This window comes from Punica granatum, chromosome 2 (genome assembly GCF_007655135.1).
Source record: "Punica granatum isolate Tunisia-2019 chromosome 2, ASM765513v2, whole genome shotgun sequence".
Classification (NCBI taxonomy): Eukaryota; Viridiplantae; Streptophyta; class Magnoliopsida; order Myrtales; family Lythraceae; genus Punica; species Punica granatum.
Genome location: NC_045128.1, coordinates 29,117,941 through 29,188,843, shown reverse-complemented (window position 1 = coordinate 29,188,843; position 70,903 = coordinate 29,117,941). Strand labels below are relative to the sequence as shown.

Here is a 70,903-nt window from a genome sequence, read left to right as displayed (position 1 = left end):
CAACTTCCAATACCCACATCTCATAAGCGGGGGCCCCCCATTAACCTCTAGCGGTAAGAGTTGACCTTCATTTATATTCCGCCGGTCCAGCAGCCGATCAGGCCCTTGTTTGTATTCCGCCGGGTCCAGCGGCCGATCAGGCCCCTATTTTTATTCCGCCGGGTCCAGCGGCCGATCACGTCCCTATTTATATTCCGCCGGGTTCGGCGGCCGATCAGGCCGCTTTTATAATCCGCCGGGTCCAGCGGTCCCATGGCTATAGTCCAACAATCACAAGCATACTTAGCATACACATCAACTATGTTCCGCAATCATTCAGTCACCATCACCTCTATAACCATAAATATATATATATATATATATATTATCATTTTACGATGGAAGAAAGTACTCACTAACACCCCTGAAATGACCACTTAATGAGTCGAGCCTTCCGGAGGTATAGTCTCAGTCTCCCCAGCACCTATTCAGTTCAAGCACAAAGGTTAGATAATATGTTGAATAAGAGCACACATATGTATCGGTTTAACTCCCGTATTATTTGATTAATTTAACTAAAATATAAGTAATGACATAACGATTTCAATGACATGCTATGCATAACTCAAATCATATCAGCTTAGAATAGAAATTATATTATACGGAGGGCCAATTCGAACAACCAAATTCAAGTAAAGAGTACGAGGAATTCTAAGTACTTCCTTCATTCTAAAACACTAATATGCAAAAGCTTGATCACTCAATCTACCACATAATATCATCATAATGCATGAAAATTTCCCCAAATTAACACCATGCCTACCCTGTTCTCAATCATCACAATTCAATTTAGTCAAAAGCACACAAAATTCCGTCAATACGATCCACTTCCGCTGAGACATAGATATATGCATTAGAAACCTACTAAATTAACCAAGGGTTTTGCTCCCTGCCCCACAACCGAATTATTCAACTCATATTGGTGACCAAACTCATCCCAACACAACAAAAGACTAACTCCAAATATATATCCAACTCAACTTATATCAGCTAGGAGAAGCTACCAATCTCAGCAACCAAACTTCTCAATCTAAACAACTGGAATAAATGCAAGGAAAGCCATAACCTATGCCACACCTAGTGAATATGAATGTTTAAATCATAAACAATCAACTTACTGATCAATACTCCAACTTAGTCTTCTTCCTTTTCTTCTTCTCCAAGAATTTTCTCAACTCAGTTCAGTTCTCTCTCTCTCTCTCTCTCTCTTCTGGTTCATTTTTGTTTTCTCTCAGCTAGGGATAGAGCAAGGGAGGGTATGGCTTAAATAAGGAAGAAAAGAAGAAAAAGAAGGTGGTCAAAGATGGTCAAAGGCGGTGGGAAGAAAAGGGCTGCTGAAGAGGAGGCCACTTGGCCCATTTTACACTCATCTCTATCTGACTTCTCACTTTTTCGTTTTTTTTTTCTTTTCATATTGATAAAGATTCAGCCACAAGTTGTGGTATATTATATACATTTAAAGATCCAGCCAAAAATTATGGTATATTATATACATGTATGTTATGTAACCATGCATGTGCATATGGATATGTATATGAGCATATATGCATGTTTGGTGGACACTAGCCTCACATTAATATTAAAACGGCTAGAAAAAACTAGCGTTTCACAGTGAAATTTTATTTAACGTTCTATTATAAAATTCATCGGAAAAATATATTTCCTTCGAATCGACACATGCCAAATGTCTCTATCTGGAAAAGTGCCCTTTCTTTTTTTGATAATTGCACCCATGCCATTTCAGTCTATTTCGACATTGCCGAATTCGGAGAAAACAACATTTCTCTAGGGCAAAAGCTCTTTCTTTTTTTTACATTTATTTTCTTCTTTTTTATTTGTTTATTTGTTTATTTATCTGTTTTTTGTTTAATAATTAAATTCTTACTAGATAAAAGCTCGTGTGTTGCGCGAATGATTACTAAGGAATTTAACGATAGAAATCTTGAAATATCAAACTTATTCGTATTGCTAATTAAAACTAGAATAAATATTTTATTAAAACAATCAATATCGAAAAAATTAGTTTGAAAAAGAAATTAGTCTAAAAAATTCATTCTACAAATTAAAATTCAACCAAAGAATAAGAATTAATAAGTAAAACTGCTTAGAGCTAAAGTAGAACATATTTCTATTAAATTATGAAATAAGAATAAAAAAGAAATATTCAAGGTATATAAGTGAGAAAAGTCTTACCGTTACAAAAGTGACGTTCATAATGAAACTCGAATAAAGATATTGTGAAAACGATCAATATCGAAACAGTCAATATCAAATAAAGTTCATTCAACAAATCAAAGTTCAATCAAGAAAAATAAAATTTTGGAGAAGATTATTAAAACAATCACAATATCAAAGTAATTAGTTTGAAATTTGCATTAAAAAAATTCTATTTATGAATCAAAATTTAACCATGAAAAAGAACAATTTTAAAAGAAAGTAGAAAAGAGATTTGGAATTATATGTAGAGTATTGTTCTCTTTTAACCAATACTCGGCGAGTAGAGGACTAAATATATATACAAAGGTTGAATTATCAGAAAACAATAACTATAGATTTAATATATTTAATCTATATATACTAACCATTATAATATGTATATATACATATATATTTAATTGAAGCAACATATGTAGATGGGCAAATTACACAAAAAAACTTAAATTTTGTAAAATGTCTCACTTCTGACCTAAATTTTGTTTTGTAACAAAAAAAACCATATGTTTTGAAAATCGTCTCAGATTTAACCTCCCGTTACCATTCTGTTAAGTTTGCCGTCTATTTGCTTACTTGGACTTCACGGGACCCACAAAATTTACACATCATCTGATCATTTTCTTTTTTTTTATAAAAATAATCTAAATTTTCGGAAAAGTTTCAGTTTTATTTCAAATTTTGATTTGTAATTTAAAAAATACATATTTTAAAAATTTCTCAGAAATGATTCATGAGAGGAGATGCTAGCTGGGGTCGACTTTAGAGCAAAAACATATAGTTTTTTTCATTGCATATTAAATTTATGATGAAATTGAGACTCTGTTGAAAATTTGAAGTTTTTTTATTTAACCTATCTTATTTGTTTATTAATTTATGTTTGAAGTTAACAGTTCACGTATGCAAAATTGACGGAATTTATAGCGGAGGTCATTTTTGAGACAATTTAGAAAACTTATGGTTTCATTTGTTACAAAACAAAATTTAGGACAAAACTAAGACGTTTTACAAAATTTAGATTTTTTGTGTAATTTACCCTATATAGATATATATACATATATGCCATCCATATATATTTTGTTTCGGCAACTATATCTTTTATACTATATATAAAGCAATGCAAATTATTGTAATACCCTTATTGAGCTACATTCTATTATAATATATGTATTGTATTGCATATTTTGTTCCATTGTATATATTCCGTATGCCTCATGCCATATTTTGAACCCTATATGTATTTATACATTAAATTTCCTTAATAAGAATATAAAAATTTCTTATTATAAGTGATTTCCTTCCTTTATAAGAATATAATAATTCCCTTAACGTAAATAGATGACGTGGCAGAGTAAGAGAGCTCTGCTTTTTAATTTTGATAAAGTAGCGGCATGAGAATTCGGTTCATACTATATTTTCATATATATATATATATATATATATATATATATATAGATTCTAAAGACTCTTGATTAAATATCTCAGGGACGTCCTATTGACGTTTCACTAGATTATTATTGCTGGAGAAAATGGAGCAATTGGCTATCCACGGCTACAAGCTTCTGCTAGATTTTCTCCACGTGCATTTTCTTTTTTAATTTCTCACCATTTATTTCTCAATTTGTGTTCTATTTTGGGTTTGAATTTGCAAGTGTAATAGTTTGGAGAGCCCATGCTCTCCTGTTTCGAGCATATGCTTTTGTGAAACATGTAAGTTCGATCACTGTCGGTACAGTTCGTTAGTTATATCACATCTTAAGATAAATGCGATACTTTATTTACTCAGAGAAGGATTTCTTTGGTGTTAATTTCAATTTCTATTTTGGAATTTTCTTTTCTTTTCTTTTCCATTTTTTAAGTTGAGTCATGTGCCGGGCATGGGTAGTCTCCGTTCACTTTAATGGATTTTGTAACAGCGACATAGTTGAAGGGCCAAATGTGCGGAAGAAATAGTTTAGGGAACAAACGAGCCCCAAGCACAGTTTAGGGGGCGAAAGGGCATTTTCCATTGCATAGATAAATGCCTTTTTGGTTTTTTTGGGTTGACCTATAAATAATTATGGATAGATGTAGGTGGATCTGAGAATTTTCTTTCCATAGAAAATTTTCATTGGGTTGGGTTTGGATTTGGGCTGTTCTTAGGCCCGACCCACAGAATGCAGATCTTCCATAAATCATCCTTAATGAGAAAATTCTTAAAAAAATTAATTAGCTAAGTACTGCAACATATGCTCATGCTGGATCCTGTATTGGACATATATAGTACCCACATTACAATAAAAAAAGAAAAAAGAACCTGTCTCCCTCAGTGATTGGACACTGGCTTGGTCTCAAGCCCGATGCCGAATGGGAAGAGCGGGTCGTAGTGGGGGTCCCCTACATTCATCGGTAGCTGATCGACCCTCTTGAACCAGGTCCTGGCAAGCTTGCCGGTGAAGCCATAGTCGCCGAACAAGACATCTGCCACACCCTGGCCTTCGCTTCCCGGAAGCCACGCAGCCACGAGGGCGTCTACCTTGGGAACGTACTTCTCGATCACCAGTGGTCGCCCAGAGACAATCACCACAACGCACTTGATGGACCTGCAGACGTTCTTGATCACCTCGGGCCCGGGCTTGGGTAGGGTCAGGTTCTGGTTATCCCCCATGCTCTCGGCATAGGGAGGCTCACCTACGACCACTATGGCATAGGAGAAGTCGTGGGACTTGACGTAGTCAGAGTCAGGATTCTCCTTGAAGACAACCTTTGTGGAGCGATCAACGGTTTTCTTGATCGCCTTGAGGATGGTAGTTCCTGCACCACATTCATTTCATTCAAGCATCATATTTTTTTTAATTGTATTCTGATCATGTTTCTATGAAGAGAAGGCATGCAGATCTGTACCGGTAGTTAGGTTGTTGCCGCTACGGCCCTGCCACTCTATGGTCCAACCGCCGCACTGGTTGCCCAAATCGTCTGCATGAGTCCCTGCCACCAGAATCTTCTGCGCCTTCTTGGGGAGGGGAAGCAGCGGCTCGGTGGCCGACTTCCCGTTCTTAAGCAGCACCAGCGATTTCCTCACAGCCTCCCTGGCCAATTCTCGATGCTCCTGTCAATGTAATAGCCACATTCAAATTGTTAGTCCTCGAATTGAAAATCACCACCACAAGATTTTTTGTGAAATTTGGTATTGTTTCTGAATGAACATGATACCATATGTACTTCGAACTGATGATGACTCAAAACGCAATTTCCAATACCTAACCTTACAACCGAGCTTCTTGACCAAGCTTTTATCAGCTATTGGGTCTTCGAAGAGGCCCATGCTGAACTTGACCCGTAGAATCCTCCTGACTGCATTGTCGATTCGGCTCATGGGGATGACCTTCTTGTTGACTAGATCTGTCAATATGTCGATGAACTCCGTATAGTTATATGGAACCATGACCTGTGAAATTAACGGAGAATCCCCAATCTAAGTACACAATGAACTGTAATCTCTAAGGGCAAAAGTAAATGTGCCAAAAAGGACTAATAAACGTGCCAGTTCCTAAGAGTCGAGGATTAGGTAAAAGTCACTAACCATGTCAATACCGGCAAGGATCGAAGCTTGAACGGAGTAAGTGTAATTCGAATGAGGAGGATCAGTAATCTTGTCAAGCGCTAACCAATCAGCGATAACAAAACCCTAAAAAAGTTTAAAGAGAATGTCATGCTTACAAAAATAGCAGCATCCAAATAAGATCAATCACGAGGAATGAAATTTAATCGCAACCACCTTGAATCCAAGCTTATTCTTGAGGTAGCCGGTGAGCATTTCGTAGTTAGCAGTCATCTTGACCCCATTCAGGCTCGAGTAGGAAGCCATGACGGTGGCGACCCCCTTTGCTATTGAGTCCTTGTAGGCGGGCATGTGGATATTGTAGAGCTCGGTCGAGCTGACGATTGTGTCGTTCTCATTGATACCCTTCACCGTTCCTCCATCCCCGACAAACTGCCGTGCACAGGCCGCGACCTTGGCCCTGTACATACCAAAAATACAAGCCATACATTATGAATTTGGCGCATTGAAATGCATACGCATATTATTAAATTTCAATTAAGGAATATCAAGCATACTTTCCAGCAACATAGGGAGTGCCCTTCAAATTGGGGGGAACATCGCCTTGCAAGCCGGGGATGATTTCGGTCATCATTTGAACTATCTTATTGTCTTCACTATAGCTCTCGTAGCACCTTCCCCACCTTGGATCCCTACATACCTACGTATTTTAAAATAAAAATTAATTATACAAATTTCCCATAAACTATATAAAAATTAGATATTATAGTAATAATATAAATCATACAAGTTAGATATTATATGTAATAGTATAAATTTATATAACATGAGTTGGTCCAAGCGGTTCAATGCTTGTTTACCTTTTTCAAGGTCTCAGGTTCGAGTATTGTGAATAAAGAAAATTCATATTGTGAGAGTTTTACCCCTTAGTGGATCAACCCGGCTCGTACTAGATTAGTTGGGACCATGGTTGTTAGAATCGCGATTCGAATCGTAGAATCTTACGATTCTACGATTCAAGGGGTGGTTACCGATTCCGATTCTATGGCATGAATCGAAAAGGTAGAATCGTGACTGAATCGCGATTCGAATCGCAGAATCATAGAATCAGACCGATTCTACAATTCTAGTTTCAACCCAAAGTCATATGCCCCCTCCCTCTCCCCCCTCATCTCTCTCATTGTGCAACAGTATTGCTCATCGATTATCTTATTTTATGAAAAGTTTAAAACTTGTCTCCTGACTGTAAATGATAGGGACTTGGAAAATTTCTGGAACTGCTTCGAATTGAGTTCCGGCCAATTCCTGATTGTCGTATGGTTTGAGATGATTTAGGCTGAAATTTTTTCGACATTTTTAGATGCAAAGATGATTCTAAGAAGGAATAGTGGGATCCGTGACCACGGTACTATATTAATTTTCATTTGAGATTTATCACCCAAAAAAAAAATTTCATTTGAAGTTGTTATAGTGGAAGCGCTTTCTTGTGAAGACTAAGCACCATCTGATTTTGACGAGCGGAATAAAAAGCAACAAGATTTATCATTTGATGTTTACTTATACTATTTCTGACATGAGATTTGGTGTGTGTATATATATATATGCTGTTTTTTTAATTATAGGTAGAATCATACGATTCACGATTCGATTCTTCGATTTACGATTCCACGACCCTCGACCAATTCGAGGTAGAATAGCGATTCTGACAACCTTGGTTGGGACCCATCGGCCTCCCAAATATCATGGTACACACCAAAAAAATATAAATTAAAATGAAGAATGCATTGAATATGTAAAATCGATTGATCGTATTATATTACCGCAATGCACGGAGCGAAAGTATAAGGAATGCCTGTAGCGCGAACTTCCAGTGCAGTCGCGGCACCAATCCGCTTCACAAGGTTGGGATCCCTATTGTGATGAAACTCGCAGATGAGACTCCGAGACATCAAAGAAATCAATATGGAATGTAAATCTTCGGTTTATAATGTTTCATCCCAACCTGGTGACTCCGAGGGCCACATTGTGAGGGAAAATGGTGGCCTTGTAGACGTTGTTGTGGCCATGAAGGGCGTCGATGCCGTAAATCATAGGAATCCCGAGACGCGTGGCGAGAGATGCTCTCTGAATTTTGTTCGTCATCTGTACCCATTGGTTCGGAGAAGCATGCTTCGCAGGGGCACTCCCTCCTCCGCTTACTACGCTCCCTGCAGAAAATAATTTACGTCGAATAGAACGCATTGATATGTATAAGTGCATAAGCATGCGCATATATAACTGTCTGAATCTCATTCAGTAGACTCGACGTGGAGGATATTATGAGCATCACATACATGAGAACGTATTGCCTAGGATCAAATAATGATCTCGGTACACAAATGTTGCATCGGTTACCTGACAGAAGAAATCAGATGAGAATGCTGTTATCCCGTCAGAAGTTAATAATGTGCATATGACCTCATTACCAGATGCAGTGGACGTACCGATGAAGTATTTTTTCATTACTTTCTGGGTGGCATTAACCCGTTCAATCTGGGTCATTTGGCCAATCTTCTCTTCTAAGGTCATCCTCTGGAGCAAGTCCATGACTCGGACCTCGACGGGCAGTTTTGGGTCCTTGTACTTCATATAGGTCACATGACGCACCAAGGAAATTAAAATTGCAAAAGAGCACCAGAATATGAGCCCCATAAAGGGGATAGAAATCGCCATTCTCGCCATGTTGATACAACCTAGCTCATTCAAAGAACCTGCTATGTAATTTAATCAAGATAAAATATATATATATATATATATATATCAGAGAAATAAGTAAGTAGAGGAGAATGAATTAATAAATTCAAGGAGTACGCCAAAATTTATTATCAGATATAGTATACTTTACATTTAATGCGTTGAAAAATATAAAAAAATTCAATATTATCTTAAAAGGGAAAATAGCTTAAAAATTCAATTAATTTCCTTGAAATTTTCAATCTACCAACATTTCAAATTTTGACCTGAAAAATCAAAATGTTTCCTTCTGTTTCCGCCATATACCAACTCGTTAACTTTGGGTTTAACGACGCTGATGTGGCCGTTAACTCCGCTTATGTGGCGGACGAAAGTCCACGTGAAAAAAGGGGATATCCTATTAACATAAAAAATCAAATAGTTTGAAAATTTTTCACCAAAATATAAACAAATTTCTCGCTCCTCTCTTTGAGAAGTTATTTTAATGATTCTATCTCGCCATGCGGAGTGGAAAACACCAATCAAAATGCATGAAATTAGAAACTTTGTTCTATCACTCAGATAATTGCCATAATTATTCTTCATTAAAGAATACTTATTAGTTATTTCTCACCACGTCACTTAAGGTATGATCATCTAAAATTTTCTCCCTTTCTTTGTCTTTCTCTCCTTTCTCTCTCATCTCTCTCTCCTCTCTTTCCTTTCTCTCCTCTCTCTAGACTCTCGACTCTTTCACCGCTATCTCTCCTCTCTCCCGACACTCTCTCCTTTCTCTCGACTCTGTCTCATCACTTTCCTCTCCCTGTCTCATCACTCTTTGTCCTCTCTCACCTCTCTCTCACATCTTTCTCGACTATCTCTCATCTCTCTCCCGTCCCTCTCATTTCTCTCTCATCTCTCTTTCGACTCTCTTTCCTCTCTCTCATCTCTCTCTCACGGCTCTCTCTCCTCTCTCTCCTCTCTCTCATCTCTATCCCATTTTTATTTCTTTCCACTCTCTCTCAACTCTCTTTCATCTCTCTCAACTCTCTCTCCTTTCTCTTAATTCTTTCCCCTCTCTCTCGACTCTCTCCCCTCTCTTGACTCTATCCCATCTCTCTCCTCTCTCGATTCTCTCTCCTTTCTCTCATTCCTATCTCATTTCTTTCACTTCTCTCTTCTCTTTTTTCTCATCCTTCTCTCAACTCACTTGACTTTGTCCCCTTTCTCTCGACTCTCTCGCCTCTCTCGACCCTATCCCATCTCTCTCATCTCTCTCTTTCTCTTCTCTCTCTCTCTCCCCTCTTTCTCAACTCCATCGACTCTCTCTACTCTCTTTCTCTCTGTCCTCTCTCTCGACTCTCTCATCTCTCTCATTACTCTCAAATCCCTCTCCTCTCTCTCTTGTCTCTCTCCATTCTCTCGAATCTCTCCTCTCTCTCATTTTTCTCATCTCTCTCGACTTTTTTTCTCGCATCTCTAAGAGAGAGGAGAGAGTCGAGAGAGAGTAGATAAATGAGAGAGAGTCAAGAGAGGGTCAAAAGAGAGTGTCGAGAGAGATGAGAGAGATTCGAGAGATAGGCGAGAGATATGAGAGAGTCAAGAGAGAGAGAAGTGAGAGAAAGGAGAGAGAGTCAAGGGAGTATAGAGAGAGGAGAGAGAAAGGGAGGAGAAAGAGTGAGAGAGGAGATATAAATGAGAGAGAGTCAAAAGAGAGGAGAGAGAATCGAGAGAGAGAAGAGACATAGGATAAAGTCGATAAATAGGAGATAGAGTCAAGAGAAAAGAGGGAGATGAGAGAGAGATGACAGTGTGTTGAGAGAGAGGGAGAGAGTTGAGAGAGAATGATGAGAAATTGGAGAGATAGTCGAGAGGGAAGGAGGAGACAGATGTCAGAGAGGACAGTGAGTGATGAGAGAGGGAAAGGAGAGAGATGAGGGAGAGTAGAAAGACAAGAGAGAGATGAGACAAAGAGATGAGAGAATGTCGAGAGAGAAGAGAGAGAGAGTCAGGAGAGAGATGAGAGAAAAGAAAGAGAGGAGAGATGAAAGAGAGAGGAAAGAGAAGAGAGAGCTGAGAGAGAGATTTTTTGATATTTTGGTGAATTAGAGAAAAAATTTCAAACTATTTGATTATTTTAGATTAAAAGGATATCCCCTTCTCCATGTTGACTTCCGTCCGCCACATAGGCGGAGTTAACAACCACGTCAGCACTGTTAAGGCCAAAGTTAACTAGTTGGTAGATAAAGGAAATGGAAAGAAACGTTTAATTTTTTCAGGTTAAGAGGATATCCTCCTTTTCCACGTGGACTTCTGTCCACCACATAGGCGGAGTTAACGCCACATCAGCACTGTTAAGGCCAAAGTTAATCGGTTGGTAGATGAAGGAAACGGAAAGAAATATTTTGATTTTTTCAGGGTAAAATTTGAAAAGGTGGTAAATTGAGGAATTTAGTGAAACTAATTGAATTTTTAGGCTATCTCGCCATTTGAAAATTATAAAAACTAAGTGACACCTGCACTTTGGACGATAATATTTTATCAATCTTTTTGATAACTTAATGTAAATAATCAATACATTTGATGAAAATAAATAAAATAAGAAATAAAAATAAATACTTGCTCTAATCTTTTAAGAATGCGGATAATATGTATATATAGTAAATGTACCTTAAAGAAATATCATGTAAAAGTAAAGGCCTAGTTTTTAAAAGATATATATATGAAAGGAATTTTCAATTTCACATTTTATAGGGTTTTCGGTGGCGTTGAATTTGAAAAGATATCTCGTATCTCAATGAGTTTTTAAATATTCGAGAAGACTTTTAATTTTTCTAAAAGGCTCATAATTATACATCAATATTTACAAATTATAAGGAGATATAACGAAATTTCATTGAATATGATATATCAAATAAAATATGGTAAAAAATCATCTAACCAAAATTTAAAAAGATAAATACATGAATTTTCTTATTTGAAATTAAATTCTCTGAGCAATCAAAAAGACGATTACTCACTAGTTGAGGATTTTCAAATAACAGCCTCTCATAAGTGCTTGCCAACATTTATGTATTATAATATATAATAAATAGTAAAATACTAAAGAAAAATACTTATTTCTTTAGTCAAAAGTAAAAAATAATGTACAATTACAGTTATGCTAACTTTAAAATTTTTACTAGAAAGCATATAGTATATAAAAGAGGGATTTATAAATAAATTTGTATATGATACTTTCAATTTTATCAGACAGATATTGTGTATTTTTGTACACAAATTTTGATGATCATCTTAGAATATTGAGCCAATTAATGAATAATATACAGAAATTAATTTTATATGGTAACATTATGGGCGTTTGGTATGAGGTAATTGTGTGGATTACTGGGATTCTGATTTTAAATTTTTTGGGCCAACCACTAGATTACCATGTTTGGTTGAAAAAGATTACTAGTAATCTGAATGTTAAGATTTTCTCTCACAGTCGATAATCTATTTTTCTGGTTAGGGAGTGTCTATCTACATTACCACCAAGATTAGTAGTAATATATAACATTATCAATTTATACCAAGCATGATTGTGAACATTAATTTTAAAAGTGAAAATTTAAATTACCCATAACCTCAAATGATAATGCACCAAATGCAAACTAGAAAAACCAAAAGTCTTGCACTCCCTCTCTACCTATCAAAGGAATGGAAGGGCAAAGGCCATTGTTTTCTCATCCAGTCAAGAACTGGGGCCTCACAATCACTAGTCAATATGCTTTTCTCTCATATGCCTTTCTTCTTTCGTGATTCAATATTAAATGATTAATTACAATAATTAAAATATGAACAATATAAGCCCATAAAATACGTGGGATGATTTTAGCTGAAAATTATTATTGAACTGTTAAACGTACTTTAATCTTATAGAAAATTATAGTTGAAATTTGATTTAATAATTGAAAATATTATTATTCTTAATAAATGAAATTTTCGACCTATCTATTTATGTTATTATTATTAATGTCATGCATTACAGGTACGTGTTTTCATATATTAGTTGTTACACTTGGCTGCGTACCGGCACCTAAATTTTTTTACGTATATTTCCTCTTTTTTAATTATTTATTTATTTTTAAGTTGTTTTTTAATTAAAATCCTATTTTAATGATTCTCAGATAATATGTCAGGGACTTACTTTTGACGTATAATCACTAGATGATTATTGCTGGAAAAAAAGGAGCAATCGGTTATCCAAGGCTACAAGCTTTTGCTAGATTTTCTCCACATGCATTTTCTTTTTAATTTCACATGATTTATTTCTTGATTTGGATTTCGTTGGTGGTTTCAATTTGCAAGTGCAATAGTTCCACGTTATTTTTCTATCATGGGACTAAAAAAAAAACTAGATGAAAACCAGCGTGTTGCTCAGAAAATGTTTCTAATTTTCTTAACTAAATTGATTCTGTTATAATATTATATTCTTAGTAATCATATTATATTGTCATAATTTAACTTGTGTTGGGGAGTATTTCTTTTACTTTGCCAAAGTGACAACAAATAAGGTTTAATATAGGCTAATTGCCCCTCCACGACCTTATATGGTTTAGGTTGGAATCACCTAATCTAAAAAATTATTTTAGAAAAGAAAAAAATTGAAAAATATATATTTGAATTGAAAATAAAAGGAAACGTAATTTAAGAAATTAGCTTAGAAAAATAAGACTTATTCATAATATTTTATAACTTGTAGTTGGATATATATATATATATATAATTATTATAGATTATAAAAAATAAAATCATAAAAATAAATATTGTTTGTATTCAATATTTAATAGATAGTGTATATTCAAAATTATATATTTTTTTTAACTTCATAGGTATCAAATCTTGATTTCTTGGATATGATATCTAGTGCAAAATAAATTTTTCCAAAACTATACAATATCCAGTAAGATAAAATAATTATCAATTCAAAATATCAAATATCAATAATTCAATATATTTATGTAGTATCTCAATATTGTCAGAAAACCATTTGCGAAAACAGTTAAATATTAAAATGAGAAAATTTTGGATTCTTAATAAATAAAAATGCAATAATTCTATAAAAATAATTATTTTGGAAAAATAATAAAAAATAAAAATATATGTAATTAATCATACTATATTTTCTCCATGTGATATGGTTATCGATATCGTCACAAAAATCCTAATGAAAATTAAAATTGTTGACCAAAACTCCTAAGAAATATATATAAAAATTTGGATCAACTCTTGTATAAATTGTTCTTATGTAGGTAAGATGTCATCTCATTGTAAGGTAACATCTATAGGTTCCATCAAATTCGTCACCACTTGAATTTGCAGCTCGACATGGAGAGTTTTGAAAATAGTGGTGAAAATTTACATGTACAAATTCACCGAAAAAAGGCAGAAATGACCTTTATTCGAGAACCTACAATTTATTCTTGTCAAACATGGTGGAGAAAATCCGCAATTAACAATTCATCACCAAAAAAAAAAAAGAAGAAACGATATTCATTCGAGAACCTACCCATTATTGCATCTATAGGGTCCATTGAATGCCTTATAACTTGATTCTGGATTTTGACTTGGGGGGCTTCAATCATAAAGAGGAAAATCTACATGTGACAATTCATTAAAAAAAAAGAGTGGAGAGGATAAAAAAAAAAGCGGAGAAACGACTTTCATTTGAAAAACTACCGTTTGTTACTTGTCGAAGAACTCGAGTAGTATAAAATACATATTTATAGTCAATTAAAGAGAGATGTTTAAATTTAATAAAAGGAAATATAATATTTAAAATGCCGCAATAATAAATATAGACATATAATTTATATCGTAAATTATTATGATACCTTTATTAGACTATATTTCACTGTAAATAATCTATATATTGGCCTACGAATATACAATGCATATATTCTACTGCATATTTTATTCCCTTGTATATATTTCGTTGAGATATATACATATAATTTATATATTCTATTAATAAATAATTACTTAATCAAATTTAAAACAATCTATATGATAATATTTATTTCCTTTATAAGAATATAATAATTTCCTTAATGTAAATAAATGACGTGACAACGTGAGAGAGCTACATTTTTTATTTTTGATGACGTGGTGATGTGAGAATTCGGCTTGGGCTTTGTTTCATATATATGTATATAGATGTGCCATGATGGGACCCTTCACTTAGATATGCTTTAGGGTTTGTTTGGTTTCAAAATAAAATTTCAATCAACCACTCTACTATATTTTTTCCTCAATTCAACAATACAATCATTATTTTTTAATCTTTTTTAATTTAATAATAAATTCTCTCACATACTTTTTCTTAACCATTATTACTACTAATTTTTTAATACTAAATTTTCCAAATTATTCATTACTTTTTTTCTTCAATTTTATCTTAAATTCTTTCACATACTTTTTCTTAATAATTATTACAAGTAATTTTTTAATAATAAAATTTTCCAATTGTTTTGTTTCCATTGATGGAGCGGAGTAGAGTTATAACTCTACTATAACACCAAACGTCCCCTAAAAATTACTTTTTAAACCCCATATGTTTTAATTACGTTACAACTTTATTATGTCATATCAAAAGTTATTGAAACTTTTAACTGTTGATGATGTGTGGCATGGAGAAGGTGCCAACTATCATATTCAACTGATCCAACCAACAATTCTAGCTCGACCCGCTCAATAATTAGTCAGATTTACAAATCGAATGGTTATTTAAAAGAAAAGGTCGGTTTAATACTTGGTCCGGTTATAATTCAATTGGTTTAAAATAATCATTCCAGTTAATTACTGCACACGGTTTAATATTATTGAAACTTCAGCATCCGTGTGAATGTGGCAGCAGTGACCAATGGCATCTATGTGATCCAACGTGGTAATAGCAACCAATGGCGATCTATTGACACCGAAGAGTGTAAGGATGGCCATTGACGGTTGTCTTTGTTACGAATCATTTTGTAGGTTTCAATTGGACATGCGGCATGGAAACCATCTCCCTTGAAGGAGACTGCCGAAGAAGGCCTTTTTTTTTTTTTTTAAGTCGTTACCCGGAAAAAAATTCCCAATTTCATTTTTTTCAGAAAATAACTTCCTAATGAAGTTTCCTAAGGGTCTGTTTGGTTCATGCAGATTGAGGGGGGAGTCGGAATATGAATGGATCCTTCCGATTGTTTATATTTGTTTGGGGAGAACAAAAAATCGATTCCTTTGTGCAAGGGAGTCGATGCCCCCATAAGGGAGAATCATCCATCCTTGGAGCCCCCCATGGAATGAGGGACGGGAATCAAAATTACTATTATATGTTTTTTTTTAAATAAAATTTTGCTCAAAAAATTTAATCGATAATGAAACGAAGGCTTGTGATTGGTCAACAAATGGAAAGATTTTTCCAATTAGCAAATATCGTCAACCAAAGTATCACACTTTATTTTCACAAAATAAATCACCCTTTATTTAATTTATTTTGAATAATTGTGGAACAATATTACAGTGCTTTCTATGAAGTTCAACCGAACTTTCGTTCTAATTTTTTTCTTAATATCATGTTATTGGATAAATTTGGTTTTTAAGAATTTTTTTATTCTTTATATATGGTATAGGAATAATTATTGAGCTGCATGAATACTTGTTAATTGTTCACTTGAAATATTAGAAATAATTATCATATATTGAAATTTGATTCCGATTTTGTAGGCAATGAACCAAATAGAAGTAAGTGGAATTGAATTTTATTACTTATTAAACCAAACAAAAATGCAAATTTGTTATTTCGTTTCGGATTCCATCATGTTCCACCTTATTTAGTTTCCGTTTTCATTTTCCTACCCCAAACCAAATGGGCCCTAAAATTGAGGAATGTTAGTTTTTAATATCGCAATCCCTATAATTAAGGAACAAGAATAAGGTAAGTAAAATTAAGGAAATAAAAATACATCGGTAAGTAAACACGATTTATTCAAAAGGGACAAATTGTTTTTTTACCTAGAAAATGAAGAAATTGAATATTAAAGAGCAGCTGCATAATAAAACATAAAACTTGCCAGAGTTGACATCAGGTATGATGATGAAAGGTATAAGTATGGAGGCATATTTTCATGATATTTTGAGAAATGTAGCCAGAGCGGATTAAAGAATTAATTAGGACTAACATTATTATTCTCATGACAAAAGAAAGTCATTTTCATAAACCTATTCCCATTGGAAATCACTCTTGCAAACATTAAGGCTAGCTTATATTGATGCATAAATAGACGAAAATACAATTTTTAATATGTGATATTGTTTCTAAGTATTAATTGTCATTAAGGTCTTCTTCACTGCTGCTTTCTTGAACAACCTATACTTAATAATAGGAAGACACTATGTCACTTAAGAAAATAATATGTTAACGTACGATGTTTCAACTATGCCCATGTACCTAGGTGAACATCATTATCTGCCAAGGCTAAACTAGAATAATTGCTACCAGTAATCGCCCGAACTGTGGGCCACATTGGTCAAATCATCACTTATCAAGTCACAATGGTGCTTTGATCATACTGCCAATGAATATTGTATATGTTTTGCATAACGAACATAATATTTTGTCATTTAGGTGATGTCCATTGTCTTTAGCATATGCAAAAATGAAAAAAACAGAAGAGACCTTGTCCATTGCAAGCATGTTGCAAGCACTGCAAACAAAAGTTTTTCTTATGTTTTATGTTGCCCCGTTACAACAATACAACAAATTTATGCACATTATTCAAATAATACAGTATCAGTAGTTGAAACCTTAATCTGAAGAAAATTGATTATGCGAAACAGAACATATGAGGTCCGAAGGAACTGATTTGTAGAGTCATGCGGATCATTAAGGGGATTGAATATGTTCCTCATATTATATGATTATGGCTAATTGAAGAATGTGCTTAGATTAATTTAATATGAAATCTTCGAAATCAAAATTTTCATCTCCTGCTAAAAAGGAGATTCTTTTTGGTAGGATTCTTCGTTTCTGTAGTCCATAATTTTTTGCCTCTGGCCCTACTCATAAGCTGTCTTCCCACCATGAAATTCGTGTCATTTAAAAAAATAAATAATGCTAAATTATTTCGTAAATCACGTACCCCGTAGATTACACATATCCGAAAATCTCGTACCCCATAATCTACCCATATCGTAACTCACATAAGGTAATTGCAAAATGTGGGGATGAAGTTGTTGCAATATTCCCTTGATTATAGGGAACAGTTTCTGGAACTTTCACTCTGGTGGAAACTCCATGAAATAAATAAGGTTAGTTTGAGTAAAAATAAGAAACGGCCTGAACTAACTATCACATACTTGCTTAGGAAAGAAAAATAAAATAGGAACAAAATAATTTCCTTTTAGATAATGCATACTTCATTGGAAAATATCCATATTCATTAAGTGTAAAATTAGATAAACAAATTTCCTGAAAAAAATGGCGAAAAAAAATATATTGGAGTTGTAACTACTAGAAAAAGAAAACACCTCCAGTGACCTTCATTGGTCACTACAATCGACGGTGGTTGGTGTAAGGTGTAGTCCTCGTCATGGAGAATATATGGACAGAAACGTTATACATACATAGGAGTCGTAACCCGAATAAAAGAAAAAAGATTGAAATGGGATGGCGTGGCGTGGCACGACCGTACATGAGCATCCGCTTAAAAAATGATTTAACATTGTGAACGGAGCTGAACATCATCATTGAGAAAAGAGCGTCGCCAGAAGCCATTGTTGGTTGATTATAGAGAAACATGAACCGGTTTAATTGACCAAAGCGTTCTTCTTAACCGAGTTGATGTTTTGACCCACTTAACCCAGTTACTTTTTTATCCGACTCTTAAATCGGCAGCTGGTTAATTGATTCGGATAGTAACCTGGTTAATTAGGTTGGTTATACTTGGGACATGTGTCACAAAGTGATTTGTCCATATGTCAAACGAATCCGGAACATCTCGATAATTTAATGGGTGAAAGATGAAAAACAAAAAGGGAAGGACCATTGTATAAGGGACAAAATATGTAAATAGACGGTCATGATCAAAAGTTAAAAAATCCAATGAATGAGATTGGTATCTCACGGTAGGACAATTTTTTGGGTCCTACGATAGACACATCCTAATTCCGCGAGATCCTGGTTCGGGCATTAGTTTTCACGCTGCAGTGAAAGGCCAACTACTGCCGATGCAGTTCATTAGTTATATCACATCTCATGATTAATGCGATAGTTTATCTGGAGAAGAATCTCTTTGTTGTAATTTTCAGTTTCCATTTTGAAATTTCTTTTTTACACTCTTCTATTTTTTTTAGATGAGTCATGTAAGTTTCAGTTTTCATTTTAAAGATTTCTTCTCTTTTTCCAGTTTTTCAGTTGAGTCATGTGCCAAGCACATGCCGTATCCAACCTCTTTAACGGATTTTTTAATGGAAGGGATATCTTTTCTCTAAGTGGTTGTTGGACTGACGGTTTTGGAGGGTTATGAAGGGATGATAATAACCCGTGTTTGGTTTTTAAATTTTTAAGAGGGGAAGGGTTATGGAGAGATAACTAATCCCACCATAACCCTTCATAAACTCCATATATTAATTCCATCAATTTGAGTTGATATGGAGGGACAATAAGATCAATCATTGATATAACATTATAAAAGACAATTAAGGGTTAAGATCTTTTTCAAATTCTCATACCATCACATATCTCCTTTTAATGAAACTCATCCAAACATAGGATATGGAGAATTAAAGAATCGCTCCATAAACCACATAATTTCATTACTTTATAACCCTCCCCATCCAATCCCTGCATAACCTTTCTTAAATGTGCTGAAAAAAATAGTTTAGAGGGTAAAAGAGCCCAAACCCAGTTTAGACGACCTATAGATAATTGAGGATTTTCCTTCAGAATGTCCATTGGGTTGGGCTGGGATTTGGGCTGTTCTTAGGCCCGGCCCACAGAATGCAGATCGTCCAATTAATAAATCGTCTTTAATGAGAAAATTCTTTACAAAAAGTTAAATAGCTATAACTCATTTAAAGAAAGTCAACCCATGCACCAATAGACTTCGTTCTATTAAAAGAAAAAGTAGCTGGATTCTCACTTTGTCTGATATAGTTTGATTTGAGGAGAAGAACACAAAAGTAATTAAAAAAAGTATGTGAAAGAATTCAAAAATAAGATAAAAAAGGTAATGATTGTGTTATTAAATTTAAGAAAAAGTTAAGTAAAATTTGTTTTTGTAAACAACCAAGCCAAGCATCCCAACATGCCGGACCCTGTATTGGACATAGTACTCGCATTATAATGAGAAAAAAGAACTAAACCTCCTTCAGTGATTGGACACTGGCTTGGTCTCAAGCCCGAATCCGAACGGGAAGAGTGGGTCGTAGTGGGGGTCACCTACATTCATCGGTAGCTGATCAACCCTCTTGAACCAGGTCCTGGCAAGCTTGCCGGTGAAGCCATAGTCGCCGAACAGGACATCGGCCACGCCCTGGCCTTCGCTTCCCGGGAGCCACGCAGCCACAAGGGCATCTACTTCGGGCACATACTTCTCGATCACCAGAGGCCGCCCAGAGACAATCACCACTACGCACTTGATGGACCTGCAGACGTTCTGGATCACCTCGGGCCCGGGCTTAGGTAGGGTAAGGTTCTTGTTGTCCCCCATGGTCTCGGCGTAGGGAAGCTCACCTACGACCACGATGGCGTAGGAGAAGTTGTGGGACTTAACGTAGTCAGAGTCAGGATTCTCCTTGAAGACAACCTTCGTGGAGCAATCAACGGTTTTCTTGATCGCCTTGAGGATGGTAGTTCCTGCACCGCATTCATTTCATTCAAGCATCATATTTTTTTATTGAATTCTGGTCATTGTTCTTTGAAGAGAGGATGTAGAATTGTACCGGCAGTGAGGTTGTTGCCACTGCGGCCCTGCCACTCTATGGTCCAGCCGCCGCATTGGTAACCCAAATTGTCAGCATGAGTCCCTGCCACCAGAATCTTCGGCGCCTTCTTGGGGAGGGGCAGCAGCGGCTCCCTGACTGACTTCCCGTTCTTCAGCAGCACCAGCGATTTCCTCACAGCCTCCCGGGCCAATTCTCGGTGCTTCTGTTAATATAATCACCACAATCAAATTGTCAGTCATTGAATTGAACAAAACCACCATAAGATTTTTTGTGAAATTTGGTATTGTTTCCGAATGGACATGATACCATATGTACTTCGAACTGATGATGATTTCAGATAGCTAACCTTACAACCAAGCTTCTTGACCAAACTTTTATCAGCTATCGGGTCCTCGAAGAGGCCCATGCTGAACTTGACCCGGAGAATCCTCCTTACTGCATCGTTGATGCGGCTCATGGGGATAACCTTCTTGTTGACTAGATCCGTCAGTATGTCGATAAACTCCGTATAGTTATATGGAACCATGACCTGTGAAATTAATGGAGACCATTCCCAATCTAAAGTACAAAATGAATTGTAATCTCTAAGGGAAAAAGTAAATGTGCCTAAAAGGACTAATAAACGTGCCGAAGTTCCTAAGAGACGAGGATTAGGTAAAAGTCACCGACCATGTCAACACCGGCAAGGATTGAAGCCTGAACAGAGTAAGTGTAATTCGAATGAGGAGGATAAGTCATCTTGTCAAGTGCTTGCCAATCCGAGATGACAAAACCCTAAGCAAATTAAAGAGAATGTCACGCTTACAAAAATAGCAGAATCCAAATAAGATTAATCACGAGGAATTACAGCCTAAAAGTTAATTGCAATCACCTTGAATCCGAGCTTATTCTTGAGGTAGCTGGTGAGCATTTTGTGGTTACCGTGCATCTTGACCCCTTTCAGGCTCGAGTAGGAAGCCATGACAGTGGCGACGCCCTTTGCTATCGAGTCCTTGTAGGCGGGCATGTGGATATTGTAGAGCTCGGTTGAGCTCACAATTGTGTCGTTCTCATTGATACCCTTCACCGTTCCTCCATCCCCGACAAAGTGCTTGGCACAGGCCGCGACCTTGGTCCTGTACGTACCAAAAATACAAGCCATGCATTATGAATTTGGCACCTTGAAATGTATAGGAGTATTATATAACTTTGAATTAATGAATTTCAACCATACTTTCCAGCAACAAAGGGGGTGCCCCGCAATTTGGAGGGGACATCGCCTTGCAAGCCGGGGATGATTTCCGTCATCATTTGAACAATCTTGTGGTCTTCACTATAGCTCTCATAGCACCTTCCCCACCTTGGATCCCTACATACCTGCGTATTTTAAAATAAAAAAAATTATATTAATTTCCCATAAACTAATATATAATTTCATGAAAATTAGCTATAATACTAATAATATAAATTATAAATAAGAAATGATTGAATATGTAAAATCGATTGATCATATTATATTACCGCAATGCATGGAGCGAAAGCATAGGGAATGCCTGTAGCGCGAACTTCCAGTGCAGTTGCCGCACCAATCCTCTTCACAAGGTAGGCATCCCTATGCATTGTGATGAAACTCGCAGATGAGACTTCGAGCCATCGAATAAATTGATATGGAAAGTAAATCTTCCTTTTATAATGTTTCATCCCAACCTGGTGACTCCAAGGCCGACATTGTGAGGGAAAATGGTGGCCTTGTAGACGTTGTTGTGGCCGTGAACGGCATCGATGCCGTAAATCATGGGAATCCCGAGACGTGTGGTGAGAGAGGCTCTCTGAATTTTATTCGTCATCTGTAGCCATTGTTTGGGAGAAGCATGCTTAGCAGGTGCACTCCCCCCTCCGCTCAGTACGCTCCCTGCAAAAAATAATTTACGTCGAATTGACGGCGTTGATATGTACATGTGCACAAGCACGCGCATATATGACCATCACATACACGAGAACGTATTGCCTAGGATCAACTAATGGTTTCCGTAGACAAATGTTGCATCAGTTACTGAACAGAAGAAATCGGATGAACGATGTTATCCTGTCAAAAGTTAATATCGCACGTATGACCTGATTACTAGATGCAGTGGACGTACCGATGGAGTACTTCCTCATGACTTTCTGGGTGGCATTAACCCGCTCGATCTGGGTCATTTGGCCAATCTTCTCTTCTATAGTCATCCTCTGCAGCAAGTCCTGGACTCGGACCCGGATGCGCTGTTTCGGGTCCTTGTACTTCATGTACGTCCCATGACGGCCCCCGGAAATTAAAGTCGCAAAAGAGCATAAGAATATGAGTCCCAGAAAGGGGATAGAAATCGCCATTCTCGCCATGTTGATACAACCTAGCTCATTCAAAAGAACCTGCAATGTAATTTAATCAAGACAAATAAATATATGAGGGATAGAAATAATGTAAGGGAATGAAGTAATAGACGCAAGGACTATCCTAAAATTTATTGTCATATATGGTATACTTTATATTTATGGCTATAATATAATTGACTTTCCAGAGTATTAATTAATTTTCCATTAATGCTATTGAAAGATATTAATAATTTAATGCTATGTTAAAATATGAAATTAAGTAATATAATACCGATAGGAAAATACATATTGCTTTAGTCGAAAGTAAAAAATAATGAACTATTAGAGTGATGAAAACTTTAAATTTTTAACCAGAAAGCATATGGTATAACAAAGGATCTATGAATAAAATTATATAGGATATTTTCAATTTTAACAGATAGATATGGTGTATTATTATACACAAATTTGGATGATCATGTTAGTGTATTGAGCGAATTAATTAATATTAATAGTATATAAATTAATATATTATATTTTAACATTATAAATGAGTAATTACAATACTAAAAATATAAACAATATAAGCCCATAAAATGCGTGGGATGATTAGCTGAAAATTATTATTGAACTGTCAAACATACTTTAATCCTATAAAAAAATTATCCTTGAAATTTGATTTAAGAATTGAAAATATGATTGTTCTTAGTAAAAACAATTGGTCTTCCTAAATGGGAACATATAATTAAAATAAGAAACGGTAACAACCGATAACCGAAAAAAAAAGAAGAATGACACGTGAAACGCACGGCACTGATATAACAATGTACATGAAAACATAAATAGAAAGGTCCGAAATTTCATAAATTACAGGGACATATCTTGCTTCTGAAAAATAAGTATAAATATGTGGAATTTAAATTCCAAAGTTATAATAAAATTTATCAATTGAGCTATAATTAGAGAGGGAAGGACATACCTAGAAAAGAGACAAGGGGAGGATGACGATTTTGACAAAAGGGCAAAGGAGTAATGAGCAATTCAGCTGAACTAATTAACGATTGATTGAAAAGAACAGAGATGGGAGGTATTTACAGAGGAGATCCCTTTGGGTGGGTGAATTGTGGAGATTATGCAAATCTGTGTAGATTGCAGCGGATAATATACAAAAACAGGATTACTAAATTTAAGCTTATATTCCTTTTTTGGTGAAATGTAGTTTTCTTTGGATATTTCTTATCAGTTGGTTATCTGGAAGTCAATGAGATTTGGAAAGCAGGTTTTTTCTTGCTTGTAATTGTGTAAGGGGGAAATACGACCAAGGAAGACAGGTTGTCCAGACTCCAGGCAACCGATCATCCCCCCTCCTTTTTATCATGTTCTTTTGGTAAAGAAAGTAGAGGGCGTGGAGGCTGTCGCCAGCCCCGTTGGAGGTCGCCGGCGGCATAGGAGTCGGCCATCGACCTCGTATGGCGGTGACCGAGTGGGATGTTGCTCGACTGGGGGGCGGCAGCCACTGCCCTGCCAAGAGGTTGCTGGCGTACTCTCATGTTGTTCCCAAACTCCATAGGAGGAGCGATGGCTACCCGCGATGGTCCCGCACATCCGCTGCCATTGGCACACGACCAATCCCCGCCGCCCCCCTTACCCCCTCCCTCGGCCAAATTGATTTCCCTTTTTCTTTAAATTTTTATTATAGAGACGAAAATAAAATTGCTGCAAATGAAAATTAAACAAAATTTCTTTAAAAATTACAGAATATCTGAACTTCTAAGATAAAAACAAACATTTACACCAAATAAAAAATTAAAAAAAATTTAAAATATATTTTAACAAAATTGAACATCATTTTTTCTAATTTATCTATTTTTAAGAGACTAAGAAAAATTGACAACAAATAAAATAATACCGAGGGATTTTAAGAAGATATATAAGATTTCCTTTTTAAGTTTATTGGAATTTTCAATAGAATAAGAAAAATTTACACCAAATAAAAACTACAAATAAAATTTATTAAAAATTACGAAAAATAATATTACATATAAAATATGAAAAAGATACACCAAATAAAAGATAGAGTAAAATGCGGTTCATCTCTTGACCTTTAGATCTAATGGTACAGTGCCACTTAACCTTCTTAAAGAAAAGTAACGGGCACCCCCCACCACTTTTTCAACCAAAAATTAAGTTTTTATTAATTTATTAATTTTAGAATTTAGAAAATAATTTCAAAAACCAAAAACTAAAAAAAGAAAAAGGAAAACAAGCAGAACTTTTACGGAAAGAAAGGACATCGCCACTAAACTAAAAAGTCCCTTGCGTCTTCGAACTCATCCCTAGTGGTTACTGTCGCCTTGTCCAGGACAACACTGCCACCGCACCTCAGCCACTTGAGCGAACTTGGTCGATCCACTCTATCTTCTCGTTTTCCAAATTTGGGAGTTCTTCCTTGGCATCATTGCATTGAATCAAATGCTTCTTGCTCTTCTTAACTTAAAACAAGGATGGGCTTAGGCTTCGGTGGATTTCGACTGGGGAGGGGAAGGAGTTGTAATAGTAGGGATATGGCAGGGATTGGGCACAAATTTTTAGGGCTTTGCTTGGTGAGAGGAAGGGACGTATGGTGGAAATGGATTTGGACAAGAAGGTGATCATTTGGCTCTGCTTGTTGACTAGCGGGGATCTGCCAATAGCTCTTAAGTCACCTGTGATTAGGTTTTGCTTGTATGTGTTAGTGAATTGTGAGCTGTTACTGTTACTTTTACTTATATTTTAATGTTGTTTTCTGTTGAGTTTACTGAGGTCCTAGTCTTTAGGAGCAACTAGCCGTTGTGGCTACATTTTAGGTGTTAGTTGCTTTGCTTTCTGGTCAAGCAGGTTGTTAGTAACGTGTCTTTATGCTTCAGAAATTCAGTTGGAAGTCACTTGTATTTATTTTGCATTTGATGATTAATAAAGATATCCATTTAGTTCCATTACTCAGTCAATTTTCTCTCAAATCTTAAACATGAGTAAGTAAGTTTGTTGCAATACTGCAGCAATTGCAAATAGATCAACACTGGTGTCAGAGCCTACTTAATCTTAAGGGGCCGTAAGAGTGTCTTGTGAGAGTGATCGAGAGGTGTGATTTCATTCGTAAGAAGCTGAGAAAACATGGAAGTAGGATGGAGTAGTTTCTCTGCACTGGCTCTACCAATATTTGATAGGGTAAATTATCAAGCTTGGGCAGTAAGGATGTAAGCCTATCTAGAGGGTTGTGATTACTAGGAAGCTGTAAAAGAAGACCATGAAGTGGCTCCACTTCTTGACAATCCAACCCTAAATCAAATAAGGTATCAGAAGGAAAGAACGACCATGAAAGCCAAGGTCAAAGTCTGCTTGTATGATGCTATCTCACCAACCATTTTCAGCAAAATCATGGCTTATCAATCAGCCATGGAAATTTGGGACTTCCTCAAAGCCGAGTATCAAAGGGAGGAAAGGATAAAGAGTATGAAGGTGTTGAATCAAGTTAGGGAATTTGAGAGATTGCAGACAAAGGAGTCTGAGACAATCAAGAAGTATTCAACCAAGTTAGTAGACATTGCAAACAAGGCAAGAATGCTTGGTACTAACCTCTTTGACAATAGATTGGTACAAAAGATCCTTGTTTTCAGTGCCTAAGAGGCATGAGGCAACCATTGCCTCTTTGGAGAATACCAAGGACTTGTCTCAGATCAAGTTGGGAGAATTGATTAGTGCTCTGCAGGCGCCTGAGCATAGAAGATCAATGAGGCTGGAAGGAAGTGTTGAAGGGGCTCTAAAAGCTAAAGTGCTACAAAATCCTAGAGGGAAAGAGAAGAAATGGAAAGGGAAGAAGGGACAACAACTTAGAAGCTGCAGTAATAGAAGGCAGTGCATGTAACAAAGGAGAAAGATATTCCCCTTACAAGCATTGTGGTAAGCTGAATTATCTCCATTTTAGGTGTTGAAGGAGGCCAGATGTAAGGTGTAGAAAATGTAATAAGCTTGGGTACATATAGAAGTTTTGCAAAGAGAAAGGAGATCAGTAGCCAAGTGAAGCACAAGCCGCCGTCCAGTAAGAGGTAGATCTGTTATTTGTTGCCTCTTGTTTCACTTCAAGTACTCCATGTGATGTTTGGTTTGTTGATAGTGGTTGTACAAACCACATGACTAGTGATGAGAAGTTGTTTAGGAGTCTTGAGTCGATAAAATTAAAGGTGAGAATTGGGAATGAGGAATACTTAACAGTAGAAGGAAAAACGGACAGTAGCCATGAAGAGTTGTGTTAGAGTTAAGCTAATTTCTAATGTGATGTTTGTGCCTGAGATAGATCAAAATCTACTGAGTGTAGGTCAGTTGGTAGAAAAAGGATTTAAGGTGATATTTGAAGATGGGAGATGTCTAATCTTTGAATCCAGAGATCAGGAGCTGTTCAAGATAAAAATGCAGCCGGAGAGTTTTTTCTCTGAATCCTCTCGAGAAGGAGCGGGTATCATTCAGGTGCCAAGTTCGTGATTTAGATGTATGGCACAAGAGATTGTGCACTTCCATAAAAAAGGAGTGCAATTTATGCAGAAAAAATGAGATGACAAATGGATTACCTAACTTGGAGGATCAATTCACGAGATGCAAGGCTTGTCTCCTAGGCAAGCATACCAGACTTCCTTTCAAAGAATCTACTTGAAGAGCTAAGGAGAAGTTGTAGCTAATTCACATGGATCTTGGAAGTCAACAAGTAATTTCTTTACTGAATGGCAGGAGGTATTTCATCATTTTCATTGATGATTATACTAGAATGTGCAGGATATACTTTATGAAGCAAAAGTTAGAAGTTACTGAAGTATTTCTGAGGTATAGGAGATGGATTGAGAATTAAAGTGGCTGCAAAATTCAGGTCATCAGATCTGGTAATGGAACATAATATACCCCACAAAGGTTCAACTCTTTTTGTGAGGAAACTGGAATCGAGCATCAGCTTACTGCTCCATATGCTCCACAACAAAATGTAGTGAAACAAAGAATAGAACCATTATGGAGATGACCAGGTGTCTGTTGCAAGAGAAGAATTTGCCAAAGAAATTTTGGGCAGAAGCAGCAAATACAACAGTTTTCCTGCTGAATAGATTACCTACAAGGGCATTATAGAAAAAGACACCCTTTGAAGCTTGGTTTGGTGTCAAGCCTACTCTAAAAAATTAGAAGATGTTTGGCTGCCTGTGTTTCTCTCATGTTCCATAGGTCAAGAGGGACAAGCCGTGAGAGAAAGCTGAACTTGGAATCTTTGTTGGCTACAACTTGGTGTCTAAAGCCTATAGAATCTATCAATTACAGACCGGGAAAGTGACTACAAGCAGGTATGTTCAATTTATGGAAGATGAGCAATGGGATTGGACAGATGAGCCACAAAGCAAACATGAGGAGATCTCATTGGAACCTGATGAGCAAGTGGATAATGTTCCAATTAGAGGTACGAGATCTTTGATTGATATATATTAGAGGTGCAATATGGCAGTTTTGGAGCCTACAAGTTATGAGGAAGCTAAATGTAATTAGAGATTGATGAATGCTATGAAGGAAGAGTTGACCATGATAGAGAAGAACTAGACCTGGGAGTTAGTAGAGAAGCCTATACATAGGAAGATCATTGGGCTAAAGTGGTTTTTCAAGACTAAACTTAATTCTGATGGCTCGATTAATAAGCAGAAGGCCAAGTTAATGGTAAAAGGCTATGCACAGGTTTCGGAAGTAGATTTATCTGAAACATTTGCACTTGTAGCTAGGCTTGATGCTATCAGACTAATCCTTGCTTTAGCAGCTCAAAGGAGTTAGACGGTGTATCAACTAGATGTTAAATCTATATTTTTGAATGGAGAGTTGCAAGAAGAAATTTATGTTGAGCAACCAGAGGGATTTATTCTACTTGGTTAGGAGGAGAAGGTATATGTGATGAAGAAGGCCCTTTATGGCTTGAAGCAAGCTCCTCGAGCATGGTACAGCAAAATGGATGGGTATTTGTTGAATCTTGGCTTTGAGAAGAGCCTGAGTGAGTCCATTCTGTATGTTAAAAAGTTGGATTCTGACTTAGTTGTTGTGTCTCTCTATGTGGATGATTTGTTGGTGACAGGAAACAATGAGGCACAAATCATTGCTTTCAAGCATAATCTAATGAAGAAGTTCGAAATGACTAATTTTGTGTAAGATGTCTTATTTCCTTGATATGGAGATCAAACAAGCTCAAAATGAGATTTTCATATGTCAAAGGAAGTACATGAAGGAAATTTTGAAGAGATTTGGTGTGGAGAAGTGCAAAAATGTAAGTACACCAATGGTTAAGAAAGAGAAGCTGCAAAAGAATGATGGTGCAAGTCTTGTAGATGAGGACTCTACGGAAGCTTGATTGGCTGCTTAATGTATCTCACTGCAACTAGACTAGATCACGTTTCTTGTAAGTGTGTTGTCAAGATTTCTAAATTATGCTAGTGAGTTACATATGGTAGCTGCAAAGAGAGTGTTGAGGTACTTGAAGGGTACTCTTTCATATGGGATTAAGTTCTGCAGAGTTAAGGAGTTTAAGTTGCTGGAGTATTCTGATAGTGATTGGGCTGGATTAATGGAAGACATGAGAAGTACTTCTGGTTATTGCTTCACATTTAGATCAATATGCTTTTCGTGGTGTTCAAAGAAGCAAGAGTTAGTGGCTCAATCAACTGTAAAATCTAAATTCATTGCAACAATTGTAGTTGTAAATCAATTAATATGGCTGAAGAAAGTGATGAATGATTTGCATCTGCAGCAAGAGAACAACATAGAGGTGTTTGTGGACAACTAAGCTATTTTGGCCATTTCACAAAATCCAATCTTTCATGGTAGAACAAAGCATTTCAAAGTTAAGTATTACTTCTTGAGGGAACTATAGAGATCAAGTGAAGTGAAACTGGTACACTGTAGTTCAGAGAATCAACTTGCAGATATATTCACTAAGTCATTTCATGTTGGTCGGTTTGAAGCTCTTAGAGATAAGTTAGTGCATGTGCAGCTCACATACTTCAGGAGGAGAATGTTAGTAAATTGCGAGCTGTTACTGTTACTTTTACTAATGTTTTAATGTTGTTTTATGTTCAGTTTACTGAGGTTCTAGTCTTTAGGAGCAACTAGCTGTTGTGGCTACATTTTTGGATGTTAGTTGCTTTGCTTTCAAGTCAAGTAGGTTGTTAGTAATGTGTCCTTATGCTTCAAAAATTCAGTTGGAAGTCACGTGTATTTATTCAACTCCATTACTCAGTCGGTTTTCTCTCGAATCTTAAACACAAGTAAGTAAGTTTGCTGCAATACTGCAGAAACTGCAAACATATCAATAGTATGTGAGGTGGTATCTGGCGATGGCAGCCGACAAGCTACTATCCCCTTTCTCTCTCTCCCTCCCTCAGGACCCTTTGCTTTTCCTCTTCCAAATTATCTAGTATTTGATATTAATTTTCAAATTTTAAATTAATATATTAATTATAAATTAAATTTTTTGCCAAAAAATGGTTGAGGAAGTAGCCGACCTGGATGCGCATTGCTTCTCTTCAAGAAGGTTGAGGGGTAAAGTGCCATTCTTTTAAAGGTTGGGGGGCAAGGCCCAATGGTCAAGGAATAAAATGCACTTTACAATAAAAGATATTACAATATCCTAATATTTGCTCCACATAAAAATATGGTAAATATTATAAGTTTGTATAGCGATTATACTAAACTTTTCAATAAAAGGACTCTAAAATATTTATTTGAGAATTTCAATATGTCAGAATAATCAAATACTGAAATTAGATTGATTTTTAGTACTTTTATAGTTATAAAGTTCAGTACTTTCATGTACTTTCAAAATACTAAAACCTTGACCAACATGGGTTAGTTCATGTAATTTTGCACTTGTTTCTCTTATCAAGGCCTCCATTCGAGTTTTATGAATAAAGAAAATTCATGTTGCCGTCCCAACTCCAAATGGATTAATCGGGATTTTTTGGACTTCTAGATGTCTGAGTGCATACCGAAAAGAAGTACTAACACTATGTTGGGATATTCTTTATTAAAGCGTTTGGAGGGGAGGGTTTTGGAATGTTATGAACGGCCAACGAGGGGAAGGTTTTTTAGAGAGTAAGAAGGGATTTCAATATTGAAATTGAAATAATAAGTGTTTTGGAGATTTTGATACTAACAATGTTCTTACAACGTACATTGTATTTTCACTTACTAAGAGTAGTATTTATTTGTACTCACAATTTGAACTAAAAATATCCGTTTGGTTTTTTAAAATTTTTTTAACTCTACTCTACTTTAACTCCACTTATTTTTAATTCAACAATACAATTATTACTTTTCATTTTTTCTTCAATTTTTTAACCATTCAATTCAATTTTTAATACTAAATTCTTTCAACTATTCATTACTTCTTTTCACAATTCAACAACACAATTATTATTTTCTCTCAATTATTCATTATTTTTTCACAATTCAACAACACAATCATTACATTTTCTCAACTATTTATTACCTTTTTCACAATTCAACAACACAATCATTCCTTTCTCTAAACTATTTATTTATTTTTCACACGTTTTCTCATAATTCGACAACACAATTATTAAAAACCAATTAAAATTAAAACTCAACTTTACTCAACTCTAAAACCAAACATAACCTAAATATTTGAAAGTTTCAGTATTTCAAGTAATAATGTGTACTAAAATTAGATCCATCATAGCATTGTTAATTATTTTGTTTAGTACTTTCGTATACTTCCAAAATACTGAAAGCCTAAACTAAAATAGAATACTTTGGAAATTGCTGTCTTTAAAAGCAAATGTTTGGCATTTCTTAAATTTTAATCATAATTTTACTTTATTTTAATTTTGAAAGTAAGGATAGTCAATATATATCTTATATTACAAAGTTTAAAAAAATTCAAAAAAAAAGAAGAAGAAGAAGAAAAGAAGAAGAGAAACCCCAGATCACAAATCGAGAGGGGGGGAGAGGGGGTGGGGTCGTTGCCAGCATCCACCCCACTTGTCGATGTCAGTGGCGACTTAGGACGAGAGGCCTCAAATCAGTTGACATCTTTATGTCTTATTTGGTTTGCAAATGTGATTTTAAAATCACAACTCTAACCTAATTCTACTCACAACAAAACAAAATAACTCATACAAAGTCAAAGAGTCTGTCCTATTTATACCACTTTTTTTCATAACAAAACAAAATAACTTATACAAAGTCAAAGTGTGGACCCCATTTATACATTTTTTTCACAACAAAACAAAATAACTCATACAAAGTCAAAGTGTGGGCCCCATTTATACCATTTTTTTTCAAAATCAAAATCTGATTTTAAAATCCTACTTTGAAACTAAACGCGGCTTTAGATTTTGAGGTGCCGGCTAATTTGAGGAGGGTGGGGCGTCGTTAGTGGCCACCAATTGGCCGGTAAGGGGGCGGCAGCCCCCACCTCCTCTGCCTTAATCTTGATTTGTCCCTTCTTTTTTTTGAAGTTTTCATTTACTTTTTTAAATGGGAAATCGACTGCACCAGCTATAGCCGATCACCAAAAGATAAAAAAGGGATCGCAATGACCTCAAGTCGTCTTAGATAGACCGATATATAAGGGTTCTTCTGGCCTATGACCTAAGGGCATAAGATTAATACTAATGATTAAAGTAAATTTTCTCAAATATTTGTCATGAAAACAAATTGATATGAAAATTATAATCAATTAAATAGCGCAAGTATCGTAAATTTAAATTGTTTAATCTATTTATTATACTTGCAAAGCATCACCAAATAAAATAATATAATTAGCTCTAGAAAAATTAGGAAAATGAATATATTCCATGCAATGAACGAAAGAAAATCTAAAAAGATGAAATGATATACCGAGAAATCAACTAAGGCAGTTGTTCTCCTTGTTAAATTTTTTGTTGTCTTTTATATTATAAAAGTGATTTATGAACTTAGTATAAGAAAATGAAAAAAAAAAAGGTAAATAAAAGGATACAGATAGTGAAATAAGCCAAAAATATTACCAGGTGAAGGTACGTGCCATTGCATTGCTTCTTTTCCAACTTTCTTGCTTTTATATTTAGGCATATTCTACCCATTTAAGTGGGAACCCAATTTTATTCATTAGCAACATACTTCAATCAAAGAGAGTATAATGCCGTGACACACGCATTTGTCTGATAACTAAGAGGGTGTAGATCTCCCTTAAAATTGAAAAAACTTACTAAAGCCAATCCTATATGGTGGGTGTTTTTTTTTTAGGTCATAAGGGAGGCTGGTGGACTTAGTACAAGAATCTTAACTATTAAAGCGTAATAAAGGGGCACATAAGTCCCACAAGAATTGAATCTAGAACATTTTGGTTCCAAGTCGACGTTTTGTGCCACCGCAGCAGGATCTCTTCCTCAATCCTATGTGGGTTTCCATACATTGAATAGCGAAAATAGTTTATCCTTTCCTTACTTAGATTCAGCACACCAAACATAATCTAAAAGTAGAAATATCGCATGATATGTTCCTATTATATATGTAAATCGGTAGCCACGAAATATGTGGGTCTAGTGCTGTGATGGCAGAAGGATGAGAGAGAGAGAGAGAACACGAATTAATAATCCTTAGGAATTCACCCAAGAGATATTAAGTCATGAAAAATAGAGGACTCGAACTTGAGTTGCAATTATTTGTATTCCGATAATTCAAGCATGCTTTCATCCAAAACCAATCTCCCTTTTTATACTAGTTGGATACAATTACTTTCATCTTTCCTAGGTTATACATTTAATTCGGACCCATGCCCCTACCAATTGGCAATAACTTCTTCTAAAAAACTCCAATTCATAGTTACAAAAAAAAAAAAAGAAACTCCAATTCAAGCATGGTTTGTTGCATTGGAAGCTAGACTTTCAAAGTTTTCTAGGGATATATATAATTTAATCATAGTTAATGGTCATATGACTTTAGAATTCTCCGGACTAGTGATCCTTGAAATCTATAATTTCCAGATAGCCATCGCAACTCTTATTTATTATGGTCCCTGACATTTGAAACAATCATCAATTTCATCCTCAATCTTTCGTAGCCATAAAAAAGGTCCACCGACATTACACATTCATCTATCACTTTGGTCCTTGTCATTAACTAACCTCTAACGACGTTAAATAAAATATTGAAAATAAAAAAAGACTGGAGAGAGAGAGAGGGGGGGAGGCAGATTGTGGGCCCGTCTCTCGGCCACTTCGGTGAACTCCTCGGTGGGGGTGGTGGCTCGGAGAGGGGGTCATTATCTGCCCCCTCCCTCTCTCTCTTCTGTGTTTTAGGAGAAGTTCAAAAACCAGATAAAAGCTTAAACTTTAATTCTAAAAGTATCAGATTGGCTAAAGTAGTTTCAAATATTTGCTAAATGTAACACTTATGAATTATTTCGTAATCGATCTTTATGGTTTTGTTGACGTGATTTTTTTTATATACGTGGCATTTTTATAAATATCGTAAATGTAAAAGCAAATAGAGAAACAGTAAAGATGGTGTAGCGCAGTGGCACACGTCCTCGTTTAATGACCAAGAAGTTGCAGGTTCGATACTCGGTGAGATTACCCATGCTCTGTCTCCATTGTAATCGAAAAAAAAATCGAGAAACAGTAAGAAGTAAGCACGCTGTCATCGGGAAGTTGGGCTAGAGAGTGATGACTGCAACTGATTCTCTTTGGGCCGAGACAAGTGAGGAAGAAGTACTTGGATGTGAAACTCTACAGTTTCGCATATATACATAGAAACATATATATATATACACACACATTATATTACGTAAATCATAATTGCTTTATAAGTGGTATTTTCAGACATATATATTTACATAGAATGTATACTATGTATAGGCCTATTTCTCTTTTCAGCAAGTGCTTTAGAATGTTTGGAGATAATAATAATAACCAAAAGAAATGGAAATAAAATAATGATTTGATTAGTGGGTTGTCTTCTTGATGGTGGAACTTGCCACAACAAATCCACTCTTCTCCCCTGTTGTGAGACCGGTCTTTACCAAATGCACATATATAGGCACGCATATACATAACCATATGCACATGCATGGTTACATAACATACATGTATATAATATACCATAATTTGTGGCTGGATTTTTAAATGTATATAATATACCACAACTTGTGGCTGGATCTTCATCTATATGAAAAAAAACACGAAAAAAATGAGAAGTTAGATAGAGATGAGTGTAGAATGGGCCAAGTGGCCTCCTCTTCAGCAGCCCTTTTCTTCCCACCGCCTTTAACCATCTTTGACCATTTTTTTTTCCTTCTTTTCTTCCTTATTTAAGCCATACCCTCCCTTGCTCTATCCCTAGCTGAGAGAAAACGAAAACGAACCAGAAAAGAGAGAGAGAGAGAGAGAGAGAGAGAGAGAGAGAGAGAACTGAACTGAGTTGAGAAAATTCTTGGAGAAGAAGAAGAGGAAGAAGACTAAGTTGGAGTATTGATTAGTAAGTTGATTATCTATGATTTAAACATTCATATTTACTATGTTGTACATAGTTTGTTGCTCTTTCTGTATCCATCTTAGCTGATCAAGTTTCAAAAGGTTAGTTTACGAGAATTTAGTTAGCTTTCCTAGCTGATATAGGTTGAATTGGACATATTTGGAGTTAATCTCATGTTGTTTTGGAATGAGTTGGTCACTTATATAAGCTGAATAATTCGGTTGTAAGGCAGGGGGCAAATTTCTTAGTTGAGTTAGGAGGTTTCTAATACACATAGCTATGCCCTTCTGAAAATCTATATATACATATATAGATGTAGACAAGTGTGTGTACATAGGTATATATATGCATATATTTTGCTCTTTGAGCTGACTATGGATTAGAGAAGGGATCTGATTTGAGAATTTATCATGCATTATAATGATATCATGTGATGGATTGATTGAATAAGCTCTTATTTATTTGTATTTTGGAACCAAAGAAGTACTTAGAATTCCTTGCACTCTTCTTGAATTTGGCTGATCAAATTGGTCATCCATTGGATATATATTGCAACGAATCTTAAGTTGATATAATTTGAGAAATACACGTGTATAGCATTTTGCATCGTTTCCTATTTAGAGAGTTAGTCAGGAACCGAAAGGGACAGGGAAGAAGCATTTGTTAATTATAAACATCTTATATTATAGCTACATCTAGGAAATAGCACGGGAGGTAAATTGATGCATATTTTTACTCTTATTTAGTATATTATCTAACCCTTATGTTTAAACTTAATAGGGGCTGAGGAAACCGAGACTATACACTCGGAAAGCTCGACCCATTGAGCTATTACTTTCGGGGGTCTTTGTGAGTACTTTATTTCATTGTGAAATAATATATATAATTATAGTATGTTATATGAATACTATATTTCCTTGTGAAATTATGTGTTATAATTATATAAATTATTTAAGACGAATATAGTGGTAGTTAGATTAAGGAATCGGTCTTGCAATGTTGTGGGAAAGGATCTGAGAAATATGGCCTTTTATGTTTCACCTTGATTTGTGATATGTAATGTGATTGAGTATGTGGCTTGTGTAAGAAAAATATGATGATAATGTGATTCAATTGGAAAAATGATTGTGGTTGTGTTTGTGTATACAGAACTGTGATAATTTGGGGAATAAGGATTTGGTGTGGGCTAATGATGTGTGATGGCATGGCTGCAATTGACTGTACTTGTGATTGTTGTTTGACTATAATCATGGGACCGCTAGACCCGGCGGATTACAAAATGGGTCAGATCGGCTGCTGGACCTCGCGGAATACAAATAGGGCTTGATTGGCCGCTGGACCCAGCGGAATATAAATTGGGGCATGATCGGCCGCTGGACCCGACGGAATATAAACAGGGGCCTGATCGGCCGCTGGACCCGGCGGAATAGAAAAAGGGGCCTGATCGGCCCGCTAAGACCCGGCGGAATACAAATTGAGGTCAACTCTTACCGTCGGAGGTTAATAAACGGCCCCCGCTTATGAGATGTGGATATTGGAAGTTGAGAATGGTATGAGTGAGATGTGCGGGGTCACGGTACCGTCATAACTCCGTTGCGAGGGAATGCAACTCTATGGCTATATTGATTTGGTTGTGTTGTATATTATTTGTTTGGTTGGATTGCTGTAAATGTGATGATTGTTATGATTGTTTGAATTATTATGTTGAAGCCGTGTGGTTGCTAATTTGATTTAGTTAGGCTATGAGCGCAAGATGATGTTGGGTTAAATGTTAATTCTAATAATAGTTTTATATGGTTATAAGGGCAATTGATTGTTGATGAAAGAACTTAGTAATCATTTGTACGTATTGTTTAATATGTCATGTTGGTGAATTAATTGATAGACTTGGTTATGCTACTACTATCTATAGGAATATTTGGTTGTCTAAAATATATTTATCTCTTATTATTATTCATTTTGCTTTGGAATTTAGTGCTCACTGAGATGCAGCTCACACCCTGCATACATTTTTCCAGATAAGCTTCCGATTACGCGGAGAAATCACTTTTTGATATCGGGGATCAGCTTGGAGGACTAGGTAGGAACCTTAGTTATTTGATAGATATCATTTTTGTATAGAATGGACTTTAGAATGTTACAACCTGAAGATTTTGTTAGTTGTATCACTGATGTGAGAGCGAAAAAGAAATCTCCGGAAAAGTGTATATTGATGGATTGGTTATATACTTTGGAAATTTATGAGAAGTAAGTTTTTATGTGAAAAGTTTTTATGTGATAATGGATTTGATGAAATTTAGGAAAAGTTCTATCGAAATTTCGGGTCGTGACATTTGTGAACGGTTTTAGCTGCACAAAGCTTATTACCAAAGGGATCACGATGGATTGTGGGGGATGGAGAATCCATCCACATTCTCAAGGATAAATGGATACCAGGACTCGGTCAGCTGGATGCTTTGAGTCTCGAAATACTGACGTTACATTCGGTTCAAAAAGTGAAAGAGGTGATTGTAGAGGAGGAGAGGATGTGGGATATGAATTTGTTACAACAGATTCTACCTGAGATTCAAGATATTCCCCTGGCTCGGGAGCGGAGTCCAGACTGATTAGTGTGGGAGAAACAAAAATATGCTGAATATACGGTGAGATCGGCTTACTGGAGTCTCTGTACTGACTTGGTCGCCTCCCCCTCGAATACCAGTCCTTGTATGTTTCCAGAGAAGTGGCGGATTAGACTGTGGAAGGCTCGAATGCACCCGAAAATTCGATTTTTATTTGAAGAGTGCTGCGGGGAGAGGTACCAACGGGTAGAAATTTGAGCAAGAGAATGGGGATATGGGATGCTCGATGCCCTGTTTGTAATGTTGGAGAGGAAGCAGAGTTCCATTTTTTTGGGAGTGTGAAGTTGCTAGAAGGATATGGTTTGCGAGTAATTTGAACGTTGGTACTGAGCTTATACATATTAACAACTTAGGGGAATGGCTATTTTGTGCCCATGACCGTGATGAGCAAAGTTTGTCTGATCCTTTTATTTTAAAATGTATTGTTGTATGGTGCCTTTGGCTGGAAAGGAATCGATCGGTGTTCGACCAAAAGTCTCCTTCGGTGGATTGGGTGGCATCACAGATCCTGAAGGTCTCGGCAGAGATTGATGTGGTGTTTGGATCTGATCAAAAATTATCTGCAGGGTCGCTCCTTCGCCTGAATGATCAAATCCAAAAGGCCCATCCACCTGTGGAGCAAATTCGGAAAATGAGAGGACATCGAAGTGGATGGAGCCGTGAAGCAAAGGGGCTCTCAAGCCTGGCTTTTTGGAGCTGCAGTGGCTTTTGGCGACAAAGGAGAGATTGAGGAGGTAAGAGTGGATAAGGTGACAGGGGAAGATCCAATTGTGGCCGAAGCGTTGGCCTGCCCATAAAGCGGGTCTCCGACTAGCTAGGGCATGTGAAGGAAGAGCATCAGCTATTCTGTCTGATTGCCCTGAGCTAGTTCAGGTTCTGCACGAAAGGAGTCGATGGCCGTTGTCACTTATTCCAATCAAACTGCATCTGGTCTCTTTGTTGTCTGTAAATAGAGGCGAAAAAGTAGTATTATATATGTGAATAGGAATTATGTAGTCGTGGCCCACAAAATTGCAAAAAAAGATGCTGCTCTTTTGGATGTCGATGGCCAATGGTCCTGGTGGGATCTTCCGGAACCCCTAAAAATGTGTTACCGGAAGTCCCTAGTTTGTGTATAAATAAGTTAGCGAGAATGAAATTTCCTATTCACCAAAAAGAAAATGGTCTTTTCTTTCAACGAATAAATGCAAAATACTTGAAAAAAATTTTCACTTTCTCTCATCTTATTTTCTGTGTAAAAATTTGACTAAACTGAGAAATGGGTATGATGTAGTAACAGATTGTATGATAATTTAGAGTATCTAAGTTTGGGAAAATTCTAGCATGACATCTCGAGTTCGATGACACGCATGATACTTTTGTTCAAATGTTTAGTACTTCAATTCAAGTGTTTAATATTTTTACTATTTGTGATGGATTATACAAAATACTAATCACTTCAACCGTAATACTGAACACTTAAGTTCTAGAAGTAGAAGTAAAAAATACTTATATTAATCACGATTATTGAAAGTACTAAACACTTGAACTGAAGTATTTAATACTTGAACTGAAAGTATCAAATGTATTATGTTAACTCGATGTAATGCTAGAAAGACCCGTTCGATTCTCATAATAGCTCCCTTTATTTAGTTTTCAATTTCACGTATTAGGTCCCATGCATGAGCCATCCTATCCTATTACAACTAAAAAAGAATCAATTGAACTGGTCGTGAAATGCATATACACATGCATATATGTATGTGATTCTTACAAGAACTATCGAAAAGAGAAACGGATTGTGCATTTTTTGGTATTTACACTAGGGGAAAAAAAAAAGGAAGTCATACCACAATTGGATAACAAATTCCATGTTCACATCATACAAAAATTTCGCACTCTCCTAGCTTTCAATTCTCTTGTCGTGTGATGGCTTGGTTTCAAGCCCAAACCCAAACGGGAAAAGTGGGTCGTAGTGGCTGTCCCCTACATTCATCGGTAACTGGTCGACCCTCTTGAGCCAGGTTCTGGCTAACTTGCCGGAGAATCCATAATCACCGAAGAGAACATCAGCCACACCCTGACCCTCGCTCCCAGGGAGCCAGGCAGCGATAAGGGCGTCCATCTTGGGGACATACTTCTCAATCACCAGAGGCCGGCCTGAGACTATTATTACAACACACTTGATGGATCGGCAGACATTCTTGATCACTGCAGGTCCAGGATCAGGCAGAGTGAGGTTCGTGTTATCACCCATGGTCTCGGCATAGGGAGGCTCACCCACAACCACGATGGCGCAGGAGAAGTGGTTGGACTTGATGAAGCCTGAGTCAGGGTGCTCCTTGAAGACAACCTTTGTGGTCGGATCAACTGTTTCTTTGATGGCCTTGAGGATGGTTGTTCCTGTACCACATTCATTACATTCATGTCAAACAAGACAAGACAATCGATCCTTATGTTTCTAGTTTTAAGGTATGAGGGTTAACTGAAGTCGGTATTATAGAAGACGATAAACGTAATATTTATACCGGCAGTGAGGTTATTGCCGCTGAGGCCCTGCCACGCGATGGTCCAACCGCCACATTGGTAGCCCAAGTTGTCGGCATGCGTCCCAGCCACCAAAATCTTGGCCGCCTTCTTGGGGAGGGGCAGCAGAAGCTCGCCGGCTGACTTGCCGTTCTTCAGCAGAACCAGCGATTTTCTCACAGCCTCCCTGGCCAATTCTCTGTGCTCCTACCATTTCCCATGTCCCAACAAAAACAGTTTATGAACTTCACATGTTAACGAATGAGAGGTTCATGAATGGATCCATATAGGTTAATTTGTTTCTCGGGCATATGCTGGCTAACCTGGCATCCGAGTTTGTCAGCTAAGCTGTTGTCAGCCAAAGGGTTCTCAAAGAGGCCCATGCTGAACTTGACCCGCAGGATCCTTGTGACAGCATCATCGATGCGGCTCATTGGGATGACCTTCTTGTTAACGAGATCTGTCAATATGCCGATGAATTCTGTGTAGTTATAAGGCACCATAACCTGTGAAATGAGCGCATATAAATAATAGGAAAGATGTAGCCAAAGATAGATCAATGTCCACATATAAAATAGCTGACCATGTCAACACTGGCTAGAATCGAAGCCTGAACCGAGTAGGTATAGTTTGAGTGAGGAGGATAAGTAATCCTGTCAATCCCCTGCCAATCTGAGATGATAAATCCCTGAAAAAAGCAAAAAAAGAAAGTTCCAAGCACATCTCCCATTAGTTTTCGAATAGATGAGTGAAATTTTCTCGATGAAATTACGAAAAAAGCAGCTAATTGATCACCCTGAATCCGAGTTTGTTCTTGAGATAGCCAGTCAGCATAGGGTAGTTTGCGTGCATTTTCACCCCGTTGAGGCTCGAATAAGAAGCCATGACGGTGGAGACGCCCTTTGCCACCGAGTCAAGGTAGGCAGGCATGTGGATGGAGTAAAGATCCTCTGAGCTCACGATCGTGTGGTTCTCATTGATACCCCTCACCGTCCCTCCATCCCCAACGTAGTGCTTGGCACAGGCTGCAACCTTGGTCCTACACCACATAGTCGCAATCAATTCAGGAATTTTTTTTTGGGATAATTTCAAATTACATAAAAATTTTAAATCGGGCAATTTTAATTTATAATTGATGAACTTCATCATACTTTCCAGCAACAAAGGGAGTGCCCTTCAATTTGGAAGGGACATCGCCCTGCAAGCCGGGGATGAGTTCAGTCATCATTTGAACAATCTTGTAGTCTTCACTATAGCTCTCGTAGCACCTTCCCCACCTTGGATCCCTACATACCTGCAAAATTAATATCAAAATTAATATTTTTTCATGAAAATTAACAGTTATTAATAACACAAAAAAGTAGATGCGGCAATGGAATATTTGAAATCGATCGATTATATATATATATATATATATATATTATATTACCGCGGTGCACGGAGCAAAAGCGTATGGAATGCCAGTTGCCCGAACCTCCAGTGCGGTTGCGGCGCCGATCCTCTTCACGAGGTTGGGATCCCTAGGCATTAATTGTCATGAAACTGGCAGATGACATTGATGTTTGAGACATCGACGAAGTGGATAAATTTGTAATGTTTCATTCCTACCTGGTGGCTCCGAGGCCGACATTGTGTGGGAAGATGGTGGCCTTGTATACATTGTTATGGCCGTGCACAGCATCGACACCGTAAATCATAGGAATCCCAAGACGGGTAGAAAGGGACCCTTTCATTATCTTGTTCATCGCTCGAACCCATTTCTGAGGTAAAGCTTGCTTGGAAGGTACGCTTCCTCCTCCACTCAATACACTACCTGTAAGGTTAATTTACACCACGTTGTGCATTAACTTTCGTAACAAATGTTACCATGGTGAACTTCGTTATGCTTAACGATTGTGGCAGAGCTTACAATTTGGTGCGAGATCAAACCTTTCCACGTTAAAAAAGATGGAAGAACTTAAAGAAAAGGCAACGTATAAGTGCACATATGTTTAACATACCAACGAAGTACTTCTTCATGACTTCCCGCGAGGCATTAACCCTCTCGATCTGTGTCATCTGACCGATCTTCTCTGCTAGGTTCATCCTCTTGAGTAGGTCTTGGACTCGAGCTTCGACAGGTTCATTTGGATCCTTGTACTTTGCATCATCCTTCTCTTGTTGTGCTGCAGAAACTAAGCTCGTGGAACAACATAATAAAAGTACGAGCGAAACCAAGGGCAAATTCTCGTTCTTCCCATTGTCAATGATATTTACAATGTTCTAGCTACAACCTCGTACATACAACGCGCCTGCATTCCAAAACATGATTATGAGAATCGATGTTCGATAATATTCGCACTGACCTCGACAAGATAAATAGCTGGAAAGAGCCAATACCTAGCTACACATAGAGAGAGAGAGAGAGAGAGATGAATGTGCGACCTTGATGAAGAGCTAGTAATTATCAGCAAGCAGCAAATGATGTGGCGAACGTTACGCAAGTGTTTGAAAAGGAGCACTGATCATGAGCTACTTAAAGGAGAGCGATTTGCGTTGAACGTGCGGATGGTTTGATCATGTTCGAAATGGATAAGTGAGGAATAGGTTTGCTAAATTTGTCACACCATCAAACTCGACTATGTTTTCTAACCTGATGAGAATAAAACTTTCCTAATATTTCAGTGGAATTCAGTTGTTCTGACCAAGTAGACAGAGATATATGTGGTTTGCGTGGTGTTAAGGTTCCTCCGACCTGATAATATTTTTAGTGAAATTCTGTTGTTTTGACCGAGTAGACAGAGAAATATCTGGTTTGCGTGGAGTCAAGGTTCCTCCGACCACCATCAGAGTTGATGGCCTAGTGATTCCAAATTTACTCCGATGTAATTTGAAGACCCCCGGTCTTAAGTTCGAATTCATAGGGACATATAATTGGGTGGGCTCTTTGATTTGGGCCTGCAGTCATCTCTGATTTCTGTGAACTATACTAGGTCCTTGGTGGTGCTACACTGACGGAATCAATGCTTACGCTGATCGTTCAATTCATCTGATTCGTTCGCGGTTGAATACGAGAGCTTGAACCGTGGTTGTCATCACTACTGTCCACCATTAAAAAAAAATCAGCAAGAAAAAAAAAGTTCCTACCGACCAACTAAGATGATGTCACGTGGATAAGACCTATTTACGAAAGCCCAATTTTATTTTTTTTTGCCTAATCTTACATGTACGATGTGGAGTAACATTGTTTTAGCATGATGGCTGGTGACATGAGCTGATCTAGTAAGAATCCTAAACCATATGGAGATTATTAATGCTTGCAGGACCTTCCTCGGCCATATAAGATCTGTAATGGAAAGAATTTATATTTTTTTTGGCATGATATAGTTGGTGTTCCATTTTGACCTTCAATTAATTCAGGACTACTACACAAGTCGATAAACAGCCCTATATATATCCTTCTATGGAGTCTATGAGAAGGTGACCTTTGTCTACGGTGAAGAACTCTAAAGCAGTTTCACTCTCTCTAGCTAGAGCTAAGGACGAAGAACCGATAGAGCTTACCACTTATTCATCATTCCTCTACAAGGAAGACGAGGATGTCTAACAGAATGACGAGATGACAGCCTTTTATCTGTAGAAGTCTGATGAATTAATTACAAAGGCACCCGATCCTTAACCGTCGTATTGATCCGATTAGACAATCTAATGGCCCGGTAATACATAAGGAGGTAGTTTATTGTTTGGGTAGAAAACAGGCAACCGAGGTGTTTCCCCTTACAAAGTCTTAGGGCCCAAATCCGGCTACCATGGGTGGCCGCAACGTGAGATAGCTTCTCACTGCGTGCCAAGGAGCTATCCAAGGAAACTTGTATCAGAAATATCAGCCGGCCTCACCGAAACAATGCGCAGTACCACGGGCCTGGAGGTCTCGTGAGGTTGCTCGGCGGCTGGGTTTAGCCCACGTGTCAGATGATTAAAATGTGACTAGAGGATTTGGTCATTTGGGTACTTTCCCACTCTTTTTTGGAGTTATCAAGTGTAGGGATATGGACAATCGGTTAGCCACTTGAGTAATGGCTGGTAGGCCGGTTTGGTAATCGGATCGCTCAGCAGCTGGTTAGTCCATCACAAGACGGCTGGTTAGCCGTGTGGGCATTTCATGATAATTCAAGGGGTAGAAGTATAAGAAGTAAAACATTTAAGATTAAGAAAAATTGAACAAAATAAAAGAATTAGGACAAAAAAATAATCTTAAAAGGTTGAGGACCATAGTTAAAATCTTCTCTAATAAAAAACCTTATATAAAGACGAAAATAGAAAAGTAATCGAAGGTAATGAATGAAAATGAATTAAGACAAATGAAAGAGGAGTGAAACATAAATGTATTCAAAGGTATATGATCTAAACGATAAAAAAAAGTGATGAAAATGGAAAAATATTCAAATCTAAAAAACTAAATGTATAATTTTTCCTATAAAATAAAGCAACAAATTAACTAAGTTCCTATCCTCGTGAAAGTAATCTACTTACTCAATGTCACTAGGAATGCCACCTTCTCAAATCAGGGCCCTTCCATCGCCTTTGGTCAAATTTGCCTTTGATCTCGAATCGAATCTTGCCACCTAAGCACTGTCACGTTTCTATTTTCGGCGGACCAATTTGGGTGTTGCCATAAGTTTCGGGCGGGATCTAGCATGGGCTGTGGGTCACAGTCCGATTTTGAGACCGTTTCTCGCACAAAGGTTGCATTATGGACCGTTCTTCCTTCTTGGGCTAGTGGGCTGCTAGGCTTGCCCTCATCATTGGGCCTCCTCACTGGATGGGGCCCTTGTCTTGCATTAGGGCTCGGATTAGGCATTTGCCACGTATCATTCCCCTAATTTCAAAGCTTTGAGGCTCCGATTCCTCAAGTCATATCCAACTATATGCTTGTGATAAAAAATTCGAGAAATGCAAAAAACTGAGAGTAAGTACAAGGCATGAGTTTTGAATTTCATGAATGAAAAAGAAAATTTGCAACTAGGAGAGCTTTATACTCCTTAGTGGCCAGTCGACTCGGTTTGAATCTAAATTAATTGAAATCAGTGCAAATAGAGAAAAAAAAAGTTCAAAAAGAACGAGGTAAATAGTTTTGGGGGAGGTTTCTGAAATATAGATTTTTCTTTTCTTAATTAGCTTTCTTTTCTTTTTCTTTTTTTATGCCTTTACCGGAACAAATTCATGTCTGAGGCGAGAAAAGGTTTGTGCATTTCCTTTCTTCAAAGGTATATGAATATTCTTCCTGGAGCCAGAGGATCTCCCCAACTTTACCTCTAATTCGAAGGGGAGTCAGTCGTATGGAATATATGGGCAAGTCGCGTGGCTCTTATCTCGGAATTTCTTTGCCTGCACTCTGTTGCGTACACGAAGAACTACTAGCAAATTCCTGATGAGGTCATCTAGTTAAGTATGGTCCACGCACGAATAAATCAAGTCTAAGGTAAAAGATATCATCTCTAGTTGCATACTGTCTTATTATTCATGTTATCACTAAGTTTGCTAAAAAAAAGAAAGTTAAAAAGAAGGCTCGATTGGTTATACCTTCATTATGTAAGTTATATTCTCACTTAATTAGACTTATCGGTCGATCCCCAAATTACTGATGTCAACAAAGAATTATCACTTATACGTTTCTATAACTGAATCATGCACACATTAATAAATATTACTTAGCCACGATAATTGAGTCATACATGCACATAACCTATCCCCAAATTAATTGCATGTTTTCCCCCTCGTTTTGGGTCTCTCTAATTCTATGCCTTTGAAAGAGTAGAGGACAAACAAAGAACTTTCCTCTTTGTTTATGGGGGAAGTTATACTAAACAAATAAACGAAGGGACAAGCCATGCATTAAAACCAAGTCTCTCAAAAAGGAATAGCCTCTCATTGACAGGAAAGCATAAAACGCCTGCAAGGCCCCATTGAGGTCCAATCACTCAATCTCATACACCTATTATTTGTGTTTGCATATATATGTGCGTTTATATATTGGTGTAATTCATCAAACTCAAATATCAATCAATAAGCAATTTTTGTTCATTACAGCATATATACATAACAAAGAAGCAAGGAGGCAAGTTTAGAGGGAGGAAGAATTTGCGGAAGACTCAATGGCTGCTAGGCAAAGAACCACGATGACTCAATCACAAGCCGCGGACACTGTCTACAAGGATTTTCAGCCCAAGTCGGAATGGGTCGAAGAGGCAGCCGCCAACGTTCTAACTATCCATCTTCCAGGTATGTGTGTTTATATGTATAGCTCGACTAAGGTCCTCTCTTCATGATGCATCAACACCGAAAATTTCTGCCTATCTAGAAAACTGATGCGCCTTACTGTCGTTTCAGGCTTTATGAAGGACCAAGTCAAAGTCACGTACGATGAGAAGCTGCCTAAGATGACAATTCGCGGGGAGCGCCCGGTCAGCGACAATGTTGTGAGTCGGTTCCTCATGGACTTTACCATCCCCGATAACTGCAAAATCAATGAGATGAAAGCGAAATTCGACCAGCGCCAGGTCCTGAGCATAACAATGCCGAAGAAGACCATTACCCCGGTGATTGCTCGGCCTAGCAATGCAGCACCGAAGGATCAAACGTCGAGCCCCATGAAAGCTGCCACCACGGAAACAAAGCCGCCTCCAAAACCTCAAAAAGAAAAAATCAGTCCCCTGGAAACTGGTACTGCTGCTGCTACCTCCTCTGCAATGGGAAAAGAACCGGAAAGGAAAGCAGAGGAGAAGGTTACTTCCCCGACCCGGAGTCCAAAGGCTCCTGCCCTTACCGAGCCCAAGACTGAAAAGGGTGAGCAAGATCAATAACGAACATATATGCACGTATATATACATATTGAAAAATGTTTTAATACCTGTAAAATATACGTCGAAGTTGTATTTCAATAATTGTTCTCTGTTTTTTTAGCAGAAACTTCCTCAAAAGCTACTGGGCAGAAGCAAGCAGATGACAAAGTTCCACAGCCATTCAACCCTCTCGGGGACACGAGCAGGCCAAGATCAGAGGAGGTTCGGGAAGAAACCTCCTCGAAGGCCCCTCTGGTCCAGGACGTGCAGAAGCCAACAGATGACTGGAAGAAAAGCGAACCGAGTGTGAAACAGGTCAGTCAGAAAGTTGCCGAGCATCAAGAACTTAAGGCTATGAAGGAGAAGGACCAAAATCAATCGCAGAGCAAGGAGTCATCATCACAAGCGCTTGATAGGATTGGGAAGGAGGCGGGGGGTCCGGCTGCAGCAGCCAAAAGGGCAGTGTTGGGGCTGGACGAGGATCGGAGGTTCCTGCTTAATGCAGGGGTGGCGGTTCTCGTGATCGTGGCGGTCGGAACTTATTTTGGCTACAAGTGGGGCTCTTCCGGTGGATCACACACCAAAAGCTAAATCGAACGAAAGTAATGCACTCCGAAATAAATTGTGCATATACAGTCAACATGGAATAACATGATATTGTAACATCTCTACATGTGACTCGCGTTACCCTCTTAAATTTGATTTGTAAATTTTAATCACACTAGGCATGTATTACGTTGCAAATTAATCAATATATATAATAACAAGGGATTTGCCCATTTCTCGTGTAGTCACGTCGTCAAATTATTGTCCATCTCGCGAAGCCACGTTGTCGTTTTAATTATTTAAATGTTATATTTACTTTAATTATGTAAATATTAAAGATACCACCTTTCTTATTAAGAGAAAATAATATTTTGTTATTAGTCTTATGAGGAAAGTAATAAATTTAGCAACAAAACGGCAACCAAAATATATTAATAACATTCTTTTGATAGTATACATAACTGGCCATAATACAACATTTATATATATTTGATTTGATGTATGTGAAATATATAATAAAATCTAAAGATGACACTCAATCTCACATTATAGGAATACATATATGTTTTGATACGATGAATATGTATTGCAAGTTTTATTTGACAGCTATATAATATATATATATATATATAGTGTTGTTTGATATATTACAGGAAATGTTTATATATATAGTCCTAGACATATATTACACATACAAAGTTAACATGATATATTGTAATTTTTATTTTGCAGCTATATAATAATATATATAGTTGTTTGATATATTATAAAATAGTCAAAGACATACAAAATTAACTGGAGATTCTACCGTCTAGAAAAAACAACCATTACGATTGTTTTTTTTCCTAGCCATTAGATCTCTTTATGTAATATGATGGCCGTATACGTGTTCAAGATTTTTTTATTTGAATATTCACCTCTTATAATTTAACTATAGGTATTTTCGACCACGCATCTTCTGGTCGATGCTCGGTCTCACTCATGAGCGATCCTTATTCCCTTCAATATTAAACCAAAACGAAAATGTACCCATTCAATCAAATAAAAAAACAATTTAATTACTTTAAAATAATAATAATAATAGTAATAATAATAAATAAATAAACACTAAACAAACAAAACACCACCTTCTGTTCGTACATTTCCAATTGAACAAGAATCAAATCCTCCAAATTAAAAGAAAATTTTCTTTTACATTAGAAATACTCTTTTACAATTTCATTATATATAAGCTATCTCTGTACTGCTTATACGCTAACTTTTTTACGAAACTATATAAGTTCCAAAATATTTCTTTTATAAAGATATCCTATCTATCTATATGTATAGTGACTTAAAGTATTCTCACGGAAGTCTCTCATTTGATTGATAAGGAGCTTCCAAAAGCATCCAATTCAAAGATGAGGAGCCTCCAAAAATAATCCTGTAACTCGTGATTGATCTCGAATTCACATCCCTTATTAATATATAAATAGACCTTATTAAATGATTTTGCATTTTATGAAGTCTCCATTTCTTGAAAATCCAAATTATCTCATCAAACAATGAAATAAACTTGCTACAATGTATTAATTTATTATATTTCTAATTTATAATACATAAAAAAATTAATTACATTTATAAATATAAAAGCCCCGCACAAATGCGCGGATAAGTGGTCTAGTTATTATTTAATATGGAATGAATTAAAGAAAGTAATATTGAGGGAAAAAAATATATAATTCAACAAAATAAAGAGAAAAACTGAAAAATGTTAAAGTAGGGTTTTTCCCTTCAAATATATGACCGTGAGAGATAGAAGGAGAAAAGAGAGTGGAATAGTGGGATTAGTGTGTTGATACATTACCATCATACCATCAATTCAACGGCCTATATAATTGAAATTTATATAATAAAGGTGTTTTAGGGATGTGCAGGTGAGACAACAGGATGAATTTTGGTTTTATATAATGTAATAATAATAATTAGAGGAACGGATCCGCGCTACACGAGAGAACACAAAAAGATGATAAAAAAGAATATATTTAAGTAATAATAATCGGAGGTAGAAACTCGTTTAATGTTATAAATAATTGTAATGATAGGTTATATATTATTGAATTAGAAAAAAATTAGATTCAATAAAACAAATTAAAAGAAAAGTAGGAATCGGCTCCAAAGGGATGGGCAGTTCTAGGTAGTTTCAAAGTGAAGGTATAGGAGTGTTTTTAAGGTAGTTAGAGAAGTGAGGTAGTAATTTTTGCCTTCAGTATCGTTTTTTTTTTATTGGTTAGAGTAATTTTTGTAAGGATAAAATTGGAAAACAAAAGTGAGAAGAAAGTTCCTCATCTCTTGCTTATGAGATAGATATATAATAGATATAGATATAGTAGTCTAGATAATAGTATAGATAATTTAACTTCGATTAAAACTCATTCTTTTTTTATTTGATAAACATAAAGTGTTCTAAATAATTAATCATCAAAATAAATTTAGAGCACAGAAAATTATTTAATGGAAGAATCAATATGATAAATATAACAGTATTCATCATATTAACTTCTTCATAAGATATTCACCAAAATGTTTCGATCCTGTAAACTTTTAAACAAATGCATTGCGGTCATATCGACCAATCACTTTTGTGGGTGACATCCTAATGATACTTGATCACTACTCTTTTAACTCTTTATTTCAACGCCTCTATTTTTCTACTGTTTCAAACTATTTCATATATTACAATCACCCTTACCATATAATATTTGCAATTTTATATATAATTTTCTTCTTTTAGTTGTCCATGCGTATCCTGCGTGATTGTTATCTCGTGCAGTTTCGCCTTATTGGATAAACTAACTTTCATGCAATTTGATATGGTTAAGAATTTAAATGAATTATCATTTACGTAACCGGGTAGCAAATATTGCCTGGCTGCCATAATTGAGTCATACATATACATAACCATGCTTAAAACCTAGTTAATTAATTGCATAATTTCCCCCAATTTTGGCTCTCCATATTTATACCTATAATAAAAAATAGCTATATGAATTCTGCACCTATTGTTAAGAATTGTATCCTTTCGATTTGAAAGTATAGTCCAATCCATTCCACTCCCATAGTGTCGTTTTGCTGGACAATTTAGAGTGCGTTTGGATTTAGAGTTAAGTTGAGTTGAGTTTTGGTTTTAATTGGTTTGTAATGATTATATTGTTGAATTATAAGAAAAATCGTAAAAAAACAATAAATAGTTGAGAGAAAGTAATGATTAAGTAATGATTGTGTTGTTGAATTGTGAAAAAGTAATGAATAGTTAAGAGAATTTAATATTAAAAAATGAATTGAATGATTAAAAAAATTTTAAAAATAAAAACAAGTAATTATTGTGTTGATGAATTGAAGATAAGTGGAGTTGAGTTCAAATTTTTTTAAAAAACAAACACACCCTTAACGACACGGCCCGTCTACCGCTCTTTCTACGAGTCTAACTTTCTCCCTTTCCTAAATTACTCACTTGATACGGTTTCTTCCCTCCCTTACTTAACAGATGCCTCTCTCCTTGCTAACGTTGCATCTGCTCCCTCTTATTCTCCAATTTCCATTCGCCCCGCCTCCTCATCCTCTTTCGCTCGCCATGGACCTTCATCTTATAGTGGCCGCCGCCCTTCCAACTACCCTCCAGCGACCGGTGGTCGGGTACAGTAGTTACATCTTCCACCCGACTCTTACCCCCGACGACCTTCAAGGCTTCACCCTGCGACTTCACGCCTCCTCTTCCTTCCTCTTCCGCTATTGTGTTCATTTTTCTACTTCTGCATTTCATCCATATTCTTACGCCTAGAATCTGCTCATGGAATCGCCTTTGAAATTTGGAACCCGCCTGATCCTTTTTTATGGTATATGTGTGGATTTTGGTGCTTTGACATCTCATTTTCAAGATCTCAAGCACTGTGATTTTCTTGTTCATTGAGTTTCGTGAATTATTAATAAGATTTATCAGCTTGAGATTTTTCTGATGTAACTCGGACCCAAAATTTTGGTCCTATTAGTTACAATCACTATTAGAAACAACGACATTACGGAGTGAATGTTTCCTTCGTAATCCGTCGGTAGAGAAATATTAAAAAAGAAAATTACATATAGGGATGGTCCAAGCCCCAAACAGAAGTATCTAATTTTCAAATTAGTATCCAATTTTTTCTTTATCAACGAAAACTTTTTAAACACTTTTTATAATATAAATTAAATTAATTTTAAATATATTATTTATCTTAATATTGAAATTAGTATTTAATGTAGTTTAATTTTATAATATTTTCAAATGTATTTTAAAATTAGTGTTTTCGTTTTGTGTATACCCTTGTATCCGAAAGTCTAATAGATCTCGACTAATCCAGTTCGAATTGGATCGGCCCACTAAGTGGCAAAGTTCTCCTATCGTGGAGTTTTTCCATTCATAATACTCGAACCCAAGATCTTGTTTAAAGAGAATAAACGCAAAATCCTCCCGTCATTCTCAAGTTCGATTTATCCTTTTTTTTTATTATGTATAATTTGTGAGGTGGGAAGCCATGCCGACGCCCACCACCGCCTCGTCGGGGTCTTCGGCGACCTCGATTGGGGGCTTGGCCACAAGCAAGGGCCCCCACTGCTTTCATTGTGTTTATGATCCTTTTTAAAATTAGTAATTTTTTTAAACTTTGAAAATTAGTAAAAAATTATTTTTTGGACGGAATATGAGTTTTTTGACGAAAAATTGGATGGTGGGACTAAAACTGGAAAAAAAAAAGATTGAGGACGAGAATGACAAAAGAAATGTTTAGGACCATGCCGACAAAAAGGCTAAAGATTGATGGTCCAAACTGTCTTTTTCCCAACAATTTAAGTTCATAAATATTGACAAAAAGATGTCACTTTAAGTCTTTAAACAACCACGTCCAAAATTATTTCCTCGAATTCCATGAAATTACTGTTACATTTTTTTTTTTGGGTATATTTTGGTATTCATAAGCCCAAATGGAGTCCGATTAATCTAATTGAGCCGGCTTGGCCAGTTAAAGCTCTTCCAGAGTGGATTTTCTATATCCACAATGACTCAAACCCTAGATTTTACTTAAACAAAACAAGCGTCGAACCATTTGAATCAACCCACGTAATGTGTTATATTTTCTTTATTGTTTAGCAGATTCTCATATTATAGCATTTCAGCAGTTGATTGTCTTATTCAATATACAATTGTTTTATTAAAATTCTTTACTTTGAAATTAAATTAATTAATATATTGTGTTTATCGTAAATTTATGGTCTTAGTCCCACAAGTTTAGATAGAATAAGTACGTCTGCTACATGGATCTGTATGGTTCCTTCCAATTCTATGCAGCATCTTCGAAAGAAATTGTGCTCTGTTTTAAAGCTAACTAAACAAATCATTCTTTATCGTATTAGTTAATATTAAAGTATAAAATGAGAAAGTTATGCCCGTGCAATGGATGTGCTATTTCACTAGTCGTCGAAAAAGAGTAGGGGACAGAAAAAGAACTTCCTGTTTGTTTATGGGAAAAGTTATACTAAACAAATAAACTGGGGACAAGCCATTAAACCAAACCTCTCAAAATGGAATAACGGGAAAGCACAAAATAGAATAGCCTCCCCATTGGGTCCTGTGTATATGTGTGTGTATATATATATAGTGTAATTCATCAAACTCAAATATCAATCAATAAGCAGTTTGTGTTCATTACATCATCTATAACAAAGAACCAAGCGGGCTTAATTTGAGAGGGAGAAATCACAGAGAGCTCCATGGCTTCGAGGCAAGGAATGATGATGGCGACCCGTTCGGAATTCGTGGATGCTGTGCACGAGGATTTTACGGAATGGACCGAAGATGCTGCTGCCAATGTTCTAACTGTTCGTCTTCCAGGTATTACGTGACCTTTAGGTTGGGGTACTGCTAAAATTGATTGGTAGTACATGGACATACTTGAAAATGGTCCTCGATCTCTTTGCAAATGCATCTACGCCAAAAACTATTTCTGCTTATCTAGCGAATTGATACCTCATGTCTGTCAGGTTTTAAGAAGGAACAAATCAAAGTCACGTACGATCAGAACCCGCCTAAAATGACAATTAGAGGGGAGCGCCCAGTCGGGAGCAATGTTATGATTCAGTTCAGCAAGGACTTTCCCATACCTGACAACTGCAAAATCAATGGAATGAAAGCGAAATTCGACCGGCGACAGGTCCTGACCATAACAATGCCGAAGAATACCATCATCGCGAAGGAGGTGGGGGATCTGGCTGCAGCAGCCAAAAGGGAAGTGCCGGTTAACCCAGGGATGGCAGTTATTGTGATCGTGGCGGTCGGAGCTTATGCTGGCTACAAGTTGGGCTCTTCCTCACACAGCAGAAGCTAAATCAAATGAAAATAATGGACTGGAAATAAAATCTGTGTATATATCGACATGGAATGACTTGAATTAGGTTAACCAATCGAAGAACCATACACGTTTGCTTTTCTTAACTCATCCGAGCTCGAGTATACATCTGCATTTACTCCTTTGTAACAGTAACTTAATCCTGGAGGCTCCTGTTCCGGCAAAAAAATTATTTGCCAGACAAGATATGCAATTGTGCGTTCGAGTTTCTACAATTCCTAATGTCATATTATAAGGCATTAAGTTTCATCAGACATCATCACAGGCTCCGTGTTTTTCGCACGGGAACAGAGTGGTATACAATTTTGAATTGAAATCGATAGTTACCGCATAAAGGTGGACAAGAGTTATTTAACGACCTAATACAATATTTTCTCGTCCATGCAATTGAAGTTGAAGCGGACACTTGAAGGTCTATTCCGTATCTATCATCAACTGCATACGAGGCTCAAGGACTTGGCTGGACGGTGACCTTAAGTTTCTGGTCGGCGTAGTCACAGTGATACGTGCAGATGAAGTAGACATCCCCTGGAGCTGTCAGAGTGAAGACATCGTAGCCGGTGTCATACACACCGTAGTTCGAATCTGCATTGCAATTGTTGCACCCGGCCACATCCACCATTGCCACATTGTGATCGCCCTTGACATAACTGAAAACTGAAACCAACATAGGAAAGTAAGATGCAAGAAAATTTTGTAGGTCCCCTCTCATTGCAAGAGGATAGTCAACGTGCCAATGGGCTGGAACCGATGGAGAACTACGTCGATCGTTCCTTGCTTATCACTTATCAGCCTAGCGAGGTGCTTTGCGTTCTAGAGAAAGAGGCTGTGACATTTGAGGTAATATTATGAAGCTCGGAACATAATCCAATTTATCATATGGCCAGGGAATTTACAGGGTAATGTAATAGGTCCATCAGTTATCCACACATTTATGAAAGGCACGAGACAGCGCAAAGGGATTTTCAGGGAGATATACCTAAAACATCACCGACATAGAAGGTCTTCCCCTCGGGCCAAGCGTAGAAGTCGACAAAAGTGTTCCACCCTTAAGTCATCACCAACCGTGTACTGTGTCGTCAATGCTGGGCTGATAAGAAGCAACGAAAGAGCAGCCACAGATAGAGAACTCATCAGTTTGGCCATTTTTCTTTTCAATGCTTTGCTCGTCTGCGCTTCTGGTCACACGGGACATGTCAAGTACATTTATTTAGCCATTGCAGAAGTTCAGGAAATCGAGACACAGAGCAGAAAGCATAGCGTCATTTGCTGTAGTTAACATCAGCAAGCTGGCCAGGAACTTCTTCGGGAAGTCCAAAGTAATTTTTTACTAAACAAGTTCAGTCCTCTTCGATCATATCAATGATTATAACCATTATCTTTTTGTATGTTACTTCACAAAGTTTGTCACTATTTTAAGTTTTCGTGTATCTTCTTATCCGATTCGAAGCATATTCCCAGGTCTTCGCACCTGATAGTAGAGAGCCTGTTGGGTCAAGACGCTTCTCGAGCTGTATACGTTCATCTTCGTATCAAAGTTAATCCTGGTTCTGTTTTATGTGGGGTTGGATTTAACAATTCAAAAAAGCTTGTCATTGCCATTCACAACAGTTAATCCATAAAGGAAAGTCGAGTCACGAACATGAGGATGGGAATAAAAGAATAGGTTGAATGAAGAATTTTAGCTGTAAGAATCAGAAGCATAATCTCTGTTTACGCCGTTACTAAGATTCAGGCTCAGCTGCAGATTACTAGTTTTCAACAATCTATGTGATAGTTACTTTTCTCTCCGAAGGCAATGGACACTGTCCACAGGGATTTTCAGCACAAATCGGAATGGGTTTGAAGAAGCAGCTGCCAACACTGTAACCGTCCATCTTTGATGTATATGTGTCCTCTAGGTTGTGCTAATGCTGAAATTGATTGATAGAAGTACATGTACAAACTAGAATACGGTCCTCTATTCATAATGCATCGACACCGAAAACTGTTTCTGCTTGTCTAGCAAATTGATATTTCATCTCTTTTCAGGTTTTACAAAGGAACAAAGAAAGTCACCCACAATGAGAAACTGCCTAAGATGACAATTCACGGGGAGCGCCCACTCAGGAACAATGTTGTTATTTGGTTCAGAAACAACTTTCCGGTCCCAGATAACTGCAAAATCAATGAAATGAAAGCAGAAGTGCAAGGTCCTGACCATAACAATGCCAAAGAAGACCATCATTCTGGTGATTACTCAGCCTAAGGACACAGCACCGAAGAACCAAATATTGAGTCCTAAGAAAGCTGCCACAGAGATAAAGCCACCTCCAAAGCCTCAAGAGGAAAAAAAATTAGTCCTTCGAAAACTACAACTACTGCTACCTGCTCTGCACCGGGAAGAGAACCCGAAGAGAAAACAGATGAGAAGGTTACTGCTCCATCCCCGAGTACAAAGGCTCCCGGCCTTCCTGAGCCGAAGCCTCAAAAAGGTGAGCAAGACCAGTAATGAACATATATCCACGTCTATATATCGTATCGAAAAGTGATATGACACCTGTATAATAGATGTTGAAGTTGTATTTCATAATGGTTCACTGTATTTTTAGGAGAAACTCCTTCCGAAGCTACTGAGCAAAAACAAGCAGATGAAAAAGTTCTGCAGCCATTCAACCCTCTCGAGGACATGAGCAGGCCGAGATATAATAAGGTCTGGGAAGAAACCTCTTTGAAGGCTCCTCCGGTCCTGGACGTGCAGAAGTCAAAAGATGACTGGAAGAAAACCGAACCAGATCTGAAACAGGTCGATGGAGTCATCTTGGCAGGTTTCCATAGGATCGGGAAGGAGGCGGGATAGTGGCGGTCGGAGCTTATGTCGGCTACAAGTTGGGCTTTTCCAGTGGATCTGCCCCAAAAGCTAAATTAAACAAAAGTAATGGACTCGCAAACAGAATGCTTGTGTATACGATCAATAGGGAATAAAATGAATGTTGTAAGTTTGGTCAATCGATAAGAACTGTAAATGGTCGCTTTTCTTAACTCGTCCAAGTATACATCTGCCTTTACTCCTCGGTAGCTTCATCAGGGAGTTTCGTGCTCCTGTGATAAATTTATTAGCTAGACGAGATAAGCAACTGCATGCTCGAGTTTCTGCAATTCGTAATGTCATACTATAAGTCACGGAGTTTCATCGAAGATGACATGACGGTCTCCATGTCTTTTGCATGGGAACAGAACGGTATACAGTTTTGAATTGAAATCGATAGTTAAAAGTATAAAAGTGGGCAAGAGTTATTTAACAACGTAATACAATATTTTCTCATCCACGGAATTGAACTTGAAACGGACACTTAGAAGGTCTGTTCGTATCATCAACTAGATGCAATGCTCAAGGACTTGGGAGGATGGTGACTTTAAGTTTCTGGTCCGTGTAGTCGCAGTGATACGTGCAGATGAAGTAGACGTCCCCTGGCGTAGTCAGAGTGAAAGTATCATAGCCGGTGTCGTACAGGCCGTAGTTTGAATCTGCATTGCAATTGTTGTATCCGTTTGCATCCACCATTGCCACGTTGTGGTCGGTCTTGACATAACTGAAAACTGGCCCCAAACATAAGAAAATGAGACTTTAGAAAATTTTGTAGGTCCACCTCATTGAGAAAGGATAGCCAACGTGCCAACAAGCTAGACCTGACAAAAAAATTATGTGGATCGTTCCCTTGCTTATCAACCTAGCGAGGCGCTTTGGCTTCAAGAGGAAGAGATTGTGACATCTGCGATTATATTACGAAGCTCGGAACATAGCCCTATTTATCATAGGGCAGGAGAATTTCCAGGGCAATGTTATAGTTCCATTAGATACATCAGGATTTACAAATTGTACAAAAAAGCGCCAACAAATTATCAGGGAAATGTACCTAAAACATCACCAACATAGAAGGTCTTCCCCTCGAGCCACGCGTAGTAGTCGACTTCGGTGTTCCAACCCGAGTCATCCCCAACGATGTACTGTGTTGCAAATGCTGAGCCAATGAGGAGCAACAAAACCGCCACAACAGAGAGAGCATTCGTCGGTTTGGCAATCATTTTGAATCAATGGATTGCTTGTCTGAACTTTTGCTCACACAGAAGAAAGCTCATGTCAGCACATACTTTATATAGCCACTGAAGAAGATCAGGATTAGAGAAAGAGACAGAGAGCAGAAGGAATAGCGGCATTTGCTGTAACTAACACAAGCGAACTGACCAGGAACTGCCTCGGGAAATTCATCACTAATGTTTGCCCTTACAAGTGCAGTCCTGTTCGATCATTTCAATGATGATAACTGTTACCTTTTTCTTTGTTAATTACAGTCCTTTGTCACTATTTCAAGTGCTGATGCATCTTTCAGCGTCCTTCCACCCGATAGTAGAGATCCTGTGGTTGTCAAGACACTTCTCCAGCTGTATATGTTCATTCTTCTGGTCGGAACTAATCCAGATTCTGTTTCATGTGGCGTTGAACTCAATATTTCAAGAAAGCTCATCACTACCATTCACAATAGTTCATCCGTAAAGAATGTTGAGTCAATGAACACAGGGAGGGGGAAAGGAGAAGTCAAATGAATAATTTTAGCTGTAATCATCAGAAGCATAGTCTCCGTTTACACCGTTACTAGATTCAGGCTCAGCTGCAGATTTACTAGTTTTCGACAATCTACCGGATGGTTTCATAGTTTTCGATGGTTTCTTAGTCTTTTCCGCCTGCAACTCCAACCCCTTCTCCGAAGGCCTCCGTCTTCTCTTCAGCCGGGTTCCTTCAGTCTCCCCTGCAACGGAGTTCTCCATAGCTACAGAAAGATAAAAAGCCATTGATACGAGGAGAAGCAAGAATAACATGCCAAAAAATGCTCATCACAATACATGCCAAAGAATGAAAAGGTGTTCATAAATGTCAATAGAACAATACTTGCGGAAATTATTTATTATTTATAAATTGAAATCGAGCAACATCTAAGATTTAGATGTATACCTTCTAGTGGACTTGAAGCGTTATTAGCTGCATGTCCATTCTGCCCAGCTTCTACAGAAAGAGGAGATTCGGACTGATTACCATCGGGCAACTTCGAAGAACTGCCAACACATTTTTCTTGCTGCTCGGGAACCTCAGGACAAGGAATTGCAGGCAGAAAACATAGCTCCTCTTGGGACATGTCTGAATCACTGAAAGCTGAATCCTTCTCCACATTCAGAATGTCAACTGGGTCATCTTCATTAACATCAGACTCCTTCACCTGGAAATAATAATGTTTTAGAAACAGTATACAAAAGCGGTCCACAACTTATTAACTTAAACTATGCAAACTGAAAAAACCAAAAAGCTGATTCTGGGGCAGATTTCACAACAAAACTTAACTATACTCCATCTATTACCTTTTCAGTTTCTGGCATCAAATCAAATTCATCTTCTCTTTCCACATACTCCTCGTTTTCCTCAAGCTCCTTAAAATCTGGGGCAAATGCACTCCAGTTCTCCGTGTAATCTTTGGCCCAAATGTAGACCAATCCAGTCAAAGAAACAGACACGATAAGTGGATGTACAGGATGCCATGCTAAGTCCATCAACGCTTCTTTTGGACCTTCAAGGATCTTCACGAGATGCCCAGCCCTATCCCAAATGTAGATCTTGTGCTCTCCTCTGCTTGCCGAACCGCTAATAACCCACTCACCATCACCACTGAAACAAGGCGCTTTCCACTGTATCCTGTTGATGGAATCTTGAAACTCCTGTACAAGTGACAAACACTTTGTTCCAGCTGCCTTTAACTTCTCTACTTCATCTGCTTCATCAAGGGTTTCATGCAATTCATCAAGCACCTTATGTGCATCTTTCATGGGCAGAAGGTTCTCATAAATTCTAATCATCCGATCGTTAGTGTTGGTCAGCAGATACTGTCCATTCCTACTAAAGACAATATTCCGAATGATAGAACCCGAAGAAACAGGAACCAGGGCCCGGACTTGGACCTTTCCGTGATCTATTATAAGAATTTCCCCTTTCGAGTTTCCTGTATAGACCAGATCTCCGAACTTATTAAAGCATGCAGTACTGGGAGAGTAAGTGGTTGATCCATCAGGAGTTTTACTGCGTGCATTTGGGGCAATTCCATTGCCTGCTTCAGATATCAGGACAGGAAGAACTGTTGTGGTCCCTGAAATTATGTCAACAATCATCGGAGCAGAAGAGAAAGGGCAGGCGAGGCAGAGAGATGGAGTCGAGGAACCGGGATGTAGACGAGCCTGTAGCACTGTCTGTTCGAGAGTTGTGCGGGCAATCTTTTCTCCGCTGAGAACGTCCCAAAGAATTAATGATTTATCAGAAGCAGAGACAAGAATTCGGTGACCGTACTTTGACCAGCAGACACTCGTGATTGCCGCGTTGCAGTCTTTATCTTGAAGCTCCTTTGCAATCCCACGGGTCTCAAAATCCCAGATTATGCAAGTTCCATCAGCACAACCAGCTGGAATAGTCACATGAAATGGACCAAATGAGATACAAATGAAAGAATACAAATTGGATGTGGAGTAATAACAAGTAAAAGATCAAGTGGGAGAAGCAGATTTTGACCATCACTACTGCAGGCTTCGACAATATCACCTACTATATGTTACACCTCGACTTAACATTTCATTTCAAGACAACCGCCCCCAAAAAAAATATATATATCAAAAATAAAGAGATTAAAGCACATACATAAAAGCACATGGAGATGCAGAAACTTTTCTTCGTGACTGGGAAGTTTTCGAGCTTAATTAGTATCTGCATCCCTATAAACTTCAATTGACTAGGGCCACTAAGTAGTCTCTTCCAACGCAAATTCATAGGTTCATTCTACTGAACCAAAAAAAGCAATACAGCAGATGCAATACCCCACGATAAGAACCTATTCTAGCAGGGCATAAATAAACCTCAGCTTAAAGGAATCGCTGTAGTTAAAAAGGATATGCAACCATACAAATTACTGAGTTCACCTCACACGTAATAAAAAGTAAAAGCCTCTCCTTGTTCAGTAACACACGAGCACAAGGTGGACCAGCAATTTCTGAGGTCACTTTCAGATTACTTTTGTTGATGGAATTAACATTAACATGAATGTATACAATATGAAAAGCTTGAGAAATTCTTCACTGCATGGTTTGGTTGGGATGTATACTTCATATGCTAACATGAGGATGAATTTTGGTGAAAATCATGTTGCCCAATTGCAATATCCAGTCAATGACGCCAAGAGGAATCAGCCCTCACAAGAGCAAGCATCACTGAGTTTCCATAAATTTAACCCTCCTAATACTCAGAAATTGGGGGCAGGCAAGTGCAGTAAATTTTAATCATACACTAATGAATACTAACACATTTGCACAGAATGTCCGTTCAGCCAATTGCAAAGGGAAGTCCAGCATGAGCAGCTCTAGGTTCTGAGTTTACAAAGTATACCTAGACATGGAATTGGCCTCAAATGCAACACCTGATATGGTGGGAGCTTAGATATGACTGCCAGCAACTCAGAATAATGACACAAGCACGACAACTCCTACCCTTGGGAAATTGGGGCTGTTGTCCCATTTTATTGCTATTGCCTGAATCTAAATAACAAGCAGCCCTTTCACAAATAGAGAAAGAAAAAAACAGGCCCATAAATTGGCACCATACTATTTCAGCAAAGTGTTCACAAATACTAAATCTTCTACCTTTTGCTACTGATCCTATTTGCTTGGACTCTCTACTTTACCTCACAGTCCCAACAAAGTAATCTAGCAAAGAAAGATCCATCCACATTCTATAAACTGTGATCCTAAAACATTAAGAACAATAACCTCCAAAGTTTGACATCAAGAAGCTCAAAAAGAAAAGAGTTTTCCCCATGCCGATACTCTTAACAAAGTAGTCCGAACAGATAACTCATTCAATGCAAAAATGATTCTCGCTTCTGTTGCCAATATAAAAACAGAATGAGTGTAGAAGTTACAAGTATCCACAAAGCAAAAAAAAATTCTACCAATGACTTCAAGCTATCCACAGCTCATCGCTAAAGAGAAGAAATTATCACCCGACAGAAATCGTCAAAGGGGGTTTCTTTTCTTTGCAATTTTCTCTACCAGTTGCTAGTTTCAACCTAATTAGTCTAGAAACCTCTGCCCTTATGCATCTGCCCACCACCTTCCTCCCTCTCCCACCTCCGCCTCTTTCCTCAGCACTAAACTGAAGCACCCAATTCACCAAAGGAGACATGAAATTGCAACTGAGATCGCACTCTGTATAAAAACCGGCACCTTTTTGGTACATAACGGAGCTACATTATCCGCTAAACCCAAAGCAAGACCAAAAGATATGATTCGAGAAGAAGAAGCAGCAGCTCGTAGCAGCAAGCTCAGAGAGAGAGAGAGAGGATTTTTACCAGCGAGAAGGGTGCCCCGGCGATTAAAGGCGATGCACTTCATGATGCCATGCTCCAAGTACTCCTCTATCACCTCCGGGAAGTCTCCCTGGAGAGGATCTTCGCGCCCAAAGAATCGAACACGCCATCAGTAACCGACCACAACTTTGACCAAGAAAGAGCTCGATAGAGAGAGAGAGAGAGAGAGAGAGAATCTCACCGATTATTGGAGCATTCATGGACGCTCGCTCGATAGCTGGCCTCGACGGTCACAGCTCAGACTCAAAGAGAGAGAGAGAGAGAGAGAGAGAGAGAGAGAGAGCCGTGCAATTGCGAATCCCTCGTTTCAGTTTGGGTTTGGTCTGTGTTTTCGTTCTCCGTTGTTTCCCTCCTCTCTTCCCTTCGACCGGAAAATAAATACTCTGCTTTTTCCCCAGATTTTCTGGATTGCAAAATTGTAGTCCTAATCTCTTGCACACTTTTCTTTTTAGCCCCGAATCTTTTTCACTATATCTTCCTAGTCCCGAATATCTATAGACTATATCTATACTATACTCTATACATATGCAATTATGCATATCTAAAAGACTATGTATAGTGTAGTGACGCACATTCCGCTTGGTGATCAATAAGTCTCAGGTTTAATATTTAATGGAACCACTCGTATCTCTTATAACAGAAAAATGAAAAAAAAAGAAGAAAAACTATAGTCTATAACCATATCTATATCCGTTTTTCTCTCTTTCCATCTATACTACAGTTATTAGTAGAGTTAATTAAATAAAAATAATTTACAAGGATGGTTCATTTATGACTCAAAGAGCACCATGTTCGTATCATGTCATTACTATTCCGTCGAATTTTCCGGTCAATGAAATTTTTTATGTTTTTGAAATTTAACTAAAAGAATAAAAAATAAAAAGAGAATACCAGAAGAGTGGGGGGAGCCACACTTTCACCCGTAAAATAAGTGAATATAAAATAATTAATTTTTTTAAAATTTATCAATAATAAGAACAAAATAATTAAATATTTTAAATTTTATCAATAATAAGAAATGTAAAATAATTAAATACTTTTTTTTTCTTGGAAGGATAATTCATGGAAGATAGCATAGGCTCTAAGTGCCAATCTACATCTCCTATTCACTTACAAAGACAGAGGTCAGGATAGAGGAGATATTGATAGGTCCGTTAACGTTACAAAAGGACGACCAGAGGACGAAATTATGACCCATAAAGTTTTTGGCCGGAGGAATATACATAGCAGTCCAAGAAGAAACGAAAGACAGATCAACAAACATATTATCAAATATAAGGAGGGGGCAAGTCAGAGAGTTAAAAATCCTCAGCAACTCCAAAAAGAAGCAGCTGGCTGATTTGCATTGATTGAGCAAATTGGATAGCCTTATGTGCAGCTTCTGTTCCCCCCGAGAAGGGCCAATGGAGGTTGAAAGGTGGAAAAAAAGAATGTTCTTCCTATTGTCTGAGCAGATGACTGCGAGGGTTGAGCTTTTGTTGATCGATACATCAAAAGAGAATGATAGCAGCTGTGAGTTGATCTTTCTGGGCAAGAACTTATTGGTCAAGTTGTGAAGTCGGGCGTCTTCATGTTCCCCGAGTATTCTTCGAATAGCTGCTGCTGCTGCTTGCGAAGGATCAAGATTCACTGATCGGCTGGCTTGCGTGATCACCGAGGAGCATGAGGAGTCCCATGCCCACATCTCCTTGAAATGGAATAGTCGGTGTTTTCCATAATTTTTCATTCTCTGTGTTGAGCAGTAGAGGAAAGTGATCGGAGGAGACTACTTATAGGTGGGTCACAGACGCTTTGGGGAAGACGAGATGCCAATCTGTGCTTGGTAAACCTCGATGCATACGGTGTCTGATGTGGTTGGCTCCTTCACACTTGTTGGTCCATGTAATGCTTATTTCAGGAGTACCCGAGTCCACCAAAGCATCGAGTCTATGAAGAAGCTAAAACCACTACATGCAGAGGGATAAGACTGTCTTCCTACTAATTCTTTTAGTTAGGGAAGCAGTGTTGTTTAGATCACCGATGCCCAGTCATGGTCCAGTAAAAGAGTCCACCTACCTCTTAAGAGAATCCCAGAATTGACTCGTCAGCGCAATAAGGAGGTCCATAGAGCAGAGAGAGCATAATCTGTGGCTAAGGAGTATATATATGATGACAATAATGATATTCTTGGAGACAAGAATCGGTTCAATGTCGATTCTTGCTTTTGTGCAAGAAAAGCATGACACGCAGTTTGTATATCCCAATTGTGTTACTAACTCAACCGCCAATGAAGCTTCTATCTTTTATTTCCATGAGAAATATATACATCACCAAGGTCCTTAAGGAATGCGGGGCGACAGGACCCCCGACTGTTCCAGCTAAAAACTAACACCAAGAGGGTGGAGGCATGCTTGGGCTTGCCACCTTAGCCTTTTGGATTGCTCGGGAATGCTTTACTCTTGGCACCTGACCTAGCTAGGCGCTTCAGACTTGTGAATCTTGCATTAGAGGGAATAGGGATTTGAGTCGACGACAGAGAGTTGAGTGGAGTCTGGGTAAAACAGAGTTCGGGTAGGGTGATACAAGTAGGTGTTGGTGAGGGTAGAGGAGAGGGTGTTATGGAAAGATTGATATGATGAGATGATCGTGGGCTGAGGGAAAACAAAATATTGGTAGAGTGTTGCTTATCCAAGTAAATGAGTAACACCCATTCTGTGGATCTCGTTGTGAGCTCAGTTTTTCACTTTCAGGCATTATGATTGAAGTGAGAAGGTGGAGGGGTGGGGGATGGGGAGATAGTGAGTATGGGTGGATGGGTACAGGGGCCAACACTGCAGTACTGATGGGTTGAAGACATAGTCTTTAACACGTCTTTCGTCATTGAAATCCAACAGTTGAGATTTAGTCAACTACAGTAGTTGTTTATTTTTTTTTATTTTTTTCCCCAAACGACCACCTTAAAATCTCCTATTAGTTTAAAATTTCAGTTAAAAGGCCAAGTAGAACAACGAATTTTTCAATGTACCAAGCCTTTCAATACAAGTATTATTGTACTTTCAGTCAATTTTAGCACTTGGCAAAGGAGTGTGTGGTACTCCGTTTTATTTTCCTTGTACTAAATGTCTAACCAATGAAGTATTTTAAATCTATAAAATTTAGTAATATTAGTTCAAATGGTCAGTACCACCCTCTCATCCTACTGCGGAATTGATTTCAGGCAATACAGATGTCTAACTTGGATATAGACAGTTCTATACTCGTTTTAGAAAACCGCACTTTGTAATGGAGACTGCTATAAGTTTTTATGTTAACAAAAAACACAAAAAAAACAAAGAAAACAACTAAAGTAGGAAAATTGAGTAAAACTTTGGTACTCTGATTTGTACTTGTTTGGAGGTGGGGTTGGATGAGATTTCGGAACTACCCGGAGACTGGAGATAGCTGGTGAATATTCCATGTTACCGTGACACCTTGTCATTATTTAAAATCTCCTACATCAATAGTAGGCCAAAGCAATCGTTGTGTTATTATTGGTTGGAAATAAGTTAACTAAATAGTACAGGATAAATTAATAATCTTTACTCAAAACACGGTTCTTTATATACTCAAATTTGGCCCGACTCATTCCACAATCCACCTGACCGTGCAGGTGCCTAATTAAGGAGTGTTCTCCTACATAGTTTTAGAGGTGGATCGAATCTGAGACTTATCCAAAAAATCACACTCTTAAACCACCGGGCCATTTCTATTGAATTTTATTCAAAATAGGTTTTTTTTTCATATGAAAATTTGTTGTTTGACTATTTTTAATGTTCTTTAATATTCACGATTAATTTACTTTCCTTTTATATTCTTAATATTCATGTTAAGAATTGATTTATTTGTTATAGATAAAATAAAAACAGAAAATAAATTTTTTTCCGGTGGTTTAAAAAAAAGTATTTTTCCTACTACACGTTTACAGTAAAATGTCATTATTCATATTTTTAATTTGGAAATACTTATTTATATTACATTTATAATTTAATAAAATAAAAGATATTATCAGTATCAAATGGTATGTCATGAACAGTCATTGTGCTATCATTTATTGAAAACAAGTTAAGCTAAATAACTTAATTTTTACCTAAATAGCACCATTATACATTAATGCTCTTATTCAAAACAAGTTTTATACCATTGCAATAAGGTAGCTAGGTTCTTTTCATATGTTAATACCACGCTATTAAGCCCGTGCACTAAACGAATTTTATAATGAAAATTTTATTATAATAATTTAAATATGAAGATATTAATTGCTATCATTTTACAAATTTATATTAGTGTAAGCAAAAATTATTTTTTATATTATATAAACTTCAATAAGGTAAATTTCAAGCCCACACTAAATAATATTAATTGAAGAGCTCAAGCAAATAATTCACGTAAAATAATTCATATACATAATCACAATTATCAATCTAATTTATAAGTCATTTTCAAATCCTAAAAATTAAACTTTTACTTTAATTAATGAAAGAATAATACTCATAAAATCTATAAATTTTTAAAATTAGTATTAAGCTGATTTTTATTCTCAAATACTTTTCATGTATTAAGTTTTGTGAGTGTGAATAATTTTCGACAAAATGGATTCGACGCTATATTTCTTCATTCATCTTTTATAAAGCTCACAATGATTTTTAAAATTTATTTTAAAATTTTAAATAATCCCAATTTCTTGAAATTATGAATAATTATTTACTAATGAAATCCTTAAAATTATGAGATTTATTTACTTATGAAATAACGATAAGTGATCAATATATTTCTTTGGATATATATATTTCTTTATTTACAATAATTATTGTTATTTAATTTCCGTACTGTATATTAATTTATTAAGATATTTAATATTGGATATTATTATTATTATTGTTGTTGTTCTTGTTCTTGTTCTTGTTATAACTATTATTATTTAAGATCTATATTGCCTATTAGTTGATTAAGATATTTAATATTAAGACATTTCCTATTATACCTATTTATTAGGGTGGATTCAACTTTATATTATTTGTTTCTTTATTTACAATAATAATTATTATTTAATTTCTATATCATATATTAATTTATTAAGACATTTACTATTGGATATATTTATTCCTTTACAATAATAATTATATTGTGGTTTAAAATCTATGATGTGTATTAATTTATAAAAGACATTTACTATTCTACCCTTATTCATCGGGATGGATACAACTTTATATATATAGATTATTATGATGATGATGATGATGATTATTATTATTATTATTATTATTATTATTATTATTATTTAAGACCTATATTGCATATTAGTTTATTAAAACGTTTACTATTAAGACATTTGTTGTTATACCCATTTATTAGGGTGGTTTCAACTTTATATTATGTATTTTTTTGTTTGCAATAATTATTATTATTTAATTTCTATATCATATATTAATTTATTAAGAGATTTACTATTAGATATATTTATTTCTTTTTAGAATAATTATTATTATTTAATTTATGTGTTGCATTTTAATTTTATTAAGACATTTACTATTGGATATATTTATCTCTTTATAATGATAGTTATCATTATTTTGATTTATAATTTTATGTTGAGTATTAATTTATAAAAGACATTTACTATTCTACCCCTATTTATTAGAGCGGATACAACTCTTTATATATATATATATATATATATATATAGATTTTGTTTGAGTTATTTTTTGGATTACAAGGGAGATCCGTGTGCTTAGTATAATGATATTGAAATCGTAATAACTAATAGGGTAAAATGCACTAATCTCCCTTGAGCTTTGAAGAAATGACACTTAACCCCATTTGTTGAGAAAATATGCTCTTTGCTGTATTTGACTTAGTTGACCACGTTATTATTTTTTTGGAAGAATATTAATTAGGGTGATAACTCTTAATTTTTCTTTTTAGTTCCATACATTTATTTTTTACTGAATAAAGTTAAGCATATAGAATGTTCATGTACGGTCTTTGTCATTTTATTTCTTATTTTTTATTTAACAAGTAAAACTTAAAAATAAATAATAAATAATAAAAATAGTTGAAAGCTTTGATCAGAGAGGACAAACAAAGAGAGGGAAGGGGGTCGCATGTTGCCGGGCACTAAGGATGAAAGTAGAAAGCCGAAAACGGAAATCCACTTCGATCTAAAAACCGAATATTACATTTCAATTTCGGATATTTTACACTTTAATTCAGTTCTCAGGTTATTGGAAAAAAAAAACGATAGGGACATGACCTTACTCAAATTTAAATTTCAACATAAATTTACGATTTCCAAATATCTAATTATGTTTTATGTAAATTTGAATTTGTATCTACAATTAGTTTTTGTTTTGACGAGTATTATGCTCAAGGTCATTTGAGTTTGTTTTATTTAATGACCACCGCCCATGAAACATTTTTGGAGGCCTTTCTCTTCCCTCTTTGAACATATATATATATATATATATATATATATATATTAATTCTAAAATTTAAAGATAAAAGGCCTTATGCAAATATTTTATGTAATGTTATTGCTCTATTAAGTAAAACATAAATGTATGGTCTTGAAAAGAAAAATTCATAAGTTATCAACCCAATAAATATTTTCTCCAAAAATAATAGTTTTGTCAAATAAGTCAAATGGGGCTAATTGTCTTTTCCAACAAATGAGGGCTATATGTCAGTTTTCCAAATCTCAAGAGAGATTAGTGCATTTCGTCATAACTAATAAAGAAGTACTGGTATTCCCACTTTGTATCGAATTTGGAACTTTTTGGTTACCAGGCAGTGCATACACTCTCATTGGATTGTTTGAGTATTTTAACTGTCCTTTAATATTCATGACTAATTATTTTTTCGTTTATATCCTTAATACTAGTTTATTCGACTCATGTATTGCACATATTTTATCAAAAAAGTTTATTATAAGAGTTAAAATATGAAAACAATAATTGGTTTGAATTTATAATTTATATTAGTTTGTAAAAAGTTATGAAGTAAATTCAAATTTGTAATAGAAGAATATATATTAAATATATATATCAAAAGTTCTTAAATAAGGAATTCATGTAATATCTAAATCATTTGCAATCATCAAATTAATTTCTAAGTAAAATTAATCTAAACCATGAATACTTTTAGGGGTTAATAACAAAAAAAATCCCAAACATTTCACATTTTAAAGATTTTAGCCCAAACTTTTTTCTTTTGCACAAAAAGTCACAAACTGTCGATTCGATAACAATGTTAGCATGGCGTCAATATCTCCGTTAATTTTTAACCAGAGTTGCTGACATGTACTTGACGATATTACGTAGCTCACGGTGATTGGTCGAGTAGAACCCAAATATTTTTTAAAAATAAAAATTATTCTAAAAAACAAAAAGGCAAAAGAAAGGGCCAAAACCCCGTTATTGAGGAAGGGGGACCTCAAATGGGGGGTCGATGGCCGGCATCGAGGCCCCCACCGCCGGCCACACCCCCCTTCCTCCCTTAGTTTTTATTTTTTCATTTTTCATTTTCCATTTTTTATTTTTTATTTTATTTTTAGAATAATTTTTATTTAAAATGTATTTGGAACTCACTTAGCCAATCATTGAGAGCCGCATGATACCAAAAGGTATACATCAGCAATTCCTGTTAAAATTAACAGAGATATTGATGTTGTGCTAATATTGTAATCAAATCGATAGCTTGTGATTTTTTTGTAAAAATAATTCGTGCTAAAATTGTTAAAATGTGAAAATTTTGTAATTTTTTTTATTATTAACCCTACTTTTAGATAAGATCTTTAGCATAGTTTTTAAAATCGGATCGGGCTGGGGAAGAGATGGGTAAAGTGGGTGGGAAAGCAAAAGGACGGTAGACCTTTCACTTTCAGATTCAATCCATTATTTATTTATTTTTATTTTCGAAATTTGCTTCCATATAAAATTTAATGCAAATTATATTGTATAATTATTATATATATATATATATCATATAAAATTTTTATTAAATGCCTCATTTTCCTATTTTATTATACTAGACATATTTTTTAATAAATTGTCTAATTAATTTTTAAAAACCCGGTTGAACCCCAATCGAACCCATAAACCCAAACGTCAACTAGTTCAATGTCCAGTCCGGCTTTAAAAACTATGATCTTTAATTTTATTTTATGAAGAATAAGAACCTTACAATCCATCAAAAGTTTTAAACTTCATTATTTGCTTGTGCA

General features: G+C 36.6%; 7 protein-coding genes across 9 annotated transcripts; 2 read left to right on the top strand and 5 right to left on the bottom strand.

Moving 5' to 3' along the window:
• Positions 1-4,343: 4,343 nt before the first annotated feature.
• On the bottom strand, positions 4,344-8,531 carry LOC116195031 (beta-glucosidase BoGH3B-like). The gene is made up of 9 exons (XM_031523986.1): positions 8,275-8,531; positions 7,794-7,998; positions 7,612-7,702; positions 6,349-6,491; positions 6,008-6,251; positions 5,813-5,917; positions 5,495-5,677; positions 5,134-5,338; positions 4,344-5,043 (listed from the first exon to the last, which is right to left on the bottom strand). Exons 1-9 carry the CDS (start codon positions 8,510-8,512, stop codon positions 4,556-4,558), a joined length of 1,902 nt encoding a protein of 633 aa, XP_031379846.1. The 5' UTR covers positions 8,513-8,531; the 3' UTR covers positions 4,344-4,555.
• An 11,287-nt stretch (positions 8,532-19,818) lies between these two features.
• On the bottom strand, positions 19,819-22,842 carry LOC116195046 (beta-glucosidase BoGH3B-like). The gene is made up of 9 exons (XM_031524013.1): positions 22,591-22,842; positions 22,157-22,361; positions 21,971-22,061; positions 21,684-21,826; positions 21,342-21,585; positions 21,140-21,244; positions 20,817-20,999; positions 20,468-20,672; positions 19,819-20,381 (listed from the first exon to the last, which is right to left on the bottom strand). The coding sequence occupies exons 1-9, from the start codon at positions 22,826-22,828 to the stop codon at positions 19,894-19,896; spliced, it is 1,902 nt and encodes a 633-aa protein (XP_031379873.1). The 5' UTR covers positions 22,829-22,842; the 3' UTR covers positions 19,819-19,893.
• A 16,918-nt stretch (positions 22,843-39,760) lies between these two features.
• Positions 39,761-43,089, bottom strand: LOC116194942 (beta-glucosidase BoGH3B-like). Of its 2 annotated transcripts, none has more exons than XM_031523872.1 (10): positions 42,832-43,089; positions 42,453-42,743; positions 42,061-42,265; positions 41,882-41,972; positions 41,604-41,746; positions 41,248-41,491; positions 41,036-41,140; positions 40,776-40,958; positions 40,455-40,659; positions 39,761-40,329 (listed from the first exon to the last, which is right to left on the bottom strand). In XM_031523872.1, the coding sequence occupies exons 2-10, from the start codon at positions 42,535-42,537 to the stop codon at positions 39,830-39,832; spliced, it is 1,761 nt and encodes a 586-aa protein (XP_031379732.1). In that variant the 5' UTR covers positions 42,538-42,743; positions 42,832-43,089; the 3' UTR covers positions 39,761-39,829. The 2 variants fall into 2 exon arrangements, with proteins under 2 accessions (XP_031379732.1, XP_031379733.1); XM_031523873.1 differs by having other exon boundaries at positions 42,877-43,089.
• Positions 43,090-46,355: 3,266 nt separating this feature from the next.
• LOC116194132 (protein RESTRICTED TEV MOVEMENT 2-like) lies at positions 46,356-48,052 on the top strand. 2 transcript variants are annotated; one of them, XM_031522864.1, is made up of 4 exons: positions 46,356-46,402; positions 46,522-46,713; positions 46,822-47,277; positions 47,395-48,052. In XM_031522864.1, the coding sequence occupies exons 2-4, from the start codon at positions 46,587-46,589 to the stop codon at positions 47,862-47,864; spliced, it is 1,053 nt and encodes a 350-aa protein (XP_031378724.1). In that variant the 5' UTR covers positions 46,356-46,402; positions 46,522-46,586; the 3' UTR covers positions 47,865-48,052. The 2 variants fall into 2 exon arrangements, with proteins under 2 accessions (XP_031378724.1, XP_031378725.1); XM_031522865.1 differs by lacking the exon at positions 46,356-46,402 and having other exon boundaries at positions 46,439-46,713; positions 47,398-48,052.
• Positions 48,053-53,502: 5,450 nt separating this feature from the next.
• LOC116194133 (inactive protein RESTRICTED TEV MOVEMENT 2-like) lies at positions 53,503-54,445 on the top strand. Its single transcript, XM_031522867.1, has 2 exons — positions 53,503-53,721; positions 53,871-54,445. The coding sequence occupies exons 1-2, from the start codon at positions 53,601-53,603 to the stop codon at positions 54,212-54,214; spliced, it is 465 nt and encodes a 154-aa protein (XP_031378727.1). The 5' UTR covers positions 53,503-53,600; the 3' UTR covers positions 54,215-54,445.
• Positions 54,446-57,458: 3,013 nt separating this feature from the next.
• Positions 57,459-58,674, bottom strand: LOC116197386 (stellacyanin-like). Its single transcript, XM_031527528.1, has 3 exons — positions 58,547-58,674; positions 58,132-58,322; positions 57,459-57,814 (listed from the first exon to the last, which is right to left on the bottom strand). Exons 2-3 carry the CDS (start codon positions 58,298-58,300, stop codon positions 57,606-57,608), a joined length of 378 nt encoding a protein of 125 aa, XP_031383388.1. The 5' UTR covers positions 58,301-58,322; positions 58,547-58,674; the 3' UTR covers positions 57,459-57,605.
• A 35-nt stretch (positions 58,675-58,709) lies between these two features.
• Positions 58,710-63,012, bottom strand: LOC116197385 (protein RBL). The gene is made up of 5 exons (XM_031527526.1): positions 62,849-63,012; positions 62,650-62,748; positions 59,627-60,714; positions 59,226-59,487; positions 58,710-59,043 (listed from the first exon to the last, which is right to left on the bottom strand). The coding sequence occupies exons 1-5, from the start codon at positions 62,865-62,867 to the stop codon at positions 58,826-58,828; spliced, it is 1,686 nt and encodes a 561-aa protein (XP_031383386.1). The 5' UTR covers positions 62,868-63,012; the 3' UTR covers positions 58,710-58,825.
• Positions 63,013-70,903: the final 7,891 nt, after the last annotated feature.

Coding starts and splice junctions, on each gene's coding strand:
- LOC116195031 (XM_031523986.1), bottom strand. CDS start 8,512: ATGGCGAGAATGGCGATTTCTATCCCCTTTATGGGGCTCATATTCTGG. Junction 7,703..7,793: donor GTGGCCCTCGGAGTCACCAG/GTTGGGATGAAA, acceptor TCATCACAATAG/GGATCCCAACCTTGTGAAGC. Junction 6,252..6,348: donor ACTCCCTATGTTGCTGGAAA/GTATGCTTGATA, acceptor TGGTATGTACAG/GGCCAAGGTCGCGGCCTGTG.
- LOC116195046 (XM_031524013.1), bottom strand. CDS start 22,828: ATGGCGAGAATGGCGATTTCTATCCCCTTTCTGGGACTCATATTCTTA. Junction 21,586..21,683: donor ACCCCCTTTGTTGCTGGAAA/GTATGGTTGAAA, acceptor TGGTACGTACAG/GACCAAGGTCGCGGCCTGTG. Junction 20,673..20,816: donor TCAAGAAGCTTGGTTGTAAG/GTTAGCTATCTG, acceptor TTATATTAACAG/AAGCACCGAGAATTGGCCCG.
- LOC116194942 (XM_031523872.1), bottom strand. CDS start 42,537: ATGAACCTAGCAGAGAAGATCGGTCAGATGACACAGATCGAGAGGGTT. Junction 41,492..41,603: donor ACTCCCTTTGTTGCTGGAAA/GTATGATGAAGT, acceptor TATGTGGTGTAG/GACCAAGGTTGCAGCCTGTG. Junction 40,660..40,775: donor CTGACAAACTCGGATGCCAG/GTTAGCCAGCAT, acceptor GGGAAATGGTAG/GAGCACAGAGAATTGGCCAG.
- LOC116194132 (XM_031522864.1), top strand. CDS start 46,587: ATGGCTGCTAGGCAAAGAACCACGATGACTCAATCACAAGCCGCGGAC. Junction 46,714..46,821: donor TCTAACTATCCATCTTCCAG/GTATGTGTGTTT, acceptor CTGTCGTTTCAG/GCTTTATGAAGGACCAAGTC. Junction 47,278..47,394: donor CGAGCCCAAGACTGAAAAGG/GTGAGCAAGATC, acceptor CTGTTTTTTTAG/CAGAAACTTCCTCAAAAGCT.
- LOC116194133 (XM_031522867.1), top strand. CDS start 53,601: ATGGCTTCGAGGCAAGGAATGATGATGGCGACCCGTTCGGAATTCGTG. Junction 53,722..53,870: donor TCTAACTGTTCGTCTTCCAG/GTATTACGTGAC, acceptor CATGTCTGTCAG/GTTTTAAGAAGGAACAAATC.
- LOC116197386 (XM_031527528.1), bottom strand. CDS start 58,300: ATGATTGCCAAACCGACGAATGCTCTCTCTGTTGTGGCGGTTTTGTTG. Junction 57,815..58,131: donor CTATGTTGGTGATGTTTTAG/GTACATTTCCCT, acceptor GTTTGGGGCCAG/TTTTCAGTTATGTCAAGACC.
- LOC116197385 (XM_031527526.1), bottom strand. Junction 59,488..59,626: donor TGATGCCAGAAACTGAAAAG/GTAATAGATGGA, acceptor TATTATTTCCAG/GTGAAGGAGTCTGATGTTAA. Junction 59,044..59,225: donor CGCTTCAAGTCCACTAGAAG/GTATACATCTAA, acceptor ATCTTTCTGTAG/CTATGGAGAACTCCGTTGCA.